This window comes from Pan paniscus, chromosome Y (assembly GCF_029289425.2).
Source record: "Pan paniscus chromosome Y, NHGRI_mPanPan1-v2.0_pri, whole genome shotgun sequence".
NCBI classification, from domain to species: Eukaryota; Metazoa; Chordata; class Mammalia; order Primates; family Hominidae; genus Pan; species Pan paniscus.
In genome coordinates, this window is record NC_073273.2 from 8,924,378 (window position 1) to 8,996,466 (window position 72,089).

Sequence of the window (72,089 nt, forward strand, 5' to 3'; positions counted from 1 at the left end):
CACTGGACTCCAACCTAGCTCCAGAGTGCCAGAGTGAGAGTCCATCTCAAAAGAAAAAAAAGAAAAAAACTGTGTTGCTTAATTTTTATATTTTTGGAGTTTTTCTGCTTTTCTTTTGTTACTAAATTCTAGTTCCATTCCGTCTGGGCTATAAATAATTTTCCGTAAAATTTCAACTGAAAAATAATTAAGACTTCTTTTGTGGTGTCACATGTGGTCCATCTAGGAAAATGTTTTATGCGCTATTGAAAAGAAAGTCTATTCTGTTGTCTCTATACACTTCTTAGGTGTAATTGTTGTACAGTACATTCAAGTTTTTGTTCCCTTATTGATATTCTGTCTTGCTTTATTTATTACTGAAAGTGGGGTATTGATGTATACTTCCATTATCTCATTGCTGCCTGCCTATTTTTGATTCAATTCTGTCAACGTTTGATTTATGTGTTTGTCCTGCATTTATAGATTCTCAGTGAATGAACCCTCTTACTGCATTTGAATGTCCTACTTTGTCCCTTGTGAATTTTAACATAAAATAAATTATATAAATATAACAGTTTTCAACTTAATAAATTGTTACCTCTTCTCCTCTCATTTGATTAACACTTGCATGGAATGTATTTTTATACTGCCATTTTCAGTCTAATTTTTATTAGATCTGAAGTGAGTCTCTTAAAGGCATGACATAGTTACATCCTGATATAGACTACAATATAGCCACATTTTTTTTTTTCATTTGGAAGGATAATTTTGCAGGCTATAGTATTCTTTATTAGGCTATTTATTTCAGTGTTTTAACTATGTCATCTTATTCCCTTCATGCCCAAAAGATTGACATTCATAAATTTACTGGTAATCTTGCAGAAGCATACATATGAATAACACATCTATTTTTTATTTCTGAATTCCAGATTCTCTTCTTTTCTCTGACTTTCAAAACATTGCTTATGTTTTGTCTTGTTAGAAATCTCTTTGTGTTAACCTTAGTTGAAATTGTCTGAGCTTCTTGATTTTCTTAAAATTTTTTACTAATGTTGAACTGCATATTAGTCTTTTTTTGTGCTTCTGCTGCACAATTTTCATTCCTTTTTGTGACTTTTATCTTTTGTTGGTTTCATTTATTTATTTTTATGCTTTTTTCTTTATTTCTATTTAACTGATTAAGCATCATTGAGACAGTGATTTTCATTTTTTAGCACTTTTTTTTTCTTTTTAAAAATAGATCTAAACTAACCCAAATCGCCTCTGGTAATTTTTATATCTCCATTTTTTATAACTGATTTCTGGATATTCATTTTTATCTTTGATTGAGCCATATTATCTTGATGTTTTGTATATGTTGTAATCTTAGGTTGCAATTTGTATAATAAAAAGCAACATTTCAAAATCTCTATTAAGTGGCTTTGGGGGGAATATGATACCAATTTCTTAGTCTAGAGATTCTTGGAGTCTCTCAAGCCTGTTCTTTGGATGCTTTTTCTGATCTTGTGTGTTTTTTAGTTAAAAAAGATTCCCCATGTGTTTTTTTTTTTCCTTTTTATTACTTATTTATTGATTTGAGTTGGAGATTCACTCTCATTGCCCAGGCTAGAGTGCAATGGCATGATCTTGACTGACTGCAACATCCACCTCCCAGGTTCAAACAATTCTCCTGCCTCTGCCTCCTTACGAGCATGGCTAACTTTTGTATTTTCAGTACAGACAGGGTTTCACTATGTTGACCTGGCTGGTCTTGAACTTCTTACCTCAGGTGATCCACCCACCTCAGCCTCCCAAATAGCTAGAATTACAGGTGTGATCCAATACTCCCAGCCGTTCCCCATATTTCTCATTGAGATCCTGCAGTCAGCTGGATACCCATAGTCTGCCTATGATACTGAAGTCTTTCTTTTTTTGTAACAGTTATTTGTCTTTAGTCTCAGTCAAAGTATACCATCTTTCCTTTCAACACTGTCTTGGAATATAGGAATTTGTCTTTGGTAAAAAGTCAAAAAGCCAGAAGCATGGACATGTCACTGTTTTATTTATTTTTGAAGGGGTAAGACAGGAGTTGTCAGTCTCTACACTTTTCATAGGATAAAATATGTCTGTAGTGGGTAAATATGAAATACTTTTATTACACTTCTATGTGGTTCTTGGCATTTTGCTCACTTGGTGCTGCAAATGCTTAACTGAGTCTTGGACTTCTCACAAAGGCATTTTGGTAAGTATATTATGTTAAACTTATATGTTTATAAAGGAATTAGGCCCTGTGTTATTTTATTGTCACCTTGCTAATGTGCTTTGTATAATTACACATTTGTCAAGTGTATTCACCTGAGTCTAATGAGGGAGAAATTTTGTCTTTTGTTTGTTTGTTTGTTTCAGCTGGCTGTTTTCATTTTACTACAGAGATATTGATGGAGCACAAAATAAAAGATTCATTCCAAAATGTGACTGATAAAATATGAAAGCTGTGACTTTAATAACTTACTTTTAAAGAAACACTACCAAAGTGTGGGTTATTGCAAGGGCAGAAAAGCAGTTTTAATGGCTTTCCTCAATGTCTGTCATCTACTCATAGCAAAACAAATGCGGCAAAGCTTTTGAGTTGTGCTCAAACTTCAGTGAACATAAAAAAAAAATTAGTGGGAGAAATGCTACAAATATGAAGAACGTGGCAAATACTGTACATTGTTCTCACATTTTACTATAAAAAAGGAAATTCCTATTGCAGAGAGATGACACAAATGTGAAGAATGTGGCAAAGCCTTTAAAAAGTTATCAAGCCTTACTGAACATAAGAAAGTTTATACTGGAGAGAAATCTTACAAATATAAAGAACGTGGCAAACCTTCACCTGCTCCTAAACCTTTATTAAACACAAGAGAAATCATGCTGGAGACACATCCTAAAAACGCGTGGAACGTGGCAAAGCCTTTAAGTGCTTCTCAGACCTTACTAATCATAAGAGAATTCACACTGGAGAGAAACCCTACAAATGTGAAAAATGCGGCCAAACATTGAGCTCATTCTCACACCTCATTAGACATAAGAAAATTCATACTACAGAGAAAGTCCACAAGTGATAAAAATGTGGAAAAGCCTTTAACAAGTCCTCATATTGTGTTCAACATCAGAGATTTAATACTGAATGAATGCAATATAAGGGTAACGACTGATGAAGACCATTTACTTAACATCTTGGAGGGTCTCTAGAACTTGGTTTATAATCTGTATGTTTCTGTATTGGGTGCATATATAGCACTTTACTCTTATGTAATGTTCTTTTTTGTCTTTTTAAAAAATCTACGTTGACTTAAAAGTCTGTTTTGCTAGAAACTATAATCTCAACCGCTGCTTTTTTCCTGTTTTCTATTTGCTTGGTAGATTTTTCTTTTTCAATTTATTGTTATCTTATTTTAGATGGGTGTCTCAGTTACAGCATACCCTTAGCTATTAACTCTGCATTCAATTTGCCACTCTGTTTTTTAACTGGGATATTTAGCCCATTTACATTTAAAGTTAGCATTTTTATGCGTGGATTTGATTCTGTCCCTGTGATCTTAGCTGGCTCATTTACACATTTATGTAGTTGCTTTATAGTGCCAGCTGTTTATGTACTTTAGTGGGTTTTTTTGGGTTTTTGTTTTGTTTTGTTTTTATTTTGTTTGTAGTGACTTGTAATAGTCTCTTATTTAATGCTTTCTTCAGAAGCTCTTGTAAGGCTGGTCTTGTGGTAACAGAGTTCCTCAGCGTTGGCTTATCTGAATAGGATTATATTTATTTTTTACTTCTGTAGCTTACTTTGGTAAGATATAGAATTCTTGTTGTGAGAAGTCAGGGACTCTGAATGAAGGCACCTGCTGAAGCCATGGCAGAAGAACATAAATTGTGAAGATTTCATGGACATTTGTCAGTTCTCCAAATGAATACTTTTATAATTTCTTATGCCTGTCTTTACTGCAATCTCTGAACATAAATTGGGACGATTTCATGGACATTTATCACTTCCTCAATCAATACTCTCATAATTTCCAATGCCTGTCTTTACTTTAATCTCTTAATCCTTTCATCTTCATAAGCTGAGGATGTATGTCGCCTCAGGACCCTGTGATGATTGCGTTATCTGCACAAATTGTTTGTAAAGCATGTGTGTTTGAACAATATGACATCTGGGCACCCTGAAAAAGAACAGGATAACAGCGATGTTCAGGGAACAAGGGACACAGCCATGAGGTCTGACTGCCTACGGGGCCAGGCAGAACAGAATCATACTTCTCTTCTTGCAGGAAGTGAATAGGAGAAATATCCTTGAATTCTTTTCTCAGCAAGGAATAGCCCTGGGAAAAAAAAGGCATTCCCAGGGGGAAGTCTCCAACATGGCTGCTCTGCGAGTGTCTGTCTTATGCAGTTGAAGATAAGGGATGAAATACTTCCTGGTCTCCTGCAGTGCCCTCAGGCTTGCTAGGATTAGGAAATTCCAGCCTGGCAAATTCTAGTCAGATCTGTTGTCTGCTCTCAAACCCTGTTTCCTGTTAAGATGTTTATCAATGACAGTGCATGCCCATTGGGACATGGACTTTCATCAGTAATTCTAATTTCACCTTTGCCTTGTGATCTTGCTCTGCCCCCTTGCCTTGTGATCTTTTATTGCCCTATGAAGCATGTGAACCCTGTGACCCACTCCCTATTCATACACCCCTCCCTTTTTGAGATCCCTAATAAAAACCTTCCTGGTTTTGTGGCTCAGGTGGACATCACAGAACCTGCTGACATGTGATGTCACTCCGAGAGGCCCAGCTGTAAAATTTCCCTCCTTTTTTTTTTTTTTTTTTTTTTTTTTTTTTTTTTTTTTTTTACTCTTTCCCTTTATTTCTCAGACCAGCCAACACTTAGGGAAAATAGAAAAGAACCTATGTTGAAATATTCGGGCTGGTTCCTCTGATAATTCTTGTTTGGAATTCTTTTTTTTTAGAGAATGTAGAATATTGGCCCCTAGTCTCTTTTGAGTTGTAGGATTTCAGCTGAAAGGTTTGTTGTTTGTCTGATGGTCTTCTTTTACAGGTGGCCTGGCCTTTCACTCTAACTGCCTTTAGCACATTTTTTTCTTTCATTTTGACCTTGGAGAATCTCATGATTTTGTGTCTTGAGGATGACCTTCTTGTAGGGTATCTTACTGGGGTTCTCCACATTTCCTTCATTTGAATGTTGACCTCTCTGTCTAGGCTGGAAAAATTCTCATGGATGATATCTGGAAATAGGTATTTCAAGTTGTTTTCATTCTTCCCATCAATTTCAGATGTTCTTTTTAATCATAGATTTGGTTTCATTACATAATCCTGTATTTCTTAGAGACTTTGGTTCATTTCTCTGTATTCTTTTTTCACTATTCTTGTCTGTCTTATTTCAGAAAGCCAGTCTTGAAGTTCTGAGATTCTTTCCTCTGCTTGGCCTATTCTGTTCTTAATACTTTTGATTACATTATACAGTTTTGTATTGTGTTTTTCAGCTCTATCAGGTTGACCACATTTTCCTCCTGATTGGCTGTTTTTTTCCATTAATTCCTGCAATTTTTTCCCTTTATTGCATTGGGTTGCAACTTACATTTGTAGTTCAATGAAATTTATTTCTATCCATATTCTGAATTCTACTTCTGTCATCTTAGGCCTTGCTGAAATGACCAAATTACATAATTTGGTCATTTGGATGAAAGAAGTCACTGTGGTTTTTTGTGTTTTCAACATTTTTGCACGGATTTTGTCAAATCTTTGTGGGCATATCTTTGAGGTTGCTGACATTTGAATGGAGTTTTTTTTTTAAATCCTATTCAATGGACTGTAATATCCAATTGTGGTATAAAGTGGATTCAGCCTACAGGCTTTGTTCCTGGGAATTTTTTTTTTTTTTTTTTTTTTTTTTTTTTTTGGTGGCAGGGAGACAATGCTCAGCTCACAACTCAGAGGCTGCATACTCTGGGGCAGTTGTATTTATTTCCAACCATCTTCTCTGGCTCCTTGATATTTCAAGTCCATCACTCTGTAGGACTAGCATGCCGCAGCTGCAGCAAAGTGGTAGTGGATATGGGTTTTCTGCCTGCCTCTTGGCATTTACCTTAGTGTCAGGAGCAAAGAAGTTGGGAGGTGAGTGAGGAGGTAACTGCTGGACACTGTGTGTGCTGTTGCACTAATAATGGTTGGTTGTGTTAGCTTGGTGCAGGAAGCTGGCCAGTGAATGTTTGATGCCTTCTTTGTGCCCCACCAATAAAGAAGTGATTGTTCAGAGTGTGGGAGAATACACAGTTCTCTGCACTGTGTTAACACAAAGGCAGAGTTGTGCCTTTCTGACTCTCTGCTCACCAAAGCTTCATCTACAGTGGAAGCTGCTGTGGGTGGCAGGGGAATACTGCATTCTTATTTGCTGATGGATCAAGCAAAGTCCAACCCACCTTTGCAGACATGTGCCGCCAAAGTAATATCAGGAGTTGCCATGGTCTCTGGAGAAGCTGCAGTATGGGGAACATACCTGTGTGCTGGCGCAGCCACAGGGGCTGCTTTGCTGGAGCAGTTAGGGCTTAGGCATCGTCCACCAATGCAGATGCCATGGTATGGTAAACTACTCTTCCAGAGGAGCTGAGACTGCCCTGTAAGTGGCTGCAGCCAGACTGGGACCCTGGGAGAGACCAGCAGACCAAGGAGTGCTCAGTTGGAGCAGCTTCTTCTCATTTGCAAGACTATCCTGCAGAAATTAGGTCCAACAGGTTCTCTAGGGCTAAAGTCTCTTATGAGAGAAAGTTTAGCCTAGAGAAATGGCCATCATTGGCCACACTTTCCGACAGATGCTTTTGTGCCAAACCCACTGGACACCACATAAGCTGGCTTGCTGGCCCACCTCTTTGCTTCTCTTCTGGGGGGCTGCATCTCAGAGAGATGTAGGTCAGCAATCCCTCAGTGCAGTCAGCCCAGGATGGAGGAGCTCTGCTTTTGGCCAAGTAGAGGTTCACTGTCTGGTGAGGAGCAGTGAGGAGTGTGTGAAACCCAAGGAGGATGGACTGGCCTCTTCTCCTTGGGTAAACTGCAGCTTGTTTAAGGTGTGAATAACGCACTTAAGTTTTTGGACTGTTCATTAGCCTGAGGGAAGCAAGGACAGTTCTACTGCAGGGGCAGTGGCAGAAGTATTTTCAATTGCTGCTGGAGTCTCTGTCCAGGGAATTGCTAACTTGCTACTGGCTCAATAACTCTGGGAATGATTGGCTAGTGGGCCAGTCCTGGAGAACCTTCCCAGTGAGAATATAGGAGAACAGGCCCTTACGTAACAATCTGGCCACTTTCTGAAGGGCTGCTGGATTATCCTGAGTGTCCATTGCAGTTTCTAGTCATCTCCAATTTTCCAGTATCTGAAGTTATCACCAGTAAATGCTGCAAAACAACAACAATGGCAACATGCCCTTTTCTCTGGGAGCCCTATCCCAGGGAGGTTAGACCTGTTTCCAGCACAAAAGCACATATAGGAGGTAGCTAAAAATCTCAGTTGAAAGATCTTACCCAGTGAGGGTGACATAATTGGGGACCTACTTGAAAAGCAATCTAGCCACATTTCTGTAGGACAGCTCTGCTGGGCAGAGGTACCACTTCCACCCTCAGTTTATTTGGATTCTCAAAAGCCAGAAGGCTGGAACAGCTAAGTCACACAAACAGCAAAAAGGGCAGCTCACTCTTCCCTCCAGGAACTGTATCCCAAAGACATTTCAAAATTCCATCGATCAAATAGCACCAGTGGTGGTAGATGGACACCCTGGTTGGAAAGTATTTCCCAGTGAGGAGGAATGAGATTGCAGACCTGCTTTAACAGGCAATCTGGACATGTCTTTTTACAGCACCTGTACTGTGCTAGGAGATTCTTTCTGTCCCCAGTCGGCTTGAGCTCTTCAAAGCCTGAAGGCTGGAATGGCTAACTTGCCAAAGCAGCAAAGAGGGTGAGCCACCCCTCTTTCTGGTAGCTCCATCACGTGGAGGTGAAATGCTGTTATCAATGGTTGGCTGAAATTGTAAGCCAGTAGATCTTACCCTGTGATGAATTGTGGAAATGAGTCCTACAGACCATCGCTGCTCAGGCCCCTGGATTCTGCCTGTTTCCTATGGGAGTGTACAAGAATGTAACCTCCTGCTTTGCTGGAGTTGCAGCTAATTTTTCTTGGAAGCCTGGAGAGCCAGACTATCTAAGGCTCTTGAATCTCTGCACTGGCCTGGGTGACTGCTCTGCTGTGACTCCATGTAGCTCTATTTGTTAAACGGAAGGCCATAATGAAGTGGGTTAATGAGGGTATCTCCTTACCTGAGGGTTGCAAAATCAGTGACAGAATTGTGGGTTGCCAGGGTCACACATGCAATTACTGATTTACTGGGTGGAAAGTTTCCCTTGGCTTCTTGTTTTTCCCGGATGGCCCATTATTCTACCTTCCTTTACTCCATTCTCCATTAGATAAGTCGTTTCTTTGATTGTTCCCAATGCTAGTACCTGGATGTTTCAGTTTAAGGTGCTGTATTTATGCATATTTTGCATTTCTCTCTGTGAGAACTACGCAGTCCAGCAGATTCTAGCTGGCAATCTTGACTACTTTCCTTTAAAAGAAACCTACTTTCTTATTTTAAAAGAAATTTGGCCAGGCCAGTGTCTCAAGCCTGTGATCCCAGTGCTTTGGGACACTGAGGGGATCAGATCAAGAGGTCAAGGGATCAAGACCATCTTCTCCAACATGGCAAGACCCCATCTCTACTAAAAATACAAAAAAATTAGCTGGCTGTAGTGGTGAGCGCCTGTGCTCTCAGCTACATGTGAGGCTGAGACAGGAAGATGGCTTGAACCTGGGAGGTGAAGGTTGCAGTTAGCTGAGATCGCACCACTGCACTCTAGCCTGGCAACAGAGTGAGACTCCATCCCAAACAAAAACAAAAAATAAAATGTAATATTGTTTTCAAAAGCAAATATTGATGTAATTTAACTCTTACATTTGATGCTCTCTTCATTTCTAGTGTTTATGTGAAAGAACATGGTCAATTGTTGCTGTACCAGAGTTATGAGAGGTTCTTCTATATTAGATAGACAGATTTATATTCTTTTTCATGGAAGGTTAAGAAAACTGAAATCTAATGTAAATGAAGAAAATCTTAGTAGAAAGGCTACTTAATGGTTGGTTTACAGCAGTATTTTTGTTTTGTTTTGTTTTGTCTTGTTTTTGTTTTTGTTTTTGTTTTTTTGGAGTTGGAGTTTCACTCTTGTTGCCCAGGCTGGAGTGCAATGGCCCAATCTCTGCTCATTGCAACCTCCAATTCCCAGGTTCAACCAGGTTCAAGTACTTCTCCTGCCTCAGCCTCTTGAGTATCTGGGATTACAGGCATGCACCACCACGCCTGGCTAATTTTGTATTTTTAGTAGACACGGGGTTTCTCCACGTTGGTCAGGCTGGTCTCAAACTCCCGACCTCAGGTGATCTGCCCGCCTCAGCCTCCCAAAGTGCTGGGATTACAGGCATGAGCCACCGCATCTGGCCATGTTAACAGCAGTATTATATGTGACAGGATGATAGGAATGTTTTAAGTGATCAGGATAGCATTCTGCACAGTAGGAGAAACCATATGAATTTTAGAAGAAAATTCCTTTACCATTTGCAAATTAATGTAATTAAAATACAGTGAATTTAAAAATGCCTTTTTAATGGCAATGTGTGAACTTAATTTGTTTTAATAAACCAAAATTGTTGTTTTTGTGTTATGGCTATTTTACATTGAATGTGTATTTTGCCACTGATGTTAACTTTTCCCATCTTACTCAAGGTTGTAGGTAACAGATGGTAACAATATACTATCTGGTGACAGTGAAATAACATCTCTAGTGGTTACTTTGTTAGTGGTCTTTAACTGAAAATAATTTTGAGAATATGGTTTCTAGCACTTACATTTTTGTTTTTCTTGTAACTACAGATTATTATGATGGTTGCAATGAAGACTTTGAGTATAATGGAACTACATGTTTCAGAATTCTGAACAACTATTTAAAACATTTTATCCTACTTTTTTTTAAAAATATGACTTCTCTGGTCTGCTAAACATATACAGACTTTCAGTTTTGGTTTACATGGTTTTAAATATACAGATATATCACTGTAAAATAAACTTCAGGTGTAACAGATTTATAGAGCATAATCGTATTTGTTTATGGTCACATACCTACTTTGAGAAGAAAAGAAAAATATTAGAATGAAATAGGTAGTTATACAAGCATTGATAAGTCACCAGCAAACCAGAATCTTCAAAGAATTTGAAAGCAAATTTATTTTCTCTGCTTTGTATTAAACGTATTTATCTAATATGTCATTGCTCCTGGCTTTGAAATATCTTATGCAAATTACTTTTTTTATATCTGTTCATTTGTGGCTAACTGTAAACATAGTACACAATTTTGTTCTTGTCCAATTTTGTAAAACATTATTTGTATAATTTCCTCACAGATTATGAAAGTGGCTTTGGTAAAATATAATGGTGTTCACAAAATAACTTTCACATGTGAGTAATTTCACAGTGTGTGCATTATTGAATGTTATTTATTTAGTATATTTTATATTTTGTTTCAATTAGGAAATGCGATTAATCCAATTTTGTTTAGTTATTGTTCATTTTACTTCATAAAATTGATATAATTGAGTTGATTAAATGCATAGGGCCAATTTATTCAAGTAAATAGTTGAATGTTTAATAAGTCATGAGGTCTTTTTGGCATATACACGAAGTAAAAAAGACAAAACTAGCTATGTAATAGAAGCTACATGATTAAAAAATATTCTTTTTAAAATTAGCCTACTGTCTCTAGTGAAAAATTGAAAACATCTATAATAAATGACATTAATTGTTCTCAAAAAGAGATCAAAATTGTATGAAAACCTTGTAAAATTATTGGATTATGGTGCTACATTTAAACATCTATGGAGGAAGGCAGAGCGCTAGCCTATGCAGTCAAACCTGGAATGGCTGACACATGTTAAGGGTATTCACCACAGGTATTGAAACCTAAAATGCCCTGAACTCTTTTCAGTTAGATTAACAAAATATGGTTTTAGTCTTCCTCCTCTATATTCTGGCATAGAGAGAATTATCATGCCATTTTTTTACATTTGATTTTAGGTATTTTTTCTTTCTTTGAGATGGAATCTCACTCTGTTGCCCAGGCTGTAGTGTAGTTGCACAATCTCGGCTCACTGCTACCTCTGTCTCCTGGGTTAAATCTATTCTTTTGCCTCAGTATACCAAGTAGCTGAGAATACAGGTGCCCTCCACCAAGCCTGGCTAATTTGTTGTATTTTTAGCAGAGACAGTGTTTCACCATGTTAGGCTGGATGGTCTTGATCTCCTGACCTTGTGATCCACCCACCTGGGCATGCCAAAATGCTAGGATTACATGCATGAGCCACCACACCCGGCCTTATTTCTAGGTTTTGAAACAGCTCATCCTCAACTTAATGTCTCTGAGGATAGAAATACTGTGTGATATGGAAAAACAAAACAAAACATTTATTATAACCTAAGTAGTCTTCCTTTCTGCCCTGCTGTCCTGGACTTTCAGAAGTGTAGTTCTGGCAGACATTACTGAAAGGTTGATGTGGGAAACAAGCTTAAATGAAAATGGGTTGTGTGTGAAGACTGTCTTTTTAGGAACTGGCAGGATTAGCCTTCAGTTCTGGGTAGATTTTGGGCAATCAGATGATATATAAAGAGTGGTTATGTTGTATCAGGTCATAAGAAACGCTGGATTCTGCCAGTAGTAAACCTCTGTAAGAGTGGTATTTTTTGGACTATGAATTGGGTAAATTTTTAAATATAATTGATAGGTTTGTTCTGTATATTTTCAATAATTCTTTCACAAGAGCTATTTGCTTTATTTCTATACTGATGCAGATTCTGAGCATCTTTAATTCTGTTCATTATCAGATACTGAAAGATAAAGAATAAGTAAATGAATCTCTTTCAGTTTTTGTCATTAATTTAGCCAGTAAATATAGTCTCATTTCTATCATCTTTAAGTTTTACTAATGAAGGCCAGAATAGATTTTTTTCTCCTAAAATTTTAGCAACTATAAAAGCATGTTTATAAATTCACTTTTATAGATACTATAAATATCAATTGTCAAATGTGTTGATTTCTAAGATAAAATATGTGAGAATTATACTACCCAACATGACCAATAAAATGTTTTTAAGTTGTCTATATAAAACATCTATCAATTTTGAATTGCATAGCTAGCTAAATTTTTTTAAGATTGAGGATAAGATGAAAAATAATTTATACAAGTAACACAAACTAAGTTTACTGAAATTGTTTACTCATTTAAGAAATCTAATTGCATTTTAAATAAATTGCTGTCACTTGTTAGTAATTGTGTATCACATTTTTTAAATATTTTTCTCTAAAACAGGTAACAGTTGGAACAAAGAAGAAAACAAAAATTCAATGATTGTCATAAAAATAAGTTTGAAGAAAATGAAAGGTTTATTTGATGACCTAATTAAAATAATGTAAAGGATTAACAACTTTGTTTTTTACACATTTTTTTTTTTTTTTGGCAAAGGAATCCCTGACATAGTAATCTGCAGAAAATACTACTAATTATATTCTTGAGACACTCTTACTGAATTTGGCAGTTTGAGAATCTCCAGCACAGTCCCAGGATTCCCTAGGAATGTCTTCTAGGAGAACATCCCATGGAAATGAAGCAGAAGGCCATGTCCACACACACACACACACACACATACACACACACACTCACACACACACACAATTGGATGTTCACCCCTTAGAATCCAGTGGTTGCAAGTTGCAGAAAAAGTAGGCTGTCCTCGGAGGTCCAGGGAGGGGCTATGGTCACCATCCTAGAAAGGGGGCCTGGACTTCCAGTGAGCCCTCCTGCCTGGAAGGGCCTCAGAGGGCCCTGTGCAGGCCAGCCTGGGTGCTGTGTTCTGTTCCTGGACCTTGAATCCTGCCTCACCTGCTAGCTTTTTTCACAAAGAAATCAGGATGGCAATGCCCAGTGCAGTCCCACCTGAGGAAAGAAATCAAGAGTATCAAGTCCCACAGCCATCTTGTAACATTAAGTGACTTATTGATTTATTAGTCAATAAGTTAGAGCAGATTAATTAGTCAATGAGTTAGTGCTCTCTAACTCCCTAAGATTACAATCTAAAAGGAAAGCTGGGTGGCATCTGCATGAGGCTGTGCATTGGAGAAAGGATAGGTCACCTGGGCTTCAGTTAGCATGTTCCCCTAGCCAATCAGTGGAAGCACAGGATGAAACTGGAGGTGGTGGGTGGGCACTGTGCAGTGGCCAGGCAAATGTGGGGTGAGCAGCCAGTCACTGAGGGGATTTCATTGCCCATTTTTTGATGAGCAAATTGAATCCCCAAAGCCACAAGGCAGGAGGGGCAAAAGCACTGGCCTGAGGCATTACCATTTTTCTTCACTGGCACCCATAAGTTTCAGACCTCCCTGGGCTTGCCTTGAGGAAGAAGATGCCTCTTCCTTGAGAGTCTAGGCACAAAAGCAGCCAGTCATGTGTGGCAAAGCCACCCACAGCCCATTTTATGGGCTCATGTGGGCCTCCTTAATCCACTGGCCTGTGAAACCCAACTGGAATTCCAGAGTCCAGAGTTCACATTTGGTTCTAGAACCAAAATTTTAGTACTCAGGCCAGAGCCAAACTGGACCTGTTAATTCCAAGACACAAGGCTCAAATCAGAGAACAGACTTGACTGTTCAGCTGCACCTAGGCAATGTGTATACTCTTCCAAGCAGATCCCATTCTCTTCCTGCTTCCAATTATTTCACCTGCAAGTTGTTATTTGTACCAACTCTTTCTCTACCCCGCATATCCTATGATTTTTTGAAACTTCTGTGAAGACCGCATGAGCTAAGCATTACGGGTCACCGTGCTCTAGCCTACTCAGGCTGTGCCAGGAAGGAGATCTCTCAACCTTTCTTGACACTTAAGAGAGTCATGAATAAATAGTACCAACTCTATGAGGAGGGCTGTCACATATTCAGACCCTTTTCTGGTCTCCATACTAAAATACTCTTTTCTGGTCTCCTTATCAAAAGATGCATTAGAATGACAAGGAAAATAAGGCACCAAGCTGGCAGTTCTGCTTTTTAAAGCACAGCCTCAGCCTGGTCACAGTGAACCACAATTTCAGGGTCTTGTTCAGCATGTCATACTTTGGAAAATAGTGGAACTGGGGCCCCATATTGTCGTGGTCCGGTGAATATGGAGACGGTCACCTCAGCAGCCTGTATATACCCAGTCACACCCGTAACAAAAACAGACTCTACCAACTAAGAAGCCATCACATTAACTTACACAACTGTACCTGCAATGTGCACACACATCAGGACTTTCAGATAAACTCCTGCCAACACAGCAATTCAAGTAAAGCAATGACTATTTTGAATCTAAAATCTCAGGAAGAAGAAACTCCACTGCCTAAACCAGCCTGTATGATGGATGAAACTGACGGTGTTATCTTGACTTGGGCATACCTGGTTACTGACCCTCTATAAATAGATACTTCTGAGTGTTCAGAGTTCCAAATCTAAAAAACCTTGTCATGGTCAACCTGGAGCTTACTCTTTATCTATGAGTAATCTGAGATACTGTTCTGAGTTCTATCGGAGAACAGTATCTCAGAGAGATCTATCTAAGACGGTGAAACCCAGTCTTAGCCAGGATGGTCTCGACCTCCTGACCTCGTGATCCACCCGCCTCGGCCTCCCAGAGTGCTGAGATTACAGGCATAAGCCACCGCGCCAATAATGTCTGAGCCCCTGTTCTGTCCCATCATGTGGCATAGGAATACAGGTCACACAAGGAAGTGAGGCTATTCCATTTTTGTTAAATGAGGGCTGACAGGTGAAAGCTTGTTCAGAAAAAAAAGTGCTAAATAAAAAGGCCATACAAACTGCATGTTTTTTGCAAGTGGGCATGGTTATTCAGCTAGGCCCACTGACACTGTACTTTCTGCTCTCTGTGGAAGTTTCCACTAAAAGTTCATATCTCATTTACTGGTTCTGAGTCTCTTCTTTGACATCTTGATCCTTGTGCCATTTCAATGGGTGTCGAGTTTGACACAACTTACCCCATAGTGAGGAAGGATTTCAGACTCTGCTCAGTGTGCTTCAAAGCTCACCAAGGCATCAACTATAGAAGGATGAATTTATTCTTTTTACCACTCTCATCCAGGCCTCTTTTTTTAAATGTACAATCAGTGGAATACAAAGAAAGACCAGTAAGAAACATATCATGGTCAGAAGCAAGATTAATGCCAAAATGAGCTGTGACTGCTTTGGTAGTAAAAAGTAGCATTTTTTCTTTATCCTCTGGGCAGCCCTCAACTTCTTTCACCACTTTTTGGCTTCAGCAATGGTTTTTAAGCTCCATTCTGCCTCTGGAGGAACCATAAGCCACGGTTGGCAAATGTCTTTACTTAATCCTGCTGCAAGAAAGCTTTCTCCTGACAAACATGACCTCTGTGATTATGAGCTTATAAGAAATCTAAACAATGCCCAATCTTAAAACTTATGAAACGGAGTTGAGTAGGTCTGAGGGAAACAATTTCCCACAATTTCCTTTGGCAAGTTCAAAAAATTGTGATGGTAGACAAGTGTATAGAAGAGGACAGCATAGTATAATTCCTCATCATGTGAGTTTACAGCCAAGAGTTTTTAATCCTAGCTGTGAGAGCTCCAAATAAAAACCAGAAGTTAACTCATTGCATCTGTCAATGACTAATTGAACATTTTGTCTATCACAGTGAGGAGTCTTCATTGAGGATTTTCCCATTGAATATATAGAGATAAAGACTGGAAAAGGTAAAATAGCAACTCCATGAAATCCTTAGATAAAATGTAGAAATGTTCATCTCCTCGTATCATTAGCATTTTTTGCACATATTTGCATGTATAGCTACCCATAAAGCTGATATTTTCTTTTTTTTTTTTTTTTTTTTTTTTGAGTTGGAGTCTCGCTCTGTTGCCCAGGCTGGAGCACAGTGGTGCGATCTCAGCTCACTACAAGCTCCGCCTCCCGGGTTCAGGACATTCTCCTGCCTCAGCCTCCCGAGTAGCTGGGACTACGGGCGCACGCCACCGCGACCAGCTAATTTTTTGTATTTTTAGTAGAGACGGGGTTTCACCGTGTTAGCCAGGATGGTCTCGATCTCCTGACCGCATGATCTGCCCACCTCAGCTTCCCAAAGTGCTGGGATTGCAGGCATAAGCCCGCACCAATAAATCAGTTATATGTCAAGTTAATATAAAAAAAAAATTCAACCAGGCGTGGTGGCTCACACCTGTAATCCCAGCACTTTTGGAGGCCGAGGAGGTTGGATCTCTTCAGGTCAAGAGTTTGAAACCAGCCTGGCAACTATGGTGAAACACCATCTCTACTAAAAATACAAAAAAAAAAAAAAAATGATGGGCACTTGTACTCTCAGCTACTTGGGAGGCTGAGGCAGGAGAATCACTTGAATCCACGAGGCAGAGGTTGCACTGAGCAGAGATCATGTCCCTGCACTCCAGCATGAGTGACAGAGCAAGCTTCTGTCTCAAAAAAAAAATAAAATAAAATGTAGAGACACACATATGATCTAGACATGTCCTGGTGGAGTAAAGCGTGTATGATCCTGTTCTGGGAAAGGAGAAGAACAGTCAGGACCTTGGATTATGTTTGGGAGATCCATTGGGACACTAATGAAGAGGCAGTCAGTTCTCGGCCTAGCAACACTGAGGCTTGCAGGGGGCTTCTGAAAGCAGCAAAACCGGCCCGTGACACTGAATGCTAGATAGGCCTGTAACAGTGAAAGATCTGCCCAGAGATCTTAGCAATCTTACTAGGATGCCATGACTATGATTTGGATTGAAGACTCTGGGGCAGAGTAGCTGAGAGAGAACCTCAGCAAACACGAGCCTTGATGACTATGGCTGGGGCAATCTAAAATATCTTATCTCTTCTGTTTTATGAAGCAGAACATAGAAAGGTAAATTAAAAAAAAAATCAAGAGAAATAAAATGTAAAAATAAATTTAAAGCAAGTGAAAAATAGTAAGGACAAATAAAATAAACCAAAATAGAGAAAAACAGAGAAATGCAATTAAGATAAGTGAAAATAAAATGAAGATAAACAATAAATACAAAAAATAAAAGAAATAAACAGAAATGAAATAATTTCCAATAAAAAATTTCAGAATAAGGAGAAAAAATAAAAAAGAAATATGGATTAAAAAATAAGATAATATGAAGGAATATGACTAGAAACAAATAACAGAAAAAATATAAAATCAAATAAACTGCTAAAAACAAGATACAAGTTGAAGTATATTTGAAATGAAGAGAATGTAATGAGAAAAAAGAAAAATAGAAATAAAATTAAATTAAATTAATAGATGAAATAAAAAATAAAGAGAAACAAAATAAAGATAAAGAGAATGCACAAAAATAAAAAGTTAAATAGAGAAATAAGACGTCAGGTTAATCTACAAAACATTTCACCCAACAACAGCATAATACATAATACTTCTAATTGTATATGACACATTTTCTAAGATAGGCAAACTTGTGAGGTAGCATGCTAGTTTTAGCATATTTAAACTGATGGTAATCACAAAAAGTATTATTTCTGACTACAATAAAATACAACTGAAAGTTAAAACAAAACCATCATGTTTGCATATATTTGAAAACTGGACATATTCTTGAGTATACTATTTTTCAAGTGTTAGAACGTGCAAGTTTTTTAGATGTTAATGGTATACCAGGTGATATATGGATCAATGAGATGTTTAAAAATGGTGATAGTTTTTGCAGAAGTACTAAATTATTCTAAAATGTTTGAGTCAATATTTACCTGTGTAACTCAGGCTGCAGTATAATATCATAATCATGACTTACTGTATCTTTGACCTCCAAAGCTCAGTTGATCCTCCTACCTCAGCCTCACAAGTGCTGAAACTGCAGGTGCATGTCGGCATGCTCAGAATGTTTTTGTATTTTTTTTTTTTTTTAGAGACAGGGTTTCACCATATTTCCCAGGCTGGTCTCAAACTCCTAGGCTCAAGCAACCCACCTACCTTGGCTTGGCTCCCCAAAGTTCTAGGATTACAGGAGTGAGCCAACACATATTGCCCTATGATTTCTATAAACACTCAAAAAACCACAAGTAACCAAACAACCTGTAAAAAAATAAATAAACTCAGAGGAATAATTGTTTTGTATTTCAAAACATATTGCAAAGTTACATTAATCAAAACAGTGTGGTGCTGGCATAAAGACAGAAAAATAAATGTTGAAACTGATAAGAGAAGGCAAAAATAAATCCACATGCATATACTCAGCTTATCATAAATGAGGGTTCCCAATCCTCATGTTGCAGAACTTTCTCCTTACTTCAGCAAAATTGGGTTCTTCTCACATGACTAGGAAAGATTAGGCCCAGGGATACTCTGAAGGATGAAGGGTAGAGTTGATTGGGTAAAAAGAAGAAAAGAAAAACTGTCAACAGAGTGAGTGGGAGTCCTTTTTACAAGTCCCACCTCCTGGGTAGATTAACACTAAACCATCACGTAAGAACTGCAGAGGCCAGTCTCCTTCTCCCTGCCCAAGGAGTGAAGTTTCCCTGGCTCTAATCACTTCCCCCAGTGTGGACATGGATACTATTCAGAGAGAATCAGTTGAAAAAAGGCAGGCTTCATCTGGGAGAAGCAGTCTGATTTTTCAGTCTTTATGCTGTTTTAGGCTTGAAGATGGGGTTTCACCCAGGACCATTGGCTGTTTTCTAACTCTGTTATTTCCCCATATAAAGAAGTACATCTAACTGCCATTAGAATGAGGAGAAGGATCAGGACCAACACCACTTTTAAGAGCTTCCTATTGACAGGGGGCACTGTTTTGGAAAACTGGCAGTCAGATTTTCCTAAGAGGCCTACCTAAGTGTCTCCAGTGAAAGGGGCCTTGTCTGAGGCTCTGGTGGCATGAATTTGGTAACCTAAATGAGAGAAGAATCAAATTGGGTTATTAAAAATCATGTATTAAAATAAAGTAAAATAAAACAAGGGGAAGGTGGCAAGGACGGCTAAAAAATTCCAAGGTATTTTTCCAGTTTACATAGGAAGGAGAAGGACAAAAGCACAACTTGAAAATTTTCTTTCACCCTTTTGCCCGCATGTCTGGCTTCTGTGTTCTTTTGCCCTGAGTCCAATCCTAAGTTAAGCCAACCAGTCTAAGGTTGGAGAATGCATCTGAGGTGACTGTCCCATAGTATGAAGTCATGATTACCTGTCTGTAAAAAGAAGACAGAGGAGAAAACAAGGTAAAAAGTAAGCATTTTTTCAAAGGAGGCCCAAAATTTCAGGATGCATTTAAAAGGAATATAGACTGATAATGAATGGCTACTCATCTAGAAGGAGAGTGAAGACCCTGTATCCCTGATTCCTTTATCTTTCTAGGAAATATCCAGTGTATGTTGAGGGATAGAAGAAAGAATGTTGTCTTTCCCCCTTGCATCCTTGTATCCCCGAGTTCCAGGGATTGTGATAGGTTGCAACCCATGGATGTCAAAGCAGCTTTCACTCACGTTAACAGGAAGGCCTGTTGGGGGTGGAAATATCTGCTCTTACCTACATATGTCCTATCTTCCCTGCTCTCAGTAGTTCTGGAGTTCATTAGACTTCATTTATACAACAGATACTATCATGGCCTTTATCCGTGAAATGTGAGGCTTGGCTTAATCCACTGGAATTAGTCATGCTCACTTCCACGGTGAATTTTAACCACCATAATCATCTGCCTCTGGATTTCTCAGATCCAGTATTCTTTCTTAGGGCTTCAACCTGAGGCTTGGAATTGAGGTTGGGACAAAAATGTTTCTCAGGGGATTGCATGGACTCCTCATTAGCAGCTAAACGCTAAGATAAAGCTGTGGAATTGAGTCCTCTTTCCACAAGGAAGAGAAAAAAATGCTTGTGACAGACCCAGATAACTAGTGGCAATAGTTAACTTTGCTAAGATTTGGGGGCCACCCTATTTATTTTCATCACTGAAAAATTTGCAGGATAATTGCCCAGAACTAGAATATTAAAACAGATTTTTCATCACTCATCCCTTTTTGTTTCTTCTGAGCTGCGGTTGAAGACTGCAAGTTTTTTCATAGGAATAAGCATGGTTGGTCTAAAATGTAGGCAAAAATTCAAACTTCATGGTTTTAAAATTTAATGACAAATGTATAAGTTTTGATACATGATCTTTCTCTATCCAGTCCTCTAATTAAAAAAAAAAAATCATGAAGACCTGCCGGTAACAATATTTAATTTGTTTATTGATTTGTCATATTTTGCCTTAGCTGTGTTGAAGTACATATCATCTATACCTAATTTGTTCAGTTGTTTTTAATTACAAAGTCATGTAAAATTTTCCAAATACTTTTTGTTTATCTAGAATAAAAAATAAAGATGTGTAGCAGTAAACTTAATTAAAAAGAGAAACACTCTCTACACTATAAATTATAAAACATTGATGAAAAAAGTAAAAAAAAGATATTTTTGCTCATGAGTTATTAAAAATATTGCTAAAATGGCTATGCTACACAAGGAAATCTACAAATTCAGTGCAAACTCTATAAAATGCCAAGAACATTTTTGAACAAAAATGAAATTAAGAGGCATAAAATTTATGGGGAACCAAAAAAACACTCCCCAAATAGCTGTGAAAAAAGAACAAATCTGAAAATATCAAACTACCTGACTCCAAAACATACTGCAAAGCTATAACAAGCAAAACAGCATGATACTGGCATAGAAAACAGACACATAGACCAAAGTATCCAACGATCCCAGTAACAAAATTCATAAACCTAGAGCCAAGTAATTTTTAAGTTGCTTAGAACATACATTGAAGAAAAGACAATCTTTTCAATGAATGGTGCTAAGAAAATTGATTATTTAAATACAGAGGAATACAACTAGTTGCCTACCTGTTACCATATTAAAACAATTTAAATAAAAATAAATAGAAGATTGAAATGTAAACTCAAACTTATAAAACTATTTGAATAAGACATAGAGAAATTCTTTACTAAACAGGACAGGAAAAAAATTTTAAATAAGATCTCAAAACCACAGGCAAGAAAAGCAAAAGCAGACAAATAAAATTAACAGAATCTAAAAAAAAATTTACATAGCAAAAATAAATTAACAGAGTGAAAGGACAACTTACAGTGTGGGAGAATATACTGGCAAAATATACATATCACAATGGAAAAACATAAAGATATATAAGAAACGTAACAGCAAAACTAACTCACAATTTAGCAATAGGCAAGATACACTATGTGACACTTCTCCAAAGAAGACATGCAAATGGCCAAGTACATGTAAAGATGCTCAACATTATCATTAGAAAAATGCAAATTAAAGCTACCATAAGATACCAAATGACTCCAGTTAAAACGGCTACAATTATAAATAATACGTGCCTGGCCCTTTCAACAGGAGGCATTGTGACATATCTCTGGGCCTATTATTTAAGTGATATACTCTCCTCTTCTGCCTGGACACTACCCATAAGGGGCATTGTGCCATACAGTTGGGCACAGCCCCAAAGTTATATGATTTTTCTGCCAGGAGCCTGCCTACAAGGAGAATATGGGAACATTTCTGCCTCAGCATTTAGGTTATGTGGCTGTCATGCCTGTTTCATTACTGCAGAGTAAATTTTGACAAATAATTAGGCACAGCTTAATATTCTGACAAATCACTAGGCATGATAATGACTCATATGTGGACCTCCCAAATAGGAGTAAGTTTGACTCTTGTAACTCGCTTTAGCAATGCAAGTGATGTCTTAGATCTCTTTCTGGTAAAAGGGTCACCGAAGATTATAACACCCTCAGATATTTTACAGCCCTTGGCTTGTACAGATAATGCCATAACAAAACCCAAATGAAAGATGAAATTGTGAGTCTCATATGCACACCCAGGTGACAGGAAGTACTGTCAGCATCTCATGTATATGAAGCCTACTGTGAAACATGAAAACAGGACATGTATGTTATTGTAAATCTCATCTCTGCAATATTCTCCCAGTGTGAATGTCATACACATCTTTGCCAAGCATCTGTGTGATTTGACTCTCCAGACAGGTTCCATCCAGCATGTATATGAGATTGTGATCTCTACCTGAGCCAGCGTCTAGGTGATGTGATTCTCCTGCCTGGACCCTTTTTTCAGTAAGGATTGTGACATACCACTGGATCTAACATTCAGGTGATGTTACATTGTTGCCTGGACCATATTCACAGGCATCATTGTGACATATTACTGTGTCCACCACTTAGGTGATGTAACTCCCCTCTCTGGAATGGACCCTGAACACAGAGAATGGTAGTGCCATATTGGCAGGCCAGGGCATACAGGTGATGATACTCTTTTGCCAGGAATATATTTCAAGGAGGTCATTGTGACATATCTCTGGGCCTGTCACCTAAGTGATGTGACCGAACGCTTGGGCCTCACCTACATAGATCGTTGCAACGTAAAAGTTAGACCTGCATCAAGATGATGTAACTCTTTCAATCTAGTGCTGTCCTAGGGAAACTTGTGACATATCTCAGCACCCAGCACCCAGGTGATGTGGCTCTTCTGCCTGGGTTCTCCCCATGTGTTATAAAGAAGCACCTACGTGATATGACCCACATTTTCTGCCTGAGTCCTGCCTACTGGGGACACTGGGACATATCTCTGAGCCCATGACCTAAGTGATATGACTCTCGTCCCCTGCGTGGGCTTTTAAAATAGTGGGATTATGACATATTGCTGAGCCCAGCATTTAGGTTGTGTGACTCTACTCTTTTTTTTGAACCATGCCCACAAAGGGAAATTTTGACCTATTGCACCCAGATGATGTTACTCTTCTGCCAGAATCCTGAATAAAGAGATAACTATTGCATAGTGGTAAGTCCAGCACCCTGATGATGCTACTGTCCTGCCTGTGCCAGAGCCACACAGGGTGTTTTGACACATCTTTGGCTTATTCTGTAAGTGTTTTGGCTCTCATCTCTTCATTATGTTTTTCCACATGTGGAATTGTGTCATATTGCTGGGTCCAGTATCCAGTTAATGTGGCCCTCTTTCCTAGACTCTGTGTAGAGAGAATATTGTGACATGTTAATTGCCACATCTCCTAAGTAATGTTACACTTTTTTTTTCTAATTTTTTGCCCACAAATGGGATTATGGTTTATATCTTGCTTCAGTTCACAGGCATGATGAGCAAACTTATACTGGGATTCAGTCAATGGAAGATATTTTGCCTCTCATCACTAGGCTTACGGCAATAGAAAAAACTCTTGGTTGAATATTTCTACAAAGCTCACAGAAGTTTACGACACAAATTCCTGTGGTATAAACTTTATGGGTGGTATAGAGCATTTTATAACAAGGCCCAGCAAAAAGTTAAAATTGTGACTCAGTTTCACACCCAGGTGAAAGTAAAAGTTGTCACCATCCCACATTTACAAAGTACACTATGGAGTTACTGAGTCTAACATGAGAAAACAGTACAAAAATGGAGTTGTGACTCTCACATGTGGATCTGGCCACAGGTGTAATCGTGACTCATTTTTGGGCCCAGCTCACAGGCATAAAAATGGTTCTCATTCCTGAATGTGGCCTAAATTAGAGATATTGACTATCATACCTGAATTTAAGACAATATATAAGATTGTGAGTCCATATGAGCCTATGGGCCTCAGAGAAGCTTGCAAATATAATGGATGCCGTTTGAAGCCCTTGGATGTTGTAGAGGGTGTCATTCGGTGGTCCAACACACACGTGACAGTGTGACTTTGTTACAGATGCCAAGCTGACAGTTAAAGGTGTCACCCTCACACATGAGGAGCTTGTGTCATATCACTGTGCCGAGTACCCAGGTGTTAAAACTTTTGCTTTAATTGTTTCCCGTGTGTGTATTTTGACATATCATTGCATAAGAATCATAACAGTGTGACTCTTTTGCCTGGACCCTGACAGCAAGGGATATTATCACATTTCTCTGAGCCTATCAGCTAGGTGATTTGCCTGTTTTTCCTGTACTTTTGCCCCAAGGCACATTGTGACATCAGTGGTCATAGCATCTAGGAAATGTGACTCTCGTCTCTTGCCTAGGTTCTGCCCACAAAAGGAATTGTGACATACTACTGAGCGCAAAACCTAGGTAATGTAACCATCCTCTTTATTCTGGAGGCAGCCAATAGAGGAAATTATTACGTATTGCTGAGCTAAGCACCTAGGAGGTGTGACTCTCCTCTTTTTCTTCAACCTTGTCTACAGTCGACATGGTGTCATATTCATTGAGGCTGTTCTCAGTTGACATGACTCTTCTGACTTGGCCTGCCTATGAAGGAGATTATAATGAATTCTGTGCTTGGAATCCAAGTAAGGCAATTATGCTGCCTTGTTTCTGCCCACAGGTGAAATTTTAACATATACCTGAGTTCAGCTTACATACACAAATATAACTATCATATCTTTACCCAGAAGGGAGACATATTTTTACTCTCATGGTCAGTCTCATGGCCATAAGTAAAGAAATGAGTCTCCTAATTGCATAAAGTTCACAAAGGATTATGACACTCAAGCATATCATATAAAGTCTGAGTGGTACACAAACTGTCATAACAGGGAACAGTAACCAGGTGCGATTGTGACTCTTGGATGCATGCCTAGCTGACACGATTGTCATTCCCTCACAAAAATATGATCTACAAATAAGGTACTAAATTGTTACAAAAAAGATCAGTTGAAGGTTGAAATTGTTTCTCTCATACACAAATCTGACCCACAGGTGGTTTGGTGATACATGATTCAGCACAACTCTGAGGCCGTGACTCCCCTACTGGAACACAATCTTCAAGTGGGACTGGGCATCTTATACATGGATCTTTGCCCATTGTTGAGATTGGGACTCCTCTGCTTTGACACAACTCAGAGGAGGTGTTGACTCCTCCTGTACGTACGTGAAGCCAGGACTTCTGTGACTGTGAAACATTTCTGAATATTTCCTACTGTGTGATTAGGACATAAAAGTTAGTCCAGCTCCTGAATAATTTGACTCTCTTCTTTAGGCCCATGACCACAGATGAAATTGTGATATACATGGACCATACACCTAAGCGTAGGTGCCTGGGCCTGTATACAAAGGTCACTTTTACATGTCACTGGGAACAGCTCCCAGGTAACGTGGATTATTTGCCTAATGCCTGCCTATGAAAAGCACTGTGGCTTATATCTGGGTTCATCATGTAGTGATGTTACTCAATTCTACTGCCTTGGCCCTGCACTAACGGTGCATGGTGACACATAACTGGGTACTGCTCACAAGTGATGGGACTCTCCATTTTGGTTTCTGCCATCAGAAAGCTTTGTAACATGTAACTTGGCTCAGCACCTAGATGATGTTTCTCCTCTCTTGCCCTGCCCTGACCACAGGGGAGATGGTGACACATTGCTAAATCCAGCGCCAAGTTAAGGTCACTTTCAAACTTTGGTCCTGCACATAGTGGCCATTGTGACATTTATCTATACCAATTGCCTAGGTGAAGTAAGTCTCCTCTCCTTTCTAAGCCAAGCCCAAAAGGGAAATTTTGATACATCATTTAAACCAGCATTCAGGTGATGTGATGCTTCTTCCAGAAGTCTGCCCACAATAAAGATTGTGACAGCTCACTGGACCAGTACCCACCCAGGTGATGTGACCTTTTTGCTTGCTGTCTGCCCATGGGGATATTGTGCCATACAACTGAGACCAGATAAGAGGACTAATCATGACTCTTAAACCTGGAGCCAGGTTATATGCATGATGGTGGCTCCCACTCCTGGAACTTTCTACCAGTGTTATTGTGACATATACTTCTGCCCAGTTCCTCAGTAATTTAGTAATCTTGCCTAGGTATAGCGCACAATTGAGATTTGGACATATATCTCAGCTGAGCACTTTGGTGATTTGATTCTCCTGTCTTAACATTATCCTCAGGCACGTTTGTAGTATGTCTCTGGATCCATCATCTAGGTTACCTCAGTCCCCTCTCCTGCCTGAATTCTGCTTCCACTGGGTATTGTAGCATTTTTAAACACTGCATTCAAATTATATGAATTTCTTGCCTGATCCTTTCAACAAGAGACATTATGACTTACCTCTGGACCTATCATTTACATGATATGACTCTCCTCTTTTCTGGACCACTGCCCACAAGGGGTGTTGTGCCATACAGTTGGGCATAGCCCCAAAGTTATGTGATTTTTCTTCTAGGAATTTGCCAAAAAGAATAATATTGGAAGATTTCTGCCTCAGCATTTAGATTATATGGCTCTCATGCCTGTTTCATTACCACGGTGTAAATTGTGACATATATCTAAGCACAGCTCACAGGCATGATAAGGACTCCCATATGTAGAACCCTCAAATAGGAGTAATTTTTAATCTCATAACTTGCTTTAGAGTTATTTAAGTGATTAAGTTTCTTTATGGTAAAAAGATTGCAGAAGATTGTAACAGCATAAGTGATTTTAAAAAGCCTTCATCTTGTACAGAGGGTGTCATAACAGGACCTATCACTAAGGTGAAATTGTGAGTCATGTCATATGAACACCCAGCTGACAGTTAAAGACTGTAACCGTCTCATATATATAAAGCCAACTGTCACTGATAAAAATGGGACATATGTGGTATTGTTAGTCTCATCCTGGGAATTTTCTGCCAGTCTGACTGTGATATAAATCTTTTCCGAGCATCTGTGTGATTTGACTCTCCAGACTGGTTCCAGCCCAGTGATGTTATTTTGAAATCTATGAGGGCCAATCTCTAGGTGGTTTGACCCTTCTGCCTGGGCCCCACTCTCAGTAAGAATCAGCTGAGCCATGCCCACATAAATTATTGTGACACATCACTGTGTCAACCACTTAGGCAATATAACTCTCCTCAGAATGGGCCCTGAACACAGTTGGGGATAGTGACATATGGTTGAGCCATAAGTCACTATCCCCAGCAACCAGACAAGAATGTGACTCTCTATGCACACCTAGTTGATACAATTGTGATTCTCACGCATAAACAGGGCCTAGTAATGAGATACTAAATCTCACACATAAAAGTCATCAAAGATGGAAATCATTACTCTCATGTGGGGATTAGATTCACAGGTGTTTTGGCAACATTTGAACCATGGTTCAGCATGCCTGCGGTGCTGTGTCTCCGCTACTGGAACACAATCTTCCGATGGGACTGGAGCTCCTATACATGGATCTTGACCATTGTTGAGATTTTGACTCCTCTACTTCCACCAAACTCATAGAAAGAGTTGACGACTTACATACAGGAAACCAGAACTTATGTGGAATGCGAAACTTATTTGCAAACTTTTCTGAGAGTGTGATTGGGTCAGGTAACTTTTCCCAGCACATGAATGATTTGACTCTTTTTCTAGGCCCAGACCACAGATAAAATTGCGCCATAAGTATAACAAACACCTTTGCAATATATAGCATCTACCATGTCTCTCCTACAAAGGGCACTTTTATTTATCACTCGTATCGTCACCCTGGTGATGTGAATTATCTGCCTAAAACATGGCTACAAAGGGAATTGTGTTTTATAACTAGGTCCATCACATAAGTGATGTGACTCCCTTCTACTCCTTTAGCCCTGCACTTACAATGCATTGTGACACATAACTGCATCCAGGTGATGTGATTCTTTTGGGGGGATTCTGCCAACAGAAAGCATTGAAACATAACGCTTGGCTGAGCACCTAGGTGACGTTGGTTCACTTTTCCTGTACCCTAACCACATGGAGATTGTGACATATTGCTGGTCCCAGCACCAATGTGAGGTCACTCTCCAGCTTTTGTACTGCCCAGAACAGACATTGTGACGTAAATCTAGGCCAATTGCCTAGGTGAAGTAAGTCTCTTCCTTGCCAAAGTCTTGCCTACACACAAAGTTTTCATATGTCACTGAAATCAGCATTCAGGTGATGTGACCCTTCAGCCAGTGTCCTGTCCACAAAGTAAGTTGTGATATCACACTGGAGCCAAACCCTCATAGGTTATATGAATTTCTTGCTTTCCTTCTGGCCAGGTAATATTGTGCCATATACCACAAACCATAGCAAAAGTCTAATAACAACTCATATGAGTGGAGCCAGGACATATGCAGGATGGTGACCCTTATTCTTAAGCCTTTCCACAAGTGTAATTGTGTCTTATACCTTTGTCCAGCTCCTAAGTGATTTAATGATTCTGCATAGGTATAGCCCAAAAACAATAGTTTCATAAGTACCTGAGCCAAGTAACTTGGTGATTTGACTGTGCTATCTTAACAATGTCCTCAAGGGGATTTGTAACATATTTCTGGACCCATCATCTAGGTTGCATAACTCTCCTCTCCTGCCTGTACCTGGCTTCCTTTAGTAATTGTAGCATTTCTAAACACTGCATCCAAATGATATAAATCTCTTGCCTGGGCTCTGTCACAGGAAGCACTGTGACATATTTTTGGGCCCATCATTTTGGTGATATGACTCTCCTCTCCTGCCTGGAGACTGCCCACAAGAAACATTGTGACACAGAGCTGAATTGAGCACACAAATACATGATATTTGTGACAGAACCCTGCCTACAAAAAGAATACTGGAATATTTCTGGCCCAGCATTTAGGTGATGTGCCTGTTCTGCCTGTTTCATAATTGCAGAGGGAATTAAATCCTATATCTAGGCATGGCTAACAGGAATGATAATGACTGTCATATGTGGACTCAGGCAATAGAGGCTATTTTGACTTTTATAACTAGATAACTAGTTTTAGGGACATGACTGATACCGTGGACCATCTTTTATACAAAGGTTGCAAAAGATTACAACACTCACACATATTTTACCAAGTCTTTGGGTTACACAGAGGGAGTCAAAGCCGGGCTCAGCACACAGGTAAAATTGTGAGTCTTGTACTCACACCCAGCTGACAGTAAGAATTATCATTACCTCACATGGATGAAGTCAATTGTCAAAGATGAAAATAAGAAATGATTGGTATTTAAAATCTCACCTTTGGAATTTTCTGACAGTGTGATTGTGATATAAATTATTGCCAAGCACTTGTGTAATCTGACTCTCTAGACTTGTTTCAGCTCATATATGGGATTGTGATATCTACTTACGCCAGCCTCAAGGTGGTGTGACTCTCCTGCCAGGGCCCTTCTCTCCGTAAGGATTGTCTTATCACTGGATCTAGCACCCAGGTGATGTTACATTTTTGCCTGTGCCATGCCCACCAAAATTATTAGGACATATCCCTGTATTCGCCTCATAGGTTATATAACTCTCCTGTCTGGAATGGGCCCTGCACAAAGGAAATATAGAGACATATTGCAAGGCCAGGCACACAGGCAAGAGAACTATTTTGCCACAGCCATGCCCAAAGAAGGGAATCATGACATATCTCTGGGCCTGCTACCTAGGCTATGTGGGACTCTTGTTGGGGTCCTGTCAACCTGGAGTGTGACATATTTCTAGGCAAGGCACACAGGTGATGGTACTGTTTTGCCAGGGCTATGTTCCATAGAGGATATTGTGACACATCTCTGGGCCTATCACCTAGGAGATGTGAGTCCCTCCTTGGACCCTACCCACATGGAGCATTGTGACATGAGCAGAGGACCTTCAATTAGTTGATGAAACTCTCTTTGCTGGGTGCTATGTGAAGAGATCCTTATGAAATACCTCGGAACCCAGCACTCAAGTGATGTGGACCTTCTGCCTGCATGCTGCTCTCATGTTCCACTGTGACATATTCCTAGGGCAGCATCTAGGTGATATGACTCTCCACATCTGCCTGAGCCCTGACTACTTGGGACACCTTGTAATATCTCTGAGCCCTTGACCTAAGTGATGTGGCTCTTTTGTTGCCTGGGCCTTCACAATAGGTGGATTTTGGCATATTGCTAAGCCCAAGCACTCAAAACATGTAACTCTCCTATTTTTCCTGAATTATACCCACAAAGAAGAAATTTTGACCTACTGAATGGCTCAACACCAAGGTGATTTTTTGCTTCTTCCTGGATTATGCATAAAGAGGAAATTATGGCATATTGCATATTGCTAGGCCCAGCACCCTTATGACTGTGACTCTCCTGCCCATGCTGGAGCCACCGAATATACCTTGACATATCTTGGGCCCATTATGTAGGGGTTTTGGCTCTCATAACTTGGTTTGGTATTTTCCACATGTGAAATGTTGTCCAATGCTTGGTCCAGCACCAGGTTAATGTGACCCAAATTTTTATACCCTGCCTAGAGAAGGCATTGCGACATATTGCTTGGTACATGATCTATGTAACGTTACCCTCCTGTCTTGTTTTTTGCCCACATATGGAATTATGACATATACCTTGCTTTAGTTCACAGGCACAAAGATCAAACTTATATTGGGATACAGCCAATAGGAGATATTTTTCCTCTCATTGTTTGGCTTAAGGCAATATTTAAGGTCCTGGGTTGCATATTTGTACTAACACACATAAGCTTACAACACTAACTTATATTGTATAAACTCTTTGGTGGTAAAGAGTTTCATAACAGGGACCAGCAAAAGGTTCAGAATGGGACTCTTGGTTGCACACCCAGGTGCAATTAAGAGTTGTCACCATTCCATATTTATAATTCCCACTATTGAGGTCCTGAGTCTAACAAAACAATACAGTACACAGTTAAAATTGTGACATTTACATGTGGCTTTGGCCACAGGGGAGATGGTGATTCATTTCTGGACCCAGCCCACAGGCATAATAATGAGTCTTCTCCCTTAACCCTGCCTATAGATGTTGACTATCAAACGTGGTTTAGAGCAATATGCAAGATTGTGAGTCCATAGGAGCAGGCAGGCCACAGAGAGGTTTGCAACTCTCATACAGGTTTCATAAAGCCCTCGAATATTGTAGAGAAAGTTATATATTGTCTGAGCATACATGTGAGATTGTGACTCTAATATACATGCTCAGCTAAAGGTTAAAAATGTCATCCTCGAAGATGATGGGATTGTGTCATATCACTGGGCCTAGTACCCTGGTGTTGAGACTTTTTGTCTCAAATCCCTTTCTGTGGGTGCATTGTTACATATCGATGGGTTAGAATCATAATAATTTGACTCCTCTGCCTGGGCCCTGTAAACAGGGAATATTATCACATATCTCTGGGTCTATCAGCTAGGTGATGTGTCTCTCCAGCCTGTGCTTTGCTCCCAGAGGACAGTTTTAAATATCACTGAAACTAGCATCTATGTAATGTAACTCTTCTCTCCTGCCTTGGGTCCTGCTTACCAAAGGAATTGTGACATATGGCTGAATGTAAAACCTAGGTGGTATGCCTCTACTCTCTCTTCAACAGTTTATATCTGTGCTGCATTCTGTTTTATTACTTTGGTGCTCTCTTTTTATACCAGTACCAGAGTGCTTTGATTACTACAGGTTTGTTTTGTGTTTGGAAATTGTTAAGTATAATGCTTCCAATATTTTAATTCTTTTTAAAGATTGCCAGGCTTTTCATGGTGCCTTGAGATCTTACATAACTGTGTGGGGTTTTTTTCTATTTTTGCAAAAGTATAATTGAAAATTGAAACAGGGTGTGTTGAATGTGTTGGTCACTTTAAACAGCTTGGGTATCTTCACAATATTAGGTCTTCCCACCATTGAAAAAGAGCATAATAAAAAGTGTGTTGTAGCTGGGGGTAGTGGCTCATGCCTCTAACCCAGAACTTTGAGAGAGGCCAGGAGGATGCATGGCTAGTTCAGGAGATCGAGATCATCCTAGCCAACATGGTGAAGCCCCGTCTCTGCTAAAATACATAAAATTAGCTGGGTGAGGTGGTGCATGCCTATAATCCCAGCTACTCAGAGACTGAGGCAGAAGAATCGCTTGAACCCGGAGGTGGAGGTTGCAGTGAGCTGATATTGCACGACTGCGCTTCAGCCTAGTGAAAGAGATACTCCATCTCAAAACAAAACAAAACAGGAAATTGTGTTGCTTAATCTTTATAAGTTTTGAATTTTTCAGCTTTTCTCCTGTTACTGATTCCTAGTTTCATTCCATTTGGGCTGTAAATAATTGTAAAATTTTAGTTAAAAAATTATTAAGGCTTCTGTTGTGGTGTCACATGTGGTCCATGTAGAAAAATGTTTTCTGAGGTATTGAAAAGAATGTGATTCTGTTGTCTGCATACATTTGTTAGGTGTAACTATTGTGTAATGCATTCAGGTTTTTTGTTCCCTCGTTGATAGCCTCTCATTATTTATTTACTACTGAAAGTGAAATATTGATGTATGTCCATTATTATATGGTTGTCTATTTTTTCTTCAATTCTGTCAATGTTTGCTTTATGTATTTGGGAAAATTGTCATCTATTTATAAGTTCTTAGTGAATAAACCCTCTTACTATAATTGAATGTCCTACTTTGTCTCTTGTTAATTTTCACATAAAGTAAATTATATGAAATATGGCAGTTTTCATCTTAAGGAATTGTTGCCTCTTCTCCTCTCATTTGGATAACACTTGCATGAAATGTATTTTTATCCTGTGATTTTCAGTCTTTTAAAATTAGATACGAAATGAGTCTTTTGAAGACATGACATAGTTAGATGTTCTTATAGATAGTGATAGAGGTCTTTTTTTTTTTTCATTTTGAAGGATACTTTTGCAAAATATAGTATTCTTGTTTAGAACTTTTTTTTTTCAGGGTTTTACCAATGTCATCCTACCCGCTTCTTGCTTGAAAGATTTATGTTTATAAATTTACTGGTAATTTTGCAGAAGCGTGAATATAAATAATACATTTGTTTTTTTTTTCTTTCTGCATTCTTCATTCTCTTTTATGTGACTTCCAAAACGTTGCTTAACTTGTGTCTTGTTGTAAATCTCTTAATGTTAATTTTATTTGAAATTTGCTGAGCTTATTGATTTTCTCATTTTTTTTTTTACTAATGGTGAAGTACATACTAGTCTTTTTCTGTATTTCCACTCCACAATTTTTATTTCTTTTTGTGCTTTTTATTTTTTGTTGGTTTAATTTTTGTTATTTCATTTATTTCCTTTTTCTTAATTTATTTATTTCCATTTTACTCACGGAGCATCACTAAATCGGCAATGTTAACTTTTAAGGGTAATTAATTTTTTTAAGAATATATCTAGACTATAACTCATATTGTCTCTGTTAATTTTTACATCCCTGTTTTTTAATAATTGATTTCTGGATGTTTATTTTTATCTTTGATCGAGCCATATTATCTTGATGTTTCATATATGTTGTAATCTTAGGTTGCAATTTGTATAATAAAATGTGACATGTCAAAATCTGTATTAAGTTTCTTTTGTCTGGGGGAATAAAATACACATTTTTTAGGCTAGATATTCTTGGGTCTCTAAAGCTTATTCTGTAAATGTTTTCTCTGGGCTTGTGTGTTTTTTAGTTTAAAAGGTTTTCCCATATTTTTCTTTTTTCTTTTCTTTTCTTCTTTTCCTTCCTTCCTTCCTTCTTCTCTCTTTCTTTCTTTCTCTCTGTTTCTTTCTTTCCTTCATTCCTTCCTTCCTACCTATCTTCTTTCCTTTTCCTTCCTTCCTTCCTTCCTTCTTTCTTCCTTTTCTTCTTCTTCTTCTTCTTCTTCTTCTTCTTATTATTATTATTATTATTCTTTAAGTTTTAGGGTACCTGTGCACAACGTGCAGGTTTGTTACATATGTATACATGTGCCATGTTTGTGTGCTGCACCCATTAACTCGTCATTTAGCATTAGGTATATCTCCTATTGCTATCCCTCCCCCTCCCCCCACCCCACAACCGTCCCCGGTGTGTGATGATCCCCTTCCTGTGTCCAAGTATTCTCATTGTTCAATTCCCACCAGTGATTGAGAACGTGGGGTGTTTGGTTTTTTGTCCTTGCGATAGTTTGCTGAGAATGATGGTTTCCAGTTTCATCCATGTCCCTACAAAGGACATGAACTTATCATTTTTTTATGGCTGCATAGTATTCCATGGTGTATATGTGCCACATTTTCTTAATCCAGTCTATCGTTGTTGGACATTTAAGTTGGTTCCAAGTCTTTGCTATTGTGAATAGTGCCGCTATAAACATACATGTGCATGTGTCTTTATAGCAGCATGATTTATAATCCTGTGGGTATATACCCAGTAATGGGATGGCTGGGTCAAATGGTATTTCTTTCTGTTTTGAGTGGGAGCTTCACTGTTGTTACCCAGGCTGGAGTACAATGGCACAATCTTGGCTCACTGCAACCTCCAGCTCCTGGGTTCAAGCAATTCGCCATCCTCAGCCTCCTGAATAGCAGGAATTACAGGAGCCTGCCACCACACCAAGCTAATTTTTGCATTTTTAGTAGAGACAAGGTTTCACCATGTTGACCTGGCTTGTCTTGAACTTCTCACCTCTGGTGATATGCCTGTTTCAGGCTCCCAAATTGCTGATATTACAGGTGCGAGCAACCGCTCCCGGCATTCTCCATGTTTCTTATCGAGATCCTATAGTCAGTTGCTATACCCCTTTTCTGCCTTCACTTGAAACAGTCATTTAACTTTGGTCTCAGCTATCCAAAACTGTCAGTTACCAACTTTCCTTTCAACACTGCCATGGAATATAGAAATTAGTTTATTGTAAGGTCTCAAAAACCCAGAAGCATGGACACAGGTGTCACTATTTTATTTATTATTGGACGGTGGAGACAGGAGTTGGGAGTCGATATTTAAAGTCATGATAGGATGAAGAATGGCTTTCGTGGGTAAACACAAAATACTTTTATTAAACCACTATGTGGTTTTTTGCATTTTGCTCCCTTCGGGTGCTGCAAATTTTTACCTGGTTATTAGATTTCTCACAAAGGCATTTTGATCGGTATATTTCTGTTAAGTTTAAATTTGTATTAAGGAATTAGAGCCTGTGATATTTTATTGTCACCTTGTTAATGTGCTTTGTTTAATTATATATTTGTAAGGTGTATTCACCTGAGTCTAACGAGGGAGAGATTTATAGTCCTTTTTTTTTTTCTTAGCTTTCTCTTTTTATTTTACTGTAGAGCTATTGCTGGAGTATGACATAAAAGAATCATTTCAAAAAGTGATCCTGAGAAAATATGGTAGCTGTGACCTTAATGGTTTATATTTAAGGAAAGACTACCAAAGTGTGGGTAATTCCAATGTGCAGAAAGCAGTTATGATGGGCTTTTTCAATGTTTGTTAATTACCCTTAGCAAAACCTGTCAACCTAATAAATAAGGCAAAGCTTCTGAGTTGTGCTCAAACTTCACTGAACATAAAAAAAGTTTTGGTGGAGACAAGTGCTGAAAATGTGAAGAATGTGGCAAAGACTGTAGGTTGTTCTCAGATTTTACTATAAAAAAGAGAATTCATACGGCAGATAGATGGTACAAATGTGAAGAATGTGTCAAAGCCTTCAATATTTCTCAAACCTTGCTGAACATAAATTTGAGTTTAAAATGGAGAGAAACCCTACAAATGTAAAGAATGAGACAAAACTTTTTCCTGATGCTCAACCCTTATTAAACACAAGAGAAATTATACTGGAGACAGACCCTACAGATGTGAAGGATGTGGCAAATCCTTTAAGTGCTTCTCAGACCTTACTAATTAGAAGAGAATTCATACTGCTGAGAAATCCTACAAATGTGAAGAATGTAACAAAGCCTATAGGTAGTTCTCAGACCTTCATAAACATAAGATAATTCATACCGCAGAGAAAACCTACAAAGGTGAAGAATGTAATAAACCCTATAGGTGGTTCTCAGACCTTAGTAAACATAAGACAATTCATACTAGAGAGTCATACTCTACAAATGTAATGTCCATGGAAGAGGTATTATGTAGTTCTTTGTCCTTAGTGAACATAAAATAGTTCATACTGGAGAGAAACCCCACATCCATGAAGAATGTGGCAAAGCCTTTACCCGCTCCTCAACCCTTATTAACCACAAGAGAATTCGTATGGAAGAGAGACCTTACAAATACAAAGAATGTGGCAAAACCTTTAAGTGCTTCTCAGACCTTACTAGTCATAAGACAATTCACACTGGCGAGAAACCCCACAAATGTGAAGAATGTGGCAAAGCATTGAGCTCATTCTCACATCTCATTAGACATAAGATAATTCATATAGAGAGAAGCTCCGCAAGTGTTCAAAATGTGGAAAAGCCTTCAATAAATCCTCATTTTGGGTTCAACATCAGAGACTTTATACTGAACCAATGCGGTATAAAGTTAGTGACTGTTTAAGAACATTTAACTTATGGTCCTGGGGAGTCTCTAGGAAGTTGCTTCATAATCTGAGTGCTTTTTTGTTGGGTACATATGTAAGTGTTTACTATTATGTAATGCCATTCTTTGTCTTTTTTAAAACCTATGTTGACATAAAGTCTGTTTTGCCAGAAACTAGGATTGCAGCCCCTACTTTTTTTCTGTTTTCTATTTGCTTGGTAGATTTTTCTTTTTTCCTTTTTTCGAGCTTATTTGAGATGGGTGTCTTGATTATAGCACATCATTAGATATTGATATTTTATTCAGCTTGCCACTCTGTTTTGTAATTGAGGAACTTAGCCCATTTTCATTTAAGGTTAGTATTCACATGTGTGGATTTGATTCTGTCACTATGATCTTAGCTGGCTATTTTGCACGTTTATGTGGTTGCTTTATAGTGTCATCAATTTACGATTTTTAGTGTGTTTTTGTAGTGACTGTTATAGTCTTTTTCTTATTTAAAGTTTTCTTTAGAAGCTCTTGTAAGGCAGGTCTGTGCTAAAAGATTTCCTCAGCATTTGCATATCTGAATAGGATCACATTTATTTTTCACTTCTGAAGCTTACTTTGGTTGGATATAAATTTTTGATTTGGAATTCTTTTTTTTAAGAATGTTGAATATTGGTCCCTAATCTCTTTTGACGTGTAGCATTTCAACTGAAAGGTTTGTTGTTTGCCTGATGGCCTTCTTTTAGAGGCGACCTGGCTTTTTAGTCTAGCTGCCTTTAATACATTTTTTTTCTTTCATTTTGACCTTGGAGAATCTCATGATTATGTGTCTTGAAAATGACCTTCTTGTGAGGTATCTTACTGGGATTTTCCCCATTTCCTGCATGTGAATGTTTGCCTCTCTATATAGGCTGGGAAAGCTCTCTTGAATGATATCTGAAAATAAGTATTTCAAGTTGTTTTTATTCTCCCCATCACTTTCAGGCACTCTTTTTAATCATAGATTTGGTTTCATTACATAATCCCATATTTCTTAGAGGTTTTGTTTATTCCTCTTTTTTTTTTTCACTCGTCTTGTCTGTCTTATTTAAGAAAGCCAGTATTGAAGCTCTGAGATTCTTTCCTCTACTTGGCCTATTCTGCTGTTAATACTTGTGATTACATTACAAAGTTTTCATATTGTGTTTTTTCAGCTCTATCAGATTGGTCACATTTTCCTCCTGATTGGCAGTTTTTTTCTATCCATTCCTGCAATTTTCTTCCCTTCATTGCATTGGGTTGCAACTCCATTTGTAGCTCAATGAAGTTTATTCATTTCCGTATTCTGAATTATACTTCTGTCATCTTAGGCCTCGGTGGACATGTAATTTTTTCATTTGGATGAGAGATGTCACTGTGGCTTTTTGTGTTTTCAACATTTTTGCACTGATTTTGTCTAATCTTTGTGTGTGTATCTTTGAGATTGCTGACCTTTGAATGGGGTTTTGGGTTTTTTTTTTTTTTTGATCCTATTTAATGGTCTTGAGTATTTGATGTGGAATAAGGTGTTTGCAACTAACAGGCTTTGTTCCTGGGAGATTTTTTTTTCTTTTTTTTTTTTTTTTTTTTTTTTTTTGGTGGTGGAGCGGCTATGCTCAGCTCACTGCTCGGAGGCTTCATACTCTTAGGAACCTGTATTGAGCTCCAGCTGTCTTCTCTGGCTCCTTGATATTTAGAGTCCACCACTCTTTGTGACTAATGTGTCACAGCTTCAGAAGAGTGTTAGTGGATATGGGGTTTCTGCCTGTCTTTGGGCATTCACCTCAGTGGCAGGAACAAAGCAGCTAAGAGGGGAGTAGGCTGTATCTGCTGGAGACTGTGTGTGCTGTTGCACTAAAGTTGGTGTTGCGTTGGGCAGGATGCTGGCCAGTGAATGTTTTGATGCCTTATTTGTGCCCCCTCATGAAATTCTAATTGTTCAGAGTGTGGGAGGATACACTGCTCACCACACAGTGTTAGCAGAAAAGCAGGGGTGAGGCTTTCTGGTTCTCTACCCACCAGAGCTTTATCTACAGTAGAAGTTGCTGAGGGTGGCAGAGGCATACTGCATTCCCACTTGCTGCTGGGGCAAGCAAAGCCAAACCCACCTTTGCAGACATATGCCAGGAAAGTAATATGGAGAGTTGCCATGGTATCAGGGGAAGCTACAGTATGAGGAAGATACAAGTGGGCTGCAGAATGGGGAAGATACATGTAAGCTGCAGTGATAGGGTCTGCCTTGCTGTAGTTCTTCAGGGGTCAGGCATGGATTACCATTGCTGATGCTGTGGTATTATCTTCCAGGGTAACTGAGACTGCCCTGTAAGCAACTGTAGCTAGACTGGGATCCTGGGAGAGGCCCGAAGACCAAGGAGTGCTCGGTTGGACCACCCCTTCTGATTTGCAACATTATCCTGTAGAAATTAGTTCCCCTCAGGCTAAAGTCTCTTATGGGAGCAAGTTTAGTCTATAGAAATGGCCATCACTGGCCTTATTTTACTATAGATGCTCTTGCACCAAACCCTCTGGAAACCATATGAGCTGGCTTACTGCCCCACCTCTTTGCTGGTCTTCTGGGGGGCTGCACTTGAGAGAGATGTAGGTCATCAATCCCTCGGTGCAGTCAGCCCTGGATGGAAAATATGTGCTTTCGGCCAAGTTAGGGGCTCGCTGTCTGGTGAGGAGCACCGGGGAGTTTGTGAGCCCCATGGAGGATGGTCTAACCTCCTCTCCTTGGGTATAATGCAGCTCATTTGAGGTGTGAATAAGGCAATTAGGGTTTGGGATATTTCATTAGTTTGAGGGTAGCAGGGACAGCTCTTCTGCACAGGCAATGATGAAATATATTCAGTTGCCCCTGGAAGCTGTGTCCATGGAGTTCCTAAGTTTTTGCTGGCTCAATAGATCTGGCAATGATTGGCTAGTGGCCCAGGCCTGGAGGACCTGCCCAGTGAGAATATATAAGAACAGGAACACATGTAACAGTCTGACCCCTTTTGTGAAAAGCTGCTGCATCTGCAATACGCTGGGTGTCCACTACAGTATCTAGTCACCTCAGATTTTCCGGTACCTGAAGTTATCACCAGTGAGTGTGCAAAAAAAGCAACAATGGCACATGCCCTTTTCTCTGGGAGCTCCATCCCAGGGAGGTATAGACCTGTTTTCAGCCCAAAAGCACTTGTAGGAAGTAGCCGGAAATGCCTGTGGAAAGGTCTTCCCCAGTGAAAAGAAAATGACTGGGGATCCACTTAAGAAAGCAGCCTACTGGGTGCAGCAGCTCTTGCCTGTAGTCTCAGCACTTTGGGAGGCTGAGGTGGGCGGATCAACCTGAGGTCCGGAGTTGGAGACCAGCCTGAACCAACATGGTGAAACCCCATCTCTACTAAAAATACAAAATTAGCCAGGTGTGTTTGTGTACGCCTGTAATCCCAGCTAGTCTGGAGGCTGAGGCAGGAGAATCATTTGGACTCAAGAGGCAAAGGTTGTGGTGATCTGACATTGCTTTATTGCATTCCAGCCTGGGCAACAAAAGTGACACTCTGTCTCAAGAAAGAAGGAAGGAAGGAAGGAAGGAAGGAAGGAAGGAGAGAAAGAAAGAAAGACAAGAAAGAAAGAAAGAAAGAAAGAAAGAAAGAAAGAAAGAAAGAAAGAAAGAAAGAAAGAAAGAAAGAAAGAGAGAGAGAGAGAGAGAGAAAGAAAGAAAGAAAGAAAGAGAGAAAGAAAGAGAAAATGAAAGAAAAGGAAGGAAGGAAGGAAGAAAGAAAGAAGGAAGGAAGGAAAGAAAAAGAAAGAAAGGAAGGAAGGAAGGAAGGAAGGAAGGGAGGAAGGACTGTAACCATCTTTTGTAGAACAGGTCTGCTGTGCAGAGGTACCACTTCCATCCAGTTTATTTGGATTCTCCAAAGCCAGAAGGATGGAACAGGTAAGTGACACAAACAGGAAAAATGGCAGCTCACTCTTTGCTCTAGGAACTATAGCCCAAAAAATTTTCAAAATTCCATCAACCAAAGAGTACCAGTGGTGTTAGCTGGAGAAACTCATCAGGAAGTACTTTCCAGTGAGGAAGAAGGAGATTGGGGACCTGCTTTAACAGGCAGTCTAGTCTAGCCATGTCTTTCTAGAGCACCTGTATTATGCTTTGTGATTCTAGTCAGCTTGGGCTCTTCAAAGCCTGATGGCTGAAATGGCTAAGTTTCCCAGGCAGCAAAGATGACGGCCCACTCCTCTTTCTGGTAGTTCCATCCCAGGGAGATGCAGTGCTGCTACCAATGGTTGGCTGGAATTCTAAGCCAGTACATCTTACCCTGTGAGGCACTGAGAAAATGCGTCCTACAGACCATCAGTGCTAAGCACCCTGAATTCTGCCTTTTTCCTATGGATATGTTCAAGATTGTAACCTCCTGCTTTGCTGGAGTTCCAGCGAATTTTTCTGGGAAGGCTAGAAAGTCAGCGAATCTAAGGCTCTTGAATCACTGCAGTCTTGAGTGGCTGCTCTGCTGAGACTCCCTGTAGCTATGTGCATTATACAAAAGGCCCCGGTGAAGTGGGTTTATTAGGGGATCACCTTACCTGAGGGTTGCAAAGATCTGTGGAAGAATCATGGGTTCCCAGGATCATGCATTCACTTACTGCCTTACTGGCTGTGAAGGTGTCCCTGGCTCCATGTTGCTTTCAGGTGTCCCAGTGTCCTGCCTTGCTTTACTCCATTCTCCTTATGTTAAGTTGCTTCTTTGATTAGTCTCAATGCAATTACCTGGTGTTTCAGCTGAAAGTCACGTATTTATGCACACCTTGCATTCCTGTCTATGAGAACTACAGAGTCTAGCTGCCTCTTTCTAGTCAGCAATCTTGATCACCTTCCTCTAAAAGGAATTTACTTTTTATATTAAAAGAATTTAATATTTTTTGAGAACATATATTTTCAAAAGCAAATATTGATGTAATTCATCTCTTACCTTTGGTGATATATCTTTATTTCTAGAATTTATGTGAAAGAGCATGGTCAATAGCTGCTGCACCAGAGTTATGAGAGCTTCTTCTATATTACAAGGACAGATTTATACACTTTTCCATGGAAGATTAAGAAAACAGAAATCTAAGATACCTGAAGAATTTCTATGTACAAAGGCAACTTAGTTGTTGGTTTACGACAGTATCATAAATGACAGGATGGTAGGAGTGGAGTAAGGGCAACATTCTGCATAGTGAGAGAAACAATTTGATTTTTAGTTGGACATTGCTTTACCATTTGCAAATTAAGGTAATTGGAATAAAGTGAATTCCAAAATGCTTTTTTAATGAAAATGTGTGGACTTAATTTCTTTTAGTAAATCAATATTGTTATTTTGTTAAAGCTATTTGACATTGAATGTGTATCTTGCAACTGATGATAAGTTATCCCATCTTAACCAAGGCTGTAGGTAACTGATGGTAACAATATACTACTGAGAGACAGTGGAATAACATCTGTAGTGATTCCTTTGTCAGTGGTTTTTAAAATGAAATAATTTGGAAAGTGTGGTTTTTACAACTTACATTTTTTTTTCCTTGTAACTACTGGTTATTATGATGGTTGTAATGAAGATCATATTAGTATAATGGAGCTCTATGTTTCTGAATACTGAACAACTATTTATAAAATTTGATCCTACTTTTTCTCTATTAAAGGTATGACTGCTCTGCTCTGATAAACACACACAGACCTTTAGTTTTGATTTACATGAATTTAAATATAAGAAATATATTACTGTAAAATAAACTCTAGGTATGTAACAAACTTATAGAAAATAATCATATTTATTTATGGTTGGTTACATTGAGAAGAAAATAAAAATATTAAAATGAAACAAATCCTTTTACAAGTGTTGACATCTTACCAGCAAGCCAGAAACTTCAAAGATTTTCAAAGCAAATCTATTTTCTCTGCTTTGTATTAAGCTCCTTGATTTAAAATGTGATTGCTAGTGGCTTAGAATCATCTTCCGCAAATTTTTCTTTTTTTGTAGGTTTGCCTGTTGCTCACCCTAGACATAATATATAATTTTCTTTTCATCAAAGTTCATAACACTTTCTTTGGACTGTGCTTGGTGGCTCATGCCTGAAATCCCAGCACTTTGCGTGGCTGAAGCAGGTGGATCTCCAGAGATCAGGAGTTTCAGACCGGCCTGGCCAACACGGTGAAATGCTGTCTTTACTAAAAATACAAAAATTAGGTGGGCATGATGGCGGGCTCCTGTAATCCCAGCTACTCAGGAGGCTGAGGCAGGAGAATCACTTTAACCCAGGGCATGAACATTACAGTGAGCCAAGATGGTGCCATTGCACTCCAGCCTGAGCAACAAAGCAAAACTTCATCTCAAAACAAACAAACAAACGAAAAGACATTCTCTGTACAATCCCCTCAGAAATTATGAAAGTGACTTTGATAAAATGTAATGCTATTCGGAAAATAATTTTTACATGTGAGTAATTTTACAGTGCGTGCATGGTATGCTATTTATTTAGTACGTTTTGTATTTTTTCAATTTTAGAATTCTATTAATCCAATTTTTGTTTACTTATTGACTATTTTACTCTATAAAGTTGACAGAATTGAGTTTATTAATTTTATTGGGCCAATATATTTAAGTAAACAATAGAACGTTTAGTAAGTCATGAGGTCTTTTTGACATACACATGAAGTAAACAAATACAATACTAGGTACGTAATGGAAGCTATGTAATTAGAAATAAATATTCCTTTTAAAATTAGCCTGTGGTCTCAAGTGAGAAATTTAAAATATCTATAGTAAATAAATGACATTAATTCTGCATACGAGGAGAGCATAATTGTAACCAATGCTGCACTAGTGAATCTCACAATTGAAACAAGATTAAGAGATGGACGTTTTAGCAAAACTAAGTGAAAACGTTGTAAAATTTTCAGATTATGTTTCTGCATTTAAACATTTAGTGAGAGAAGTAGTGCACAAGTCTATCCAGTCAAACTTGAAATGGCTGACACATGTTAACGGTATTCACCACAGGTATTGACACCTAAAATGCCCTGAACTCTTTTCATTTAGATTAACAAAGTATTGTTTTTGTCTTCGTCCTCTAAATTCTGGCTTAGACAGAATTATCAAGCCATTTCATGTAGATTTGATTCTAGATTATTTATTTATTTATTTATTTACTTATTTACTTACTTACTTACTTACTTACTTACTTTTTGAGATAGAGTCTCACTCTGTCACCCAGACTGCAGTGCAGTGGCATGATCTTGGCTCACTGCAACCTCCACCTCCCAGGTTCAAGTGCTTCTCCTGCATCAGCCTCCCTAGTAGCTGGGACTACAGGTGTGTGTCATCACGCCTGGCTAATTTTTTATATGTTTAGCAGAGGCTGGGTTTTACCATGTTAGCCAGGAGGGTCTAGATATTTTGACCTTATGATCTTCCCTCTTTGATCTCCCAAAGTGCTGGGAGTACAGGCATGAGCCACCATGCCCAGACTGGATTCTAGATCTTGACACAGCACATTTTCAACTTAATGTTTCTGCAGATAGAAAAGCTGTGTAATATGGAAGAACAAAGCCAAACATTTATTACAGTTCAAGGAGATTTTGTTTGTGCCCTGCTGTCCTGGATTCTCAGAAGTGTAGGGCTGGCAGACATTACTGGAAGGCAGAAGTGGGAAACAAGCCTAAATGAGAATTCCGTGTGCGTCAAGTTTGTCTTCTTAGGAACTGGAAGGATCAGCCTTCAATTCTGGGTAGATTATGGGCAATTGGGGGGGTATATAAAGAGCGGTTACGTTCCATCAGGTTCTAAGTCAATCCACCTTCTGCAAGTAGTAAAACCCAGTAAAATTAGTATTTGTTTGAAATATGAATTGGGTGATTTTTAAAAATAATACACATAATAGGTTTGCTCTGTATATTTTTTAATGATTCTTTCACAAGAGCTCTTTAGCCTTATTTCTTTACTCAAGCAGATTCTGAATGTCATAAAATCTGCTTATTATCAGATACTGAAAGATAAAGCAAAGAATCTGTTTAATTTTTTGTGGGAAATTTAGCCTGTAAATTTAATCTCCTTTGTATAATCTTTAAGTTTTACTGTGGAAGACTAGATTTAGGTTTACTAAGTTTTTGGCAACTATAAAAGCATATTCATAATGTAACTTTAAAAGATACTATGAATATCAATTTTCAAGTGCATTGATTTCTTTTTTTACTTGAGAAAGATAAGCTATTTGAGAATTATATTACCCAACATGTCCAAAAAATGTTTTTAATTTGCCTATTTAAAAAAATCTGTTGATTTTGAATTGCATACCAAGATAACCTTATTTTAAGATTGAGGATAAGATGAAAAATAATTTATGTAAATAACATAAACTAAGTTTACTGAAATTATTTACTTATTTAAGAAACTTGATTAAATTTTAAATAAATTGCTGTCACCTATTAGCATTTGTGCAGCATTATTTTTAAGATTTGGTGTCTAAAACAGGTAACGATTTGGACAAAGAAGAAAAGAAAAATTCAATGATTGGTATAACAATAAATTTCAGAAAATAAAAGCTTTGTATGATGATCTAATTAAAATAATGTAAAGGATAAAAATTTTAATATTTGTTTTTACACATTATTTGGCAAAATCAACCCTGAGATAGCAATGTGTAGAAAATACTATTAATTCTGTTTTTGAGAATCTTATGGACTTTAGCACTTTGAGAACCTTCACTATAGGCCCAGGATTCCCTAGGCATTTCTTCCAGGAGAATATCTTATGGAAATGAAGCAGAAGGCCATGACCACAAAGATAAACGGATGCTCATCTCCTAGAGACAAGTAGGTGCAGGTTGCAGAAACAGTAGGCTTTTCTTGGTGGTCCAGGAAGGGGCTATTCCCACCATCCTAGAAAAGGGGCCTGGAACTCCATTGAGCCCTCTCTCCTGCAGGGACCTCAGAGGGCATTAGGGGAGGCCAGCCTAGGTGTTCTGTCCTGTCCCTGGCCCTTGGGTCCTGCCTCATCTGCTATCTTTTTCCACAAAGAAATCAGGATGGCAACCCACAATGCAGCCCCACTAGAGGAAGGAGATAAAGAGAGTCAAGGCTCACACCCATCTTGGAACATTAAGTGACTTACTGATTAGCTAGTCCAAAAGTTAGAGCAGAATTTGGTGGTGTGACACCCTAAGATTACATTCTAGGAGAAACCTGTATGGCACATGCCTGAGGCTGTGCGTTGAAGGAGTGTTAGACAGGTCACTTGGGCTTCAGTGAGCCTGTGCCCCTAGTCAATTCATGGAGACACGGGCTTGATAAGAGCAGGCAACAAGGGTGCAACACAGCAGACATGCTTAGCTGTCAGTTGGGCAAGGAGGGGTAGGCATCAGAATTCCCTGCAGGGGAGAACCCTCTTAGGGCCCTGAACAGATTCTTCAGTTTTTTGAAGCACAGGCTGTACTTGGAGCTTCAGGGGTGGCACTGTCCTGTGGCATGGTAAAGGTGGGGTAAGCAGTCAGTCACCGAGGGGCTTTCATTGCTCATTTTTCTGGTGAGCATGATTGAGAGCCCAAAGCCACAAGCCAGGAGGAGCAAGAGCACTGGGCTGAGGCATCACCTTTTTTCTTCACTGGCTCCCATAAGCCTTCCTGGCATGCCTTGAGGAAGAAGATCCCTTATCCTTGTGAGCGTAGGCACAAAAGTCATGTGAGGAAAGCCCAACAACAGCCTCTTTTGTGGGCGCACCTGGGCCTCCCCACTCCAGTGGCCTGTGAAACCCAAATGTAATTCCAGAGATGAGAATTTAAATTTGGTTCTAGAAACAAAGAGTTCAGCTCCGAGGCCAGAGCAGAAGTGGACATGTTAATTCCATGACACAAGGGCCAAATCAGAGAAATGGATTGACTGTTAAGCTGTACCCATGCAGTGTGTGTACTGACCCAAGCAGGTCCCATTCTCTTCCTGTCTCCAATTATTTTACCTACAACTTGTCATTTGTACCAGCTCTTTCTCTATCCCCCACATCCTGTGGTTTTTGAAATTCCTCTGAAGGCTGCATGACTAGAGTTAAGGGTCACAGCACTCTAGCCCACTCAGGCTGTGCCAGGAAGAGAGATCTCTCAACCTACCTTGACACTTAAGAACCATGCATAAATAGTGCCAACTCTAGGAGGAGGGCTGTCACATCGTCAGACTGTTTTCTGCTCTCCATACCAAAAGATAAATTAGAATGACAAAGAAATTAAGACACAGACCTGGCAGTTCTGCCTTTTAAGGGCCAGCCTCAGCCTAGTCACCGTGAATCACAATTTCAGGTTCTGCGTCAGCGTGTCCCACCTTGGAAAATAGTGGAACTGGGACCCCAGAATGTCATGATCCAATGACAGTCTGGAGAAGGGGCACCTCAGCAGCCTGTACAAACCCAGTCACACCTGTAACAGAAACACACCCTACCAACTAAGAAGCCATCTCATTATCTTAGACAACCATACCAGCAATGTGCACACACAATGGGCCTTTTAGTAAACTGTCAACTCAAGGATTTAAGAAAAATCAAACCATTTTGAATTTAGAGTCTCAGGAAGAAGACCCTCCACTGCCTTAACCAGCCTGTATGATGGATGAAACTGACAGTGTTAACTTGACTTGGGCATACCTGGAGACTGACCTTGTATTAAAAAAAAAAAAAAAAGCTTCTGAGTGCCCAGAGATCCAAGATAAAAAACCTAGTAGTGGCTGAGCTGAAAATTATTCTTTATTTATGAGGAATATCTCAGTACCAGGTCTGTTCCATCCTGTGGCATGGAATACAGGCCACACAGGGGACTGAGGCCACTCCTTTTTTGTTAAATAAATGCTGACAGGTGAAAAGTTGTTGAAAAAAGTGCTAAATAACAATGCTATACAAACTGCATGCTTTTTGTAAGTGGGAATGGTTATCATGCTAAGCCCACTGACAGTGGACCTTTTCCCCTCTTTTTAAGTCCCCAGTAAAACTCCGTATCTCATTCACTGGTTCTAAGTCTCTTCTTTGACATCTTGAACCTGGTGCCATTTCTATGGGAGTTGAATTTGATGCAACTTATCCCATATTAAGGAAGGATTTCAGACTCTGCTCAATGTGCTTCAAAGCTCACCGAGGCATCAGCTAAGAAAGATGCTGTTGTTCTCTTTACCACTCTCATTCAGGCCTCTTTTCCTTAGATGCACAATCAGTGGTGTACCAGGAAAGATGACTAAGAGAAACATCGTGGTCACAATCAAGATTAATGCCAGAATAAGCAGTGACCACTTGGAAATCAAAAGGGAGCATTTTTCAATGCCCTCAAATTCTGTCTTCGGTTCCTGGATTCAGTAATGGTTTTGAAGATCCATCCAACCTCTAGAGGAACCATGGGCCCTTAGGAGGTAAACACCTACACTTAATCCTGGTTCAACAAAGCTTTCTCTTGACAAATGTGATGTCCGTGATCGTGAGCTTCTAAGCAATCTGCACAAAGCATAACCTGAAAACCTATAAAAGGGAGATGAGTAGGTATGAGGGAAATAATTTTCCACATTTTTTTCTTGGGAAATTCAAAAAATTGTGATGGTGGGAAAATGTGCAGAAGAAGACAGCATATTAAAAGTCCTCATCAGGTGATTTTTACCACCAAGAGTTTTTAATCCCAGCTATGAGATCTCCAAATAAAAACCAGAAGTTACTTCACTGCATCTATCCATGATTTATTGTACAATATTTTGTCTATCACAGTGAGGGGTCTTCACTGAGGATCTTCCCATTAAACATATAAAGATAAAGAAAGGAAAAGGTAAAATAGCAACTCCATGAAATCATAAGATAAAATGTAGAAATATTCATCTTCTCACATCAATTGCATTTTTGTACATATATGAATGTGTATCTACCCATAAAGCTAATATATTCAAAATAAATCAAATATATGTCAAGTTAAAACTTAAAAAAATTTTTTTTGACTGGGTGCAGTGGCTCACACCTGCAATCCCAGCACTTTGGGGGATTGAGGAGGGTAGATCATTGAGGTCAGGTGTTTGAAAGCAGCTTGGCCAACGTGGTGAAATCCCGTCCCTACTAAAAATACAAAAAAGAAAAAAAAAATTCCTGGCATCTGTAATCCCAGCTACTTTGGAGGCAGAGGCAGGAGAATCACTTGAAACTGAAAGGCAGAGGTTGCAGTGAGCTGAGATCACATCACTGCACTCCAGCCTGGGTGACACAGCAAGACTCTGTCTCAAAATTTTATTTTTTAACGGCAAAAAGATTCACATATGGTGCAGACATTACTTGTTGGAGTGGAGTGGGTGTGGCTCTGTCCTTGTAAAGTAGGAAGAGCAATCAGTGCCCTGGATTGTGTGTAGGGAATCCATTGGTACACAAATAAAGAGGCAATCAGGGCTTCAGCCTAGCAATACTGAGGCTTGCAGGGGGCTTTCGAAAGCAGTGGAAATGGCCCGTAAAACTGAATGCTAGATGGGCTTGTAACAATAAAAGATCTGTCCAGGGATAACAGCAGTTCTGATAGGAGCCCCTGACTATACCCTGCCTCAGCAAAATGTAGACAAATAAAGAAAAAATAATTCAAGAGAAATAAAATTTAAAAATAAATTTAAAGCGATTGGAAAATAGTAAGGGCAAATAAAATAAACTGAAACAAAATAGAGAAAAGTAAAGAAAAATATAACTAAGATTAGTGAAAATAAAATCAAGATGAAGATAAACAGTAAATACAATAAAATTGAGAAATAAGAAAATTTTAAGAATAAGAAGAGACAAGTGAAAGTAAAAAAGAAATGCAGAGAAAAAATAAAATAACAAAGAGATATGCATGGAAATAAATAAAAGAAACAAGAAATTGAATAAAATTACAAATGACAAAAATCTAGAAAATTTGAAATTGAGACTATAATGAAAAAACAAAAAATAAAAAATGAAATAAAATTAAATTAATAGAAAAAAAATGAAAGTAAATAAAAATAAAGGGAAACAAGATAAAAACAAAGACAAATGTACAGAAAAATAAAAGATTAAAAAGGAAAATAAGATCTAGGGATAATCTACAAAACATTTCACGCAACGATAGCATAATACATAATATTTCTAATTACATACAGTTTATTTCCTAAGATAGGCAAACTTCTTAGCTAGCATGCAAGTTTTAGCATATTTGAACAAATGGTTATAAGAAAGTATTACTTCTGACTACAGTAAAATATAACTGGAGGTCCAAAACCAAAAGAAAGCTAGCATGTCTGCATGTATATGAAAAGTAGACAAATTCTTCCGCACGCTATTTTAAAAGAGTTAGAACATGCACGTTTCTTTAGACGTTTATGGTATTCAAAATGATCTACAGATCAATGAGACCTCTTTCAAAAAACCAATGGTAGTTTTTCCAGAAGTACTAAAATATTCTGAAGTGTTGGCATCAATATTTGGCTGTGTCACCCAGGCTAGAGTGCAGTGTCCTAATCATGGCTCACTGCATGTAGCCTTGAGCTCTGAAGTTCAATTGATCCTCCCACCTCTGCCTCACAAGTAGCTGGGCCTGCAGGTGCATGCCACCACAGTCAGCAAGATTTGGGGGTTTTTGTAGAGACAGGGTTTCACCATATTGCCAATGCTGGTCTCAAACTTTCTGGACTCAAGCAATCCACCTGCCTTGACTTCCCAAAGTTCTGGGATCACAGGAGTGAGCCACCAAATATTGCCCTATAATTTTTATAAATGCTCAAAAACCACAAGTAGACAAACAACCTGGGAAAATATAATAAAGTCAGAGTCATATATTTTTTACTTTAAAACATATTGCAAAGTTACAGTAATCAAACAGTGTGGTGCTGGGAAAAAGACAGAAAAATAAATGTTGAAAGAGGTAAGAGAAGCCAGAAAGTAACCCACACGCATTAACTCAGCTTATCTTAAACGAGGGTTGCAAATCCCCATGTTGCAGAACACTGTCCTTACATCAAAAAAATTGGGTTCTGGTCACATGACTAGAAAATATTAAGTCAGGGACACTCTGAAGGATGAGGAGTAGAGTTGATTGGGGAAAATGGAAAAAAAAAAAAAAAAGAAGAAGAAGAAGAAGAAAACTTTTAACAAAATGAGTTGGAGTCCTGTTTACAGGCCCCCACCTCCCAAATTGATGAACACCAGACCATCACAGGAAACTGAAGAGTCCAGGCTTCTCCTCCCTGCACAAGGGGTGAACTTCCCATGGATCCACTCTCTTCCCCAGTTGTGCAGGTGGATATTACCGAGAGAAAATCAGTTGGAAAAAGGAAGGCTTTATCTGGAGCCAACAGTCTGATTTTTCAGACTTCAGGCTGTTTTAAGCTTGAATGTGTGGTTTTGCCAAGGACCCTTGGCTCTTTTCTAACTCGTTATTTGCCCCCTTTAAATGAGTACATCTGACTGCCATTAGAATAAGGATAAGGATTAGGACAAAAACCACTTTTAAGTGCTTCCTGCTGAGAGGGGGCACTTTTTTTGTGGAAAAAAATGGCAATCAGATCTCACTAAGAGGCCTATCTAATTGTCCCCAGTGAAATGGGCCACTGTTCAAGGCTCTGGTTGAGTGACTTTTTGAACTTTGGTAGGCTGAAAATAAAAAGAATCAAACTGGGTTATTAAAAAACATGTACTGAAATGACACAAGGAGCAAATGGCAAGGTCAGCTCAAAATTTCCAAGGTCTTTTCCCTTGAAAAGGGAAGGTCTTTTCCCATAGAAAGAGGAAGGACAAAAACTCAAATGGAAAAAAAAAATTGTTTGGCCAGCATGTCAGTCTTCTGGGTTCTTTTGCCTTGAGTTCGATCCTAAGCAAACCAGTCTAAATTTTGGGAAATTAACTCTTCCAGGCTTCGAGGATGCATCTGAGGAACGTGTCCCATAGTATGAAGACATGATTACCTATCTGTAAATAGAGGACAGAGGAGAAAGAAAAAACAAAAAACATTATTTTCAGAGAAGTCCCAAGGGTTTAGTTTGCATTCAAAAGGCACATAGACTGAAGACAAATGGCTACTCATCTAGAAAGAGAGAAGCAGTTGTCCCTGGTTCCTTTCTCTTTCTTGCAAATTTCCAGGGTATGTTGAGGGATAGGAGAAAAAATCTTCTCTTTCCTGCTCCTATTCTTCTATCCCCGAGTCCCAGCGATTGTAACAAGGTCCATCCATGGGTGTCAAAGCAGCTTTCACCCATGTTAACGGAGAGAACTAGGGTGGTTGAAATGTCTGCTCTTACCCAGATATGCCCTATCTACTCTGCTGTCAGTAGCTCTGGGGTTCACTAGACTTTATTTATGCAAAGGACACTAGCATAATCTTTATCGATGAAATGGGAGGCTTGGCTTAATTGTCTGGAATTTGTCATGCTCACCTGCACTGTGCCTTTTATCCTCCATTATCATCTCCTTCTGGATTTCTCAGATCCGGTGTTATTTCCTAGGGCTTCAACCTGAAGCTTGAAATTGAGGTTGGGACAAAAATGTGGCTCAGGGATTTGCATGGACTCCATATAATTAGCTGAATTTTTAGATGAAGCTGTGGGATTGAGTCCTCTTTCCACGAGGGAGAGAAATAATGTCTTGTAACACACCCAGATATCTAGTGGCTCTAGTTATGCTTGCTAAGATTTGGGTGGGCACACTATTTATTCCCATAACAATGCAGGGTTTGCAGGATAATTGCCCAGAACTAGAATATTAATCCAGATTTTTACCAGTTTCATTTCTTCTGAGCTGCAGTTGAATATCACTAATTGGCTTACAAGAATAAGCCGGTTTGTTCGAAAATGTAGGAAAAATGCAAATCTAATGAGTTTAGGATTTAATGACAACCATATAATTAGTTTTGACAAATAATCTTTTCCATTCAGTTCTTTTGTTGTTGTTGTTGTTAGAAACAAATAATGATAGAACTGAGTTCTTTGTGAAATCAGCTTTAGTCGTATGCTTGGATTCATTATTTACATAAAGCGCAGCAAGAAAAATTATTCCTACATAGTTATTTTACATTGGCTTTAATAGAACTCTTCCACAAGAAATTTCAGAGAGGACTTTCTGAAGTCAAACCCAGCCATGGTTTTGTACCATCAGTTAGCTATGAGTTGGGTGATCCTCTTCTCTTATGGTCCCAAAATAAACTTGGAGCTCCTGGGCCTGTCCAAAGTGTCATTCTTTACTTACCACAGATCTGGAACCCCGCACAAGGACTCTGTAGATAAGGTATAAGGCCAGTTTATCCAAGGGGCTATTATTGGCTCTGCAAGTTGAGCTTGACTGCTTAGAGGGAAGCAGAACTTTTCAATCAAGGCCTTGATAAAGCAACCAGTTTCTCTAACTGTGTCCTGTTGCAAATAAAATAGACTATTATTACACTGATTCAAAGAGCTATATTGCCATAAGTTAAGAACACTCATAACTATTTTTCAAATTCTGAAGAAGCCAGGAAGAGAGAGATAAACATGATTCAAATTTTCTTCACAGGAGTACACCTTACTCAAATATTAAAGGCTGTAAACAGCTCAAAATAAGTTTCCTTGACTATGGTAAACAATACATGAGTCAGTAATGTTACAAGCAAAAATAGGAAAGATTACTTCATGTTTCTATCAGTCCAGTCCATTCAGTTAACTCTTGTTTTGTTTAATATTCATAAACATTTTAGCTCTTCATGGGTCCTGGTAGGTTTTTCCTGTATTCCTGTCACAGCTCCAAAGTTTTCAGAAGCCTGCATTTGTGAGCACCAGTCAAAGTTCTATAGCTGATTAAAAAACATTTTTGGAAAAATGTCAAAACCAGATGACAATTGTCTGTGTTTAACAAAACATCCAGAGTAGTTACAGTCAGAAAGATGATTGACAAAAATTTTGGTTAGGTCTATGGTTTGCAATAACTTAACATAACAGCATTAATTGTGGTTGATAGCATATACGTCAGACATTAGAATTTTAGAAATTCCATACAATTTAGGAACACGTATTAGTATTATTCATGAAAATGCCATCTAAAGAATATTGAAAACCATTTTTGGGATTCCTTGTAACTAAACACGTTGTATGATCCTGTATAAAGCTCTCGTGGATACTCCAGGCACCCTCTTTAGCATTCAAAAACCAGGAATTAGGAAAGACCATTTTGTAATCAAAGTTTGATTTTGAGAAGGATATTACATGTTAGGAGTTTAAAATGCTTGATGTTATAAAATAAAATTCCAGATTACCATCAGTTATTTATTTAACAAAAATAATGACCTATAAATAAAAAGGCAGAAACTTTTACATTATTTAAAAATTTTCCTTCAGAGCAGATTAGTGCCTTAAGAGTACTTTTTGTGCTTTCATTTCAATGCTCAATTTACAAAAAACAAAAAACAAAAACAAAAAAACATATAATATCCTCTTGAATTTAATTGATGTTCACACACAGAATTTCTTGGAAAGATTTATTTTTACAATTCTTCCATAACTTGCTTGAACTTTCAGCTTTATCATCTGTAATTCAAAAGGGTTGTTTGATCCTAGGCAAGAATTTATATTTGCATGCCTTCTTATAATCTTGTATTAAAAACACATTTTACTGTCCTTACACACCTTGTCTGGAAATGTACTTCCAGTGGTTTCAATTACATATTATCATGGTAAATTTTAGCAATTTTACCTTTAATGTAAAGCCAGGTAAATTGTCCTAATTATGTGCTAGGAGCAGCCATAATTAAGGGTGTGTTTAGTTCCATTTTTCCTCAGGCTTGACCAATTGTGAAGCAAAGTTGAACTGTTTTCAAAAACCAAAAAAGCAGTTATAACCTTAAAACTTTCAGCAAACCTAGTATCTGACCTGCATAATTTAGTCCACCTACTCACATATTGATGACATTTGTGTTTTACTGATAATCTTAAGGCTGTTTTTATTTCTCAAGCATTAAAGTCATGTGAACTAAAACATACACATCTTTCGTCTTTCCTTCAGAAATATTTGATCCAAGGGCTTATCATTTTCTCAGTAAATTTATTGGAGCTCTTTTACACACATACAGGCAGAAGAAAAACCCGGTACCTATAAGATTTTAAATTTGCCAATTTCCTGATTGAATTACTGGCCTCTCATGCACCCATTTTTTTCTTTGCTTGTTCCCCTTCCTTGACATTTCCATGGCTCCACCTCCTTTTCCCAGTGCGCGTGTGGGCATTACTCAGAGAGAAACAGTCAGGAAAGGGCCGATTTTATCTGAAATCAGTAGTTCAATTTATCAGCCTTTAGGCTGTTTTAGGCTTAAAAGTGGAGTTTTGGCCAGGACTCTTGACTGTCTCCTGTCTCTATTACTCAAAATGAGAAAAGGTCCCTTGGCTATCTCTGGTCTCTATGACTTCACATGAAGAAAGAACAGTTTATTTAACAAATGAGGTAGAGAATACTGAATACGCAAACAAAAAAACAATTTTTGAACCTTACCACAAGGATGAACTTAAAATGAAACAGGACTTATTTTTATAGCTGTTGTAAATAATTTTTTTCTTGAACTTTTCTTTCAGATGGCTCATTCTTGGCATGTAAACATGCTCCTAATTTTGTATGTGAATTTGATATAATGCCACTTTACTGAATTTCTTTATTAATTCTCAAGATTTTTAGTGTACTATTTAGTTCTGCTATATAAAAAATTGTATGATCTGCGATCAGAGACAATCTGACTTTCTCCTTTTTCATTTGGATGTCTTTTATTTCTTTCTCTTGCAAAATGATCAGGCTGAGAATTCCAGTACTCTGTTGAATGAAAGTGGTAAAAGTAGACATCATTGTCTTGCTCCAGATCTCAAATGAAAAACTTTCCTATTTTCCTGTTCAGTGTGATATCAGCTAATGAATTTCATATTTTGCCTTAATTGTATTCAGGTAGATAGCATCTATACCTAATTTCTTCTGTTGCTTTAATCACAAAGGCATGTTAAACTTTTCCAAATACTGTTTTTTGCATCTGGAATAAAAAATAAAGGTGCCTAGCAGTAAAACTAATTAAAAAATAAACACTGTCCACACTGTAAATCATAAAACACTTATAAAGAAAGTAAGACATGAAGAGTTTGAGAGATATTTTTGCTCATTAGTTATAAAACATATTGTTAAAATGGCTTTGCCACTCAAGGGCATCTACAGATTCAATGCAAACTCTATAAAATACCAAATGACATTTTTTTCACAGAAATGGAAAAAACAGGCCAAAAATTCATAGAAAACAAAAGAAAACCTCTCCAAATAGCCAAAGTAATCCTATGAAAAAAGAACAACCTGAAAGCATCAAAGCACCTGACTTTAAAATATCCTACAAAGCTACAACAAGCAAAAGAGCATGACACTGGCATAGAAAACAGACACATAGACCAAAGTATGCAGCGATCCCAATAATAAATTCAGAAACCTAGGGCCAAGTAATTTTTAAGCTGTTTGGAATACGCACTTAAGAAACGACAATCTTTTCAATGAATGGTGCTAGGAAAATTGATTATTTAAACGAATATAACTAGATGCCAACTGGTTACCTACCATATTAAAACAACTTAATTATATATAATTAGAAGACTTAAAGGTACAACTCAATCTTAAAAACTATTTGAATAAAACATAGGGAAATGATTTACAAAATAGGACAGGAAGAAAATGTAAATAAGAACTCAAAAGCATAGGCAACAAAAGCAAAAGCAGGCAAGTGAATTTAACAGAATCTAAAAAATATTACATAGCAAAAATAAATTAATAGAGTAGAGACAACTTACAGTGTGGGAGGATATATTTGCAAAATATACATACGACAAGGGATAATCACACAAAATATATAACAAACACAAAAGCAAAAATAACCAGAATTTAGTAATACATGAGAGACCTTAAGTGAAATTTCTCCAAGGAAGACATACAAATGGCCAAGTACCTGCAAAGATGGTCAACACTATTAATTATTAGAAAAATGCAAATTAAAGCCACAATAAGATACCAGATTACTCCAGTTCAGATGGATATAATCAGAAATAATACGTTAATACGTTCCTGCCACTTTCAACAGGAGGCATTGTGACATATCTCTGGGCCTATTATTTAGGTGATATGACTCTCCTCTTCTGCCTGGAAACTGCCTACAAGGGCCATTGTGCCACAGAGTTAGGCGTAGCCCCAAAGTTATGTGACATTTCTGCCAGGAACTTGCCTGAAAAGAGAATATTGGAATATTTCTGCCTCGGCATTTAGGTTATATGGCTGTCATGCCTGTTTCATTACCACAGAGTAAATTTTGACATATGACTTGGCACAGCTCACAGGCATCATAATGACTCTGATATGCGGACCCCAGAAACAGGAGTTAATTTGACTTTTGTAACTTGCTCTAGAAACACGAGTGATGTCTTAGATCTCTTTCTGGTAAAAAGGCCACAGAAGATTATAACAGCCTCAGATATTTTATAAAGCCCATGACTTGTACAGAGAGTGTCTTAACAGAACCCAGAAGGATGAAATTGTAAGTTTCACATGCACACCCACCTTAAAGTAAGGACTGTCAGATCTCACATTGTCACTCATGAAAACGGGACATGTGTGGTATTATAAATCTCATCTCTGGTATATTCTACCAGTGTGAATGTGATACAAATATTTGCAAGCATCTGTGTGATTTGACCCTCTAGATTGGTTTCAGCCCACATAAGGGATTGTGATCTCTACCTGGGCCAACTTCTAGATGATATGACTCTCCTCCCTTGGATGTCCTCTCAGGATTGTGACATATCACTGGATGTAAAACCCAGGTGATGTTACAGCTGCTAGAGGATGTGACCATCCTGCCTTTGCCATTCTCTAAGGATTGTGAAATATTACCAGATCTAACACCCAGATGATGTTACATTCTTGCCTGTGCCATTTCCGCAGACATCATTGTAACATATCACTGTGTCCACCACTTAGGAAATGTAACTCTCCTCTCTGGAAAGGACCCTGAACACAGCAGGTGGTAGTAACATATTGCTAGGCCCAGGCACACAAGTGACGGTACTCTTTTGCCAGGGCTGTGTTTTAAACAGGGCATTGTGACATATCTTTGGGCATATTACCGAAGTGATGTGACTCAAAGCTTGGGCCTCACCCACATAAGGCATTGTGACATAAAAGTTGAACCTACACCAAGGTGATGTAACTCTTTCACCTTGATTCTGTCCTAAGGGAGCCTTGCAACATATCTCAGGACCCAACACCCGGTTGATGTGGTTCTTCTGCTTGGTTTCTGTCTATGTCTTATACTGTGACGTATACCTAAAGAAGAACCTAGGTGATAAGACTCTCCTTTTCTGCCTGAGTCCTGCCTAATGGGGACACTGGGACATATCTCTGAGGCCATAACCTAACTGACATGACTCTCTTTCCCTGCCTGGGCCTTTCAAATGGTGGAATTGTGACATATTGCTGAGCACAGCATTTAGGTCATGTGACTCTCCTGTTTTTATCTGAACCATGCCCACAAAGAAAAATTTTGACGATTTGCGCACAGAGGATGTTACACTTCTGCTACGACACTGAATAAAGAGGGAATTATTGCATACTGGTGGGCCCAGCAGCCTGATGATGCTACTGTCCTGCCTGTGCCAGAGCCACAGAGGGTATTTTGACATATCTTCGTCCCATTCTGTAGGTGTTTTAGCTCTTATCCCTTGGCTAACTTTTTCTACATGTGGAATTGAGTGATACTGCTGGACCCAGCACCCAGTTAATGGCCATTTGGCCACCTTCAAACCACACTGAGACGGAAGCTCGGTTTTTGTGCAGTCCAGCAGTACAGAGAAACAGCAACCCAAAGTCTTGGGTTGGGGTTGCTTGTGCCCAGAGACCAAAGCATACCACCTCCTCCACTATCCTAGTGTGGGAAGGAGGGTCAGGATGCACATGCATCAAGCACCCACTGCCCAGCAATCACTACCACAGGCAGCAGGGAGATGAGGCAGGAAGGGTGAGGAAAGTAGCAGTTGGAATGTGTGTGTGCAGAAAAACTACTAACCCTCTTATTTCAGCCACAGTTAGCTCACTGCAAGCAACAGAAATCCACTCTGGGCAACCTAAGCCAAAAGGAAGATAAACTGAAGAACCAGAAGACAGAAAGGGAAGAAGGGGGATGGTGGCAGAAGGTACTTGTGGGAGAGATGGATCTTTCTCAAACCTTTTATCCCTGCCTGTTATTTAATCATGATTGGGTTCTTTGGGAAGAGGGTACGGCTGGCCAGGGGAGAGCAGGATACCGTGAGTGGTAGCTTCCAGGCATCTGTCTACCAACACAGGGGAAGGAAGCACGTCCCTCAAAGAAAGCCAGGATGCTGGCACCAGAAAAAGGGTGAAGGATGCTGAGCATGGGGAGGACAGAGATGTCTCTTCTCTCTTTGGGACTGTATCTTGTCACCTGTAAAGTGGGGGAAAACTGTGGCTACATTGTGAAAATTTAATGAGATAAAACAGCACAGTGTGGCTTATGGGAAGTCCCTAATATATAATAATTTTAAATAATTGTAGCTAAATAATTTTAGCTTATCATCTTAATTTTTGATTCAGCTCTCTCTGAATTTTACATCCTAGCACAGATCAATGATCTTGCAGCTCCAACCACACCATTTTGCAGTTCTGAACCTCTACCTAGAGAAAGCAGTGGATCTTTATACATTCGACACATCCCTTCCCTCTAGAGTAATAAAAAATAAACCTAGCTTTGCATAAGTCTTTTTCTGTAGGCTGGGTCTCTGGAGTAAGTGAACCCCATGGCCAATCCATCTGAAGTCAAGGTTAATAGGGCCATGATACTAAAGATGTGGTATTAAAGATCTCCTTCTGGTGCCGCATTCTTTATGATGCATGGCCAATTACCCACTAAGGAAGATATTGCAGCCATAGCAATTTTATCCCAAAATCATGTCATTTTATTTTTATTCCCACTGACAAGCACATACCTCTTTAAATAAAAAAAAAAAAGAAAAAGAAAAAGAAAGTGACTATTGCTCAAACTTACATTTTGCCCACACATTTTTCAACTCTTGGGATTGTATATTCCAGTCCAGATATGGGCACTAACCAAGCCTTTCCTGATGGATGGGCTTGGCTGTTTTCTCCATGGTTTCTTGGCTCAAATTTTTGGCAAATTACATGTTTTTGCTTAGTTTTGGGGCAAAACTAGATGTTTCTGTGGCTTTGCAGTTTTTCTCCACCAAAAGCATGAAATTTGACCAATTATTTACTGATAGAGTTATGGAAAGATGAAGCTGTGGCAGATTTCAAGTTTCAAAATCCATCTCTGGTTAATTTGTTTGAAATAATTGACTATAGGATATGGTAGATATCAACTATATGACAAACCTTTTAGGTTTTGTTTAATGTTAAAAATAAAGTGATAATGCTGGCCTTAGCATATTAATTAATGACTTCGGTTTTCATCCTAAGAACAATGGGAGCACATTAATCTTTGGCAGAAGATAAAGTGACCAGATTTGTGTTTTAACAGGTCTCTGTAGCTATTGAAAATGGACTGGAGAAGACGAGTTGGAGTGAGAAGAGAGTGACAGAATCAGATAAAAATGTGCCATGTTACTATGAGCAGGAGATGAGGCAGCCTCAACCAATACGGTGCAGAGAGAAGAAAATCACTTGAGAGAATGGATTAAACTGGGTGGTTAGCAAAGAGAGCTGAATCGAAAATTATGATAGTAAGCTAAATAATTTTACACACAAAAAGGCAGAGTTGCATTCACAATTAGTCTCTTCAGACTGAATATCACAGCCAAATTATAACAATTGGTGTTGCAATCACTTCCCTTGGGTTTGTATCCAAGGTTAAGAATGTCAGCATCCAGAGGTCCAAATTCTTCTTCTTTTTTTTTTTTTTTTTTTTTTTGTTGTTGTTGTTGAGAGGCCCAGAGGCCCAAATTCTTAATGTTTTTAGATGATAAAGTTTATTCAAGGTAGACTGTCTGTGTTGAATAATTTAGCCTTTTACAAATTTCAAGAAAAAATCTATTGTCCCTCTTCTCCACCACAGACACACTTTAATTGAACATTAAGCATATTTATTAAAGAAACATTTTCTTTTGCTTTTTCTCCCAAGAGAGATGGTGTTCTTACTCAGAGTTATAAGTGTCAGAATAAAGAATGCCCATGAGGTTGAATTGTATGATGCTACGGTAAAGTGAAATAAACATTCTCAAAAACATGATTATGACTTACAAACAAACAAACAAACAAAAACCAACAAACAACTTTCTGTCGAGGAATTACGCTTTTGGGACAGAAACTTTCCTTTAAATTTGAACAGCTGCATGCCGATAAAGAATATGAAAAAGGCACAACACACCGATTATGAAAACGTGACTACACTTTAAGAGAACACAGAATTTTTCAGATCCATCTTAAATCTCAGGAGTTCTAGACCGAGACAGGAATGAGTGCTCTTGTTGCTAAAATCACTCTGATGTGCTTCTTGTTAAACAATTCATTCAGCAACATTACAGATTAGCACACACACACAAAAATTGTTTGTAGGTGAAAAATTGTTTGGAAAAGGACACCTTATTAGCCATGTTATCTACTTACAAATAAAAGCCGATTTTTGGCTCTCCTGAATGAAAAGAAGGGTAATTGGAGGATACCTGGGGCTTACTAACTGGATTTTAGGCCAGGGGGGTCCCAGAATCAGGGAGCTCCTGAAGAGGGCCTTGTCGTAGGAACTACCCGATCTGAGCTTCTCCTCAGTCCGAGATGTACCAAGGCCACTGCTTGCCCCGTGTTTACAGGATTCAAAGTCTTCAGGAAAAGTTGAGCCCAAGTGGTAGAGTCTTCTTCCCCAGCTGTGTTCTCACCTCCCAAAGCCCCACACAATGGAAAATCCCTCAAGAGGAGGCAGTCACAGAGAGAAGTGGAGGCCAGGTGGCCTCCAAATGATCAATGTCATACAGGGCTCCTGTCTGCTCTACGGCCACCTCTCAAGTTGTTCTTTCCTAGGTTCCTTCTTAAATTTGATAGATTTATCCAAAACAGGTATGAATTCAGATCCTACCAATTTAATATTGCAAGAACTCACCCGGGGAAGGAATAGAGCTTAACAGTAATGTTGAAAAAGAAAAAGGAAATTTTTAATAAACAAAAGGTATCAATAAAATGGAGGACTCTTTATCTACTTAATTAACTGTTTGGTGACCCTGATGAATTTAATGATACTCAAACCACCTAAGTAAGTGAGCTACTGGGACTGAAATTTTGGCTCTCTCTCTCTCTTTCTTTTTTTTAGAGAGGGTCTTGCTCTGTCATCCAGGCTGGAGTGCAGTGACATGATCAAATCTCACTGCAGCCTCCAAATCTCAGGCTCCAGCAATCCTCTCATCTCAGCCTCTCAGATAGTCAGGACTACAGATACATGCCACCATATCTGGCAATTTTTTAATTTTTAATTTTTGTAGAGACAGGGGCTCACTGTGTTGCCCTGGCTCAAACTTCTAACCTCAAGTTATCTTTCCATCACAGTCACCCATAGTACTGGGATTACTGGCACGATCCCCTGTGCCTGGCCTTTCTTTGTTAAAATTCGCCTCTAAGTGGCAGCCCTTGAAATGTATTTCTAAACTGCTGTGAACAATTAAGTTTGATTTTTTTTAAAAAGTAAGAAGAAACCCAATTATTCAGACCTTGCACTAATTCAGGCTTTCCTTCCTACCAACCAGCCCCTTTTAAGATGGTCTCATGGGTTATTAGCATCTTCATCAATGTGTCAACAAGAATGACTACCTACATCTGCACAACAGTTTTCAAAATATTTCCATGGTTATTATTCTCTTATCTGGCCCCACCCACATCCTGGACAAATGATTGGTCCATTTTAGAGAGAGCCGATTGGTCTGTTTTACAGAGAGCTGAATGGTCTGTTTTGACAGGGTGCTGACTGGTGCATTTACAATCCCTGAGCTAGACAAAAAGGTTCTCCACATCCCCACTAGATTAGCTACATAGAGAGTGTCGATTGGTGTATTTACAATCCTGAGCTAGACACAGAGTGCTGATTGGTGCATTTACAAACCTTGAGTTAGATACAGGGAGCCAACTGGTGCATTCACAATCCCTTAGCTAGACATAAAGATTCCCCAAGTCCCCACCAGATTAGCTAGACACAGAGCTCTGATTGGTGCATTTACAAACCTTGAGCTAGACACAGAGTGCGGACTCATGCATTCACAATCCCTTAGCTGGACATAAAGATGCTCCAAGTGCCCACCAGATTAGCTAGATACAGAGTGCCGGTTGGTGCATCCACAAACCCTGAGCTAGACAAAGGGTGCTGATTGGTGTGTTCACAAACCTTGAGCTAGACACAGAGTGCTCACTGGCGCACTCACAATCCCTTAGCTAGACACAAAGGTTCTCCAAGTCCCCACTAGATTCAGGAGCCCAGCTGGCCTCACCCAGTGGATTTCACACCGGGAGGCAGGTGGAGCTGCCCACCAGTCCCTCACCATGCACCCACACTCCTCAGCCCTTGAGTGGTCAATGGGACCGGGTGCCATTGAACAGGGGGCGGTGCTCACTGGGGAGGCTCAGGCCAGGCAGGAACCCATGGTGGGGAGGGGGGGTGATGGCGGGGACAGAGGGGGGTGGCAGGAGGGATTGGGTAGGTGGGAGCGGTTGGGGGGAGCGGTTTTGTGAGGACAACGGTGGAGGGCGGGCGGGGGTAGGGGTGTGGAGCCTCAGGCATGGGGGACTGCACGTCCGGAGCCCTACCCCGCGGGGAGGCAGCTAAGGCCCGGCGAGAAATCGAGGGCAGCACCAGTGGGCCAGCCGTGCTGGGGGACCCGGTGCACCCTCACAGCTGCTGGCCTGGGTGCTAAGCACCTCACTGCCTGGGTACAGCAGGGCCGGCTGGCTGGCTGCTCTGAGTGCGGGCCTGCCAAGCCCACACCCACCCGGAACTCAAGAGGGCCCGCAAGCGCCGGGTGCAGCCCCGGTTCCCCCCGCCGTGCCTCCCCCTCCATACCTCCCACAAGGGGAGGGAGCCGCCTCCAGCCTCGGCCAGCCCAGAGAAGAGCTCCCATGGTGCAGCGGCAGGCTGAAGGGCTCCTCAAGTGCAGCCAGAATGAGCACTGGGGCCGGGGAGGCACCGCGAGCAAGCGAGGGCTGCCAGCACGCTGTCACCTCTCACTAAGACAGAGATTCTCAAGTTTTTCCAGTGCACAGCTCCCCTAGTATCTCTATAATTTTTTCATGGCACATACAGGTCAAAATAAATACCCCAAAATTTGTTGATGAATTAGTCAGGCCCAAATAATTTACCAATTATTTATGTCCTGAAAACACAGTAGCCACTTCAGGAAAAAATAATACAGACAGACTGAAATAAAAATACATTTACTTTATTTTCAAATGGTCACAATTTTTTTTTTTTTTTTTTTTTTTTTTTTTTTTTTTTTTTTTTTTTTTTTGAGACAGAGTCTCACTGTGTTGCCCAGGCCGGAGTGCAGTGGGCCAATCTCAGCTCACTGCAATCTCCGCCTCCCGGGTTCACACCATTGTCCTGCGTCAGCCTCCCGAGTAGCTGGGATCACAGGCGCCGGCCACCATGCCTGGCTTTTTTTTTTTTTTTTTGTATTTTTAGTGGAGACGGGGTTTCACCGTGTTAGCTAGGATGTTCTCAATCTCCTGACCTCATGATCCGCCCACCTCGGCCTCCGAAAGCGCTGGGATTACAGGCAGGAGCCACCGTGCCCAGCCACAATTTCTTAATAATGTGAGGTATGTGCCTGTTGGGCACTGAACAATTACTCAGACCTTGGACTCAGATTGGATACTGCCATTCTCATTTCCTATTTCACGTTGTTTTTTTCACAATGTGTCTTTTTTATCATAGCAACTGTCTGAAACTCAGATACTGTGCAAAACCATCAAAACCAGTGTTTTTGCACAGTATCTGACAGATGTTAATGAGTTTCCTTCAAAAGTCTAAACTATCTTGCAGTGTTCTGATGTGTTCACTGAGGCACCTCAGAGAGCCTCAGCAACAATTTGAGAACCATGGCGTACAAGTCACCATGCTATGTCTAGATATGGCTGTTCTGGAGGAGTAATGCCTTGTAACCTGCCTAGCAGTCACTTCCTCTGTCCTTTACAGGCTCCTGTGTCATGCCAGGAGGACAAAGGGCTGATGATTTGACCAGCAGTTTCCCAGCTACCATTCCTCAGCCAGGAGGAACCAAGCTTCCCAACATGAAGCAAAACCCAACCCATTTAAAAAGTAAAGGTGATGATGGTAGGCTCCTGCATGTTTTCTGAAATTACCTATATTCCTCTCATCCTGTGCTCACAGGCATATGACATAGATAAGACTGAAAACTGGATTGAATTGTGAGGAAAGAACAAGTTTTCCCCAGCTCCCAAGCATGTCCCATCTAAATACTGGAAACTATGTGTAAATCTTAAACAGCAGGGTGTGGAGGAGAATCCGTTCAAATTAGAGTCGAATGTTATGAAGACATCCCAGGATCCTCCTGGGGAAGGAGATCTGAACCATCAGGCACCTGAAGAACTGCTTGGTGGCGAGGTAGTGTCGAGGCATTTCAGTGTGGTTAGTGCTACACATAGCCTCTATGCAGATGGGTGAGAAGCCTGATTGTCTTTGACTAAGACTGAATTTGGTTCCACTTCAAATTCTTATTCTACTGCATGGTAGAAATGAAATAGCAGGCAGTTCAGGCTTTCCCATGATGTTACACAAAACAATATGAAATTGCTGCTATTTGATCATTTCTAAACTATAAAAATTGCAACTACATATGGCCCAGATGATAATTTGTCTCCATCACTCCCAGGGTTTGTGACAGTCATGATCCCAGGGGCCACCTGGTTTCCATCACCACCCACTCTGTTGTGCCTCCGAGATGTCCTTGCTCTCCTATGCTCTCCATCATTGGTCCACAAAGACCTCATCTGCCTTAGCCCCATCAGCCAGGGCTTTCTGAGGCTGGAGTGAATCATCTCAGCAATTCCCACATCTCCCTTGGGTGCTGCTATGAAAGGTCTGTGACAGGAATGAGGCACAGTCCCTTTTCTCAGTGACATTTACCAACAGCCAAACTCTCGTGGTCCCTAGTCTCTCTTCTCTCCCGCTCTCTGGAGTGAGAAGAACCAGTTCTTCCAACTTTATTTACTCTTCCAAGTCAAATGCTTCTGGCATCAGCTTAGTACCTGAACTGTAAGGGTCAGGGTTTTAAGCTCCTGCATCTCAAACCTTTGGTGTGGAAACAGAAAACATGAGTTTCTCTTCATATTCCCCAGCATCCCACCTTTTAGACAGCAGATACCTCCCAGTGTAGCTCCAATGGGAGAAAGCCCTTGGGGTGAAAATAGTGAGGAAATCAGGACCCGCACATCACCTTGGTGTGCAGTGGGTGTCTGGCTCCTCTCATGCCTGGGTCTTGTCCAGGGGTGTGGGATGCACCTGACAGGGAAAGTCCTGACCTCTCATTTCCAAGCTGTGTAACCCTGGGCAAGCCACTGACCTCTCTCCAAACATCAGTTTCCTCAGGCCCTCAGAGTTAGAAAACATACTGCCAGCAGGCCCAAGGCTCATCCTGTATGGTCAAATACAGTCAAGCAGAGAGAGAGAAATCTTCTGGATTCAATGCAAATGCAACAACTTCCTGTTGCATTAGGAGTAGCAAGACTGGCTGGCTTTCTAAAAGCTTAGAGATATTATTTTTGAAGCTATCTGTGTATACTTTATTCCCTTTCATACATACCCCTCCTGGTTGACCCAAATGAAAAAAGATACAAAACTCATTTCTGGCCTGGCTCTTGCCTGATCAAATGGAATGTGTGGTGATACGCCCATTTTTCCGCTCAGCTGTATTCCTGTTTATTCCTGTGAACACATGGTCTCTGTAATTGGCAATAATTTCTTTCTTTGGGATATTTACCTTCCTTTTGTGGGACAGCCCAGATTCTTGGGTGGATTCGTTTCCCACTGAATTACCAGAAAAGGGCACAATGTGATTGGGAGAACTATGTGGAAGAAAGCTCAGCTCCCAGGCCCTCACACAAGCGACTCTGTGCTCCCATCTATGTCAGAGCCTGGGGACTATGAGGAGATTGCAACGGAACATCCTGTCCCCTCCACCAACATTCTTTCCCCAGGAAGCAGTGGCATTTTCTTTTGTGTTCTCACACAATTCAGACTAGGTGGAGTAGCCCGTACGGAATGACTGGAATGACCCTACTGAGCAGAAGTGTTCCTCTTCTCCCTTGCCAAAACTGTGGGCTGAGAGAGAACCCACCTGATAGCCCCCTGCTTTGGAGGTGTTTCTGCGGTGGTCCTTTTAAAAAGGGTGTATTCGGGGCATGGGTTGAAACACCAAGCAAGTGTAAATCACAGGCTTCACACACTTGCCTTTTGGGAGACAGGTCAGCTCCAACCTGCAGCAGCTGAGAAAGAATACATAGGGGTCCTTGAGGACAGAGAGCTTTGTTGATGACCAGCCTTAGGGCATAGGAGAAAGAGAAAGGCCGGAGCAGCCACAGCCACTTCTCTGTGCCCAGCAGTGTAGCCACCTGCCTAGCAATGCTCCAGCCATGCAGAATGGGCCTGCCTCCTCTCTGCCTTGTCCTGAGGATGGAGATATCTCTGACCTGGAGGTCCTAGGACCTCACTTCCTAAATGTGTGACCCTAGATAAGTTGCTTAACCTCTACCGGAACCTCAATTTCATCATCTGTAAAACAAGAATAATCAACCCACCTACCTCATAGGGTTGTTTTGATACTTAAATGAGACAAAGCATGTGTCTAAGGGTTTTCTGATTCGTAAAACACCACAGGTATATAAGGATTGTTTTCATGACTTATCTTAGGACCTTTTGATAGAGACCTTCAATAAGTTCTCTAAGTTCAACCTCTACTATGCACAATCCTGGACAAAAGGTCGTCTACCCTCTGCTTCAATCCTTGCTATTATGGGAAACTTACTACCTTTCTTTGAAGAAAAACTCACTACCACACAGCCCTATGACTTGAGCTTCCTCTGGTTAAATCACAGCCATCTCACATAAGCTCCAGAGTAAATGGGAAGGGAGAACCTGACTCATCCAGCAATAGCAGAAAGATCATCACGTAGATTGTGTTGTTCTGCTATTTACAGATATTTGTGAAAAACCTGAAGTCAGTGTCATTCGTCTTCCCTTTTGAAGGTTAAGTGTGTTTGTTTTTGTTTTCGTGACCAGAAATACATTAAAATTGGATTAGGAGCAATGTGCAGAAAAATTCACAGATGCTCAGTGCAGTGTATTCATTGTATAAACATGGAATAAAATGTTTGTCCCAAGATTATTTCACTTTGTCCACTTAGAAAGATTTCCTGTGACTTGCATAAATGTGGAAGAAAGCATCTTCATTTCTTTTTAGCCAGGATCGTTGGATGACATTTTGAAATGTCACAGAGACTCTTAACTTAAATCTGACCTACAAAGGGCCATTGAGAACAGTGAAGTGTGCCCCCAAAGCCAAAAACTTTGTATAGCTTTAATTTCAGTACAGAGGTAAATCGACTTCTGCTTTTGGATTTAAGATTTGGCAAGCATGTGAAATTAAGTATCACTAAGGGGGACTTTTTACAGAGGGAAGCTAGGAGATTATGAGTGTTAGGGCTTACAGATTTAATCTGCAATTAGCATAAACATGCAAAGGTCACCCTAAAGAGATGCATGCCCCTGTGATCTGTAGGGGTAGCTGTCAGAAGTAGAGAGAAACGGCAAACAGAGTTTTGCAAACAAATGTGTGGTGGGGATTCAGGTTTTCATGTACGTGTTGCATCTGTGGCCTAGAAGATATCAGACACATGGCCTAGGAGAAATCGAGGGTGAGAAGTCACCAGCCCACAGAGAAGATATCACTAACCTTGAGGCTAACAGAAGTAAATGACAGTTTGTGGCAGCAGCTGTTGGTCACCAACTCAACAGTGATTACCTCCTTCTTCTTTGTTAACAGAAAATGATTTCTGTTCAGGAACTGAGCAGCAGATAGTTTTTAGAATCTGGACCCCATTGAAGTTTCACGGTGTCAACCTTGATTAGTCTGTGTCCAAAATTGTAGTTCTGTGTCCCTTGTTAGTGATCGGTTTACGATGGGGCATGTGCCACAATTCTGATCAATGAGAAGTCTGCTAGAGGTACTTCTAGAAGAGTTTTCCTTACTTTTAAAAAAGAAGAAACCAAAGAGACTTTCTGTTTCTGTCATTTGGATGTTGCTGGGAGATAATGTGATGCTTGGAGCTGTTGTGGCCATTTTGCAACCATGAGGGGAGGACCCTGGGGCAAAGGCAACATGCTTAGGGTAACAGAATAGGAACATTGACAAATCTAGACTCCATATTAGGTTGATGTGCTAAACCAATCAGTGCCAGTACTGCCTCCCTGTAGACTTATTACCTGGTCACTCAGAGATGAGACTATGGAGTCAGACTTCCTAGGTTCAAATTCCAACTTTACCACTTACCAGCTGTGTGACTTTGGACTTCTCTGTGCCTCATATTTCTGATTTGTGTACCTACCCTGTAGTATTCTTGTTAGAATTAAATGAATTAATACGTGGAGAGTGCTAGAACCATACCTGATCACTCAAACATTTAACATTTTTTCATCATTTAAGCCATTTTGAGTTGCATCTTCTAGTGGCTGCTTTTGAAAGTATCCTATGTAACACAGCGACTTTCAGTTAACGTTTTCCTGTCAGAAAGTTAGGAAACTAACAACAAAAAGACAAACCATCCCTTAAACAGTGGAAAAAGGACTTGAGTGGATATTTCTCCAAAGAAGATAGGCCATGGCCCACAAACATTCTCAGCATCATTCATCATTAGGGAAATGCAAATAAAAAGGAGGCACCACTGTACACCCATTAGGATGGTAATGACTTTTTAAAAAGAAAACAGAAAACAGCAAGTATTGGTGAGGATGTGGAGAAACTGGAATTTGTATATTGCTGGTGGGAATGTAATATGGTTCAGCCACTGCAGGAAACAGTTGGTGGTTCCTCAGATGACTCAACACAGAATTATCACAGGACCCTGCAATTCCACTCCTAGGCATCTGTACCCAAAAGAATTGAAAACAGGGATGCAAGTACATGCATACACATGTTGATAGCAGCACAGTAGCCAAAAGGTGGAAGCAAACCACATGTCCATTGATGGATGAATGGATAAATAAATTGTGATATATACATAGAGTTGAATAACATTCAGCCATAATAAATTAGAAAAAATGATGGGAAATGAGAAAAATATCCCATTTACAAAAGCAACCAAAATCACAGAATACTCAGAATCAAACACAGAAGAAATACAAAACGGCCTAAGGACACGGAAGAAGACATGAAATGAAGGGAAACATCACACACGTGAATGAGCAGGCTCAGGCCTGACAAGATATCAATTATTTCCCAGTCACCCTGTGAATTTAATCAATCTTTAATTTTTTAACTTAGCAAACTGATTTTTAAATTCTACTCAAAGAATACGTTTGTAAAAGCAACTAAATTAATTTTTTTAAAGGAGCCAGGTGTGGTGGTATGAGCCTGTAGTCCCAGCTACTCTGGAGCCTGAGCTGAGATAGAAAGGTTGCTTGAGCCCAGAACTTTAAGACCAGCCTGGACAACACAGTGAGACCCCATTTAAAAAATTAAAGGGGATAGCTCTTACTAGATAGTAAGATATATTTTAAAATTACTATAATTTAGGAATTTGATACCAACATAGGAATGAGAAAATTGATTACCGAACCAGAAATCAGAATTTATCATATACTGATTGGTATTTGCAATCGGTAGGAAAAGGAAAGATTAATTAAATAGTCCGGGAACAACTGCCTTGAAACTAATATACTAAAATAAATTCCACGTGGATTAAACACAAAAATAAAACCACAATAGAACTCAAAGAAAATATAAGTAAATATTTTCCCATTTATCAGAACCCATCCACATGGTTCAATTCAACTGCAGGGGAGGTTTGAAAACATGTGTGGTTTTTTGGGAGGCACTCACTGTTATTGTCATAGATACATAACCTATTTCTAGGGATGAGGGAAAGGACAAAACAAAGGATTGAAACTGAAGGGCTTTCTGCCTATCCTCACGTTTATCAAAAAAATTCCAATACCCAAAATACACCATCCCACAATTATAGTTGGTTGCATAGGCAAAGCTTCTCTTTCTCGTTTGATGATCCTAGTATATCTCTATAAGGACCACATCTTAGCTGATATTCCAGCTGCACATTGGAATTACATCTGTTCTCATTCTCATATTAATAATGAAGCTTCATTAATACATTACAAGGGCTAACTCTGGAGCTATTGGTTCAAAATTCCTTGCTAGTGAGGAAAACAAAAGAACAACTGTATTTTAAGAATAGATCCACCATAATAACATGCTGATGGTCAAAACTGATCAGGTAGTCTGGATGAAGCCTCACACCTTCCTACACTTTGCAAAAGAAGTAGCAGGTAAGGAAGGACTAGCCTGAGCTCCTGTTCAGCCCTGGGGAGGAAGCAGGTATGATGGAGCTGGCAATGTGGTCATTCCTGCTGTGCTCAGCCAATTTGCTTGAACTTCAAACAGAAGTGTTAACTTCATGGTGTGCAAGTTCATCCATCCTCTGCTTTTGTCCTCCTTGGAGGCTTTCAGTGGCACATGTTGGGGGAAAAAAAGGCACTTGTTCTCTTCTCAATTGTACAGAGCAGCTGATCAGTGTCTGCACGAATTCCTGAACAAAGAACATATTTCAGACCTTCTTATTGCTTGCTTACTTAATTTAACAGATGTCAGTTGTGACACACACATACGACTTTCGCCCTAGGCAATGGATTATGGCAAATTTCATTTTATGCCTGGCATGAAAGCCATGCAATATTGGGTATTGAAAGGACTTTTTTTTTTTTCTTTTTGAGAGACAGAAAGAGGGGAAAACCCGTTGTGCCTTAAAATCCCTAGTAATGCAAGAAAACCAATTTCCACAAAGGCATTGTCCTGGAAAGCTTTGTTGGTTTATGTCGCTACCTAATGGGAATGTGTCAGATTACACAAAGGCTGTTGTGTCAGGTCACACATCCTGTCACAATGAACACACTGGTGACGTGTGGGTGGGAATGCAATTTATGGGGATGCCTGTGCTGGATGAGATGTTATCTTCACATTCTGTGTCTACTTCTAGTTATTTAACCTTGGGCAAGTCCCTCAACGCCTCTTAACTCAAGGATCCTCACCTAAAGGAGGGTTCTGGATGCCAGCTTTGTGAGACTGTTGACAGAACTAGGAAAAGGTGTACTTAACTGGGCTAGGTGGCTCATGCCTGCAATCCCAATGCTTTAGGAGGCTGAAGCAGGAGGATCACTTGAGGCCAGGAGTTAGAGACCAGCCTGGGCAAGATGGCAAGATCTCATTTCTTCAAAATAGAAATTAAAAAATTAGCTGGGTGTGGTGGTGTTAGCATGTATTATACACCATACCTGGGTAACAGAGAGACTCTGTCAGGGAAGAAAAGAAAAAAGAGAAGAGAGAAGGAGGAAGGAAGGAGAGAAAGGAAGGAAAGAAGGAAGGAAGGAAGGAAGGAAGGAGGGAACAAAGGAAGGAAGGGAGCAAT

General features: G+C 39.5%; 1 pseudogene; it reads left to right on the forward strand.

Moving 5' to 3' along the window:
* Positions 1-6,028: 6,028 nt before the first annotated feature.
* On the forward strand, positions 6,029-47,744 carry LOC129395681 (zinc finger protein 736-like; annotated as a pseudogene).
* The last annotated feature ends 24,345 nt before the right edge of the window (positions 47,745-72,089 follow it).